The sequence below is a fragment of the Euprymna scolopes genome, chromosome 16 (assembly GCF_053919585.1).
Source record: "Euprymna scolopes isolate OS-2025 chromosome 16, ASM5391958v1, whole genome shotgun sequence".
NCBI lineage: Eukaryota > Metazoa > Mollusca > Cephalopoda > Sepiida > Sepiolidae > Euprymna > Euprymna scolopes.
In genome coordinates, this window is record NC_136497.1 from 147,924,858 (window position 1) to 147,996,946 (window position 72,089).

Below are 72,089 nucleotides of genomic sequence, written 5' to 3' on the forward strand. Positions count from 1 at the left end.
TATTGTGGTGCTATTTGATTGGTCTGTAAATGTGACGTATAGACAGTAAAAGGAACATATAGTCTCTCTATAAGCACTACCAAATACTGGCAAGTTCCCCAACCACATCTGGAAAAGATTATGCAAGAATATAATTGGACTGAAGAGTCATCTACGTGCACATGGGCACCCAACATCAACCTGAGGAGATGGCAAGCTTCTGTCAAGGATTGGTAATCATATATACAGGGTAGAACGATAAAGTTGTCGCCCTAAATACAACAATACAGCGTTATCGACAAAAAAATCAATTCAGGTAATTTGATTATGTAGTAGAGCTAACATCAATTCAATGTAACCGCCGTGTCGATACGGGTCCGGAACTGGAAGCAACCTTTTCCATATAGCGCCAGTGGAAGCTTGGCGAATACGCAGCGGATGGCGGCGATCAAGCTGGTTTTGGTGTTGCGGGAGGTTATGTTGGTGATGTTCTCCACATATGACCAAATGAAGTATTTCAGCGGGATCAGGTCTGGGAAAGAGGTGGGAGCAGGAACAAAAGGATACAAAGTTGTAGCACAAAGTCCTACTTCCACACACAGGGTTTGCCAGCGGCAACTTCATGGCACCGGGGGATCACCAGACTTTTAGCACATCCAGGTACACTTTGGTGTTGACTTTTAAGCCGACTTCAAAAATGTGAGGTGGCTTGATGTTGCCCTCATTTTAAATAACAGTAAAGTTTGTTTTCAACATCCTGTGTACGTCCCTTTTATTAGTGGCAATCCAGCGATGCATTTTGAGGGTGCTCGCAATTGTCATGTTTTATCGTGCCACCCTGTATATATGCGTGTATGTATATACCAAATGATTTTGAAGAGTTCGGATTAATATTTATTTATTCGTTGTATCTAGCGGTTGTATTTTGAAATGTTTGAACTGTGCGTAGGCAACGCGAGAATAACGTCAAGGATGAGAGTTCATATAGAAACGTTGTTTTAATTTGACGTTATTATCGCGTTGCCTACGCACAGTTCAAACATTTCAAAATACAACTACTAGAAACAAGGCGCGGCTCTTTATAAACAGACATCTTTCTCCAAATTTATAACATGGCAAGGAAGAAGAAAAAAACAACAGAAACAAAACAACATACTGAAGATGGAGTATACCTCTGAAATATATTTGTGATAAAATTCAAACTAATAAAATATTTGTTTATTTCCCTAATATTACGTTGTGATTTTGGCTTTCAAGCGCACTTGAGGTCCTGGATATGACCTTAAACTATATCCAGTGGTGAGGCCCCAGCTTGTGGGCTTTGGGGAGTGTGGAGCCACCCTTTAATTGTCATTGTACCCAGGTTCACTCTGACCCGGAGTGGTAGTACCTGTTAGGGTCCCAACTATGGGTTAAATAGAAACCGACGTGAAAACAACAAATATATTCTATTAAAAAAAATTTCTTCATAATCTTTGGATTCGGCATTAAATAACCTGAAAAGGGTTGAGATGCCGTAAAACAAAAACAACCAACCAACCAAGCGCACTTGATGCGTATTTTATTTTATTCAAATTAAAACAACGTCTCTATATGAACTCTCATCCTTGATATATATATGTGTGTGTGTGTGTGTGTGTGTGTGTGTGTGTGCGTGTGTATATATATTAATATATATATATATATATATATATATATATATATAAATTTAAAGGAGATTAGAATAATACTCTAAAGAGCTAAGTGTATTTTAATGTAATAGTGCAATTACTAGTTTAATTAAAATACAGGAAATGCTCGTTGTAATTTAGATATATAATAAGCTCGATAGTTAAATGTCCTAGAGCTAATTCAATATTAAGTAATATGATTTATAATTTTAAAATTAAAAAAAAATTTTTTTAATTTAAAAATCAAATTTTAATTAAATTAAAAATCAGTTTCATAAGAAGGAACAACAACAAAGTCAATTATCCGTACGATCGTTTCGGAAATCCGTGCTTTTTATTTGTGGTATACATGAAGTCACGTAGCACAATTATACATAGTTTTTTTGGTAAGCACAGTCTCCTCATCAGCAAATTTAGGAGGATTTCTATTGAATTTAAAAGACACCAAAAATAAACCAATTCAAATTTATTTTTGGTGTCTTTTAAATTCAATAGAAATCCTCCTGACTTCATGTATACCACAAATAAAAAGCACGGATTTCCGAAACGATCGTACAGATAATTGACTTTGTTGTTGTTCCTTCTTATGAAACTGATTTTTAATTTAATTAAAATTTGATTTTTAAATTCAAAAATTTTTTTCAAATTTTTAAATTATAAATCACATTACTTATATATATATATATATATATATATATATATATATATATATATATATATATGTATATATATATATATATACATATATGAAGCACTTGTCTGTTTTACTGTTACCATTGTGAGACAAAATTGAATCATGACTCAGATATGGCGCACTTTACACAAATGTATGTGTATGTTTCAATAACAGAATTATTTGGATGCTCCCTCAGCCTACGAAGGGAGTTCGCGCCTAAATGCGTCGAATTTGTATACGCAATGACGCGATCAATTATGATTGGACATGTCAACGCTTCCTCGCACGCATCACGACTTAAGCATTCCGCTACACATATTTTCGTATACTTGTGAACAATGTGTGCTGTTGTTTTCTTTTTTATGTTTCTGTTTTGTTTCCATGAATAGAAGCTTTGGCGTTCAACGTGGGCACAGGAAATCGGTAGAAGGTCACGTGGAAGATGAAAATCGGAGTAAGAGGCAAGAAACAAATGACATGTGCGCAAAGATGCATTTATGCGATAATATTGATCGATTGTGGAAAGTGTAATTTGTTTACACCATTGTCGTGATATCTTTCTCTCTCACGTTACACTTCCCTCACTCTCTCTCTCTTTCTCTCTCTCTCTCTCTCTCTCTCTCTATCTCTCTATCTCTATCTCTCTATCTCTCTCTCTCTTTCTCAATATATATCAGTAAAACTCCTTTAATTTGAACTTCCTCTAAAGTTGGACTTCCTCTCATTTGGACTTCCTCTCATTTGAACTTCTTCTAAACCCGGACTTTCTCTAATCACAAAGAAGCTACACAACCAAGAAATTATAGATTTTCGTGATCGCTCCCATTCTCTTGACCTTAATTTAAATAATTAAGAATACTCTGATGAAGCAGTATCATGGGATGATGCAGAAAAGTCTATGGAGACGGTTATAAAATTTCTAGAAAAAAGTCCTTATTTAAGTGACAACTATGTTTTGCAAGCAATGACACTCCGAAGAGATATAATCATAAAGAAGCTACAGAACCAAGAAATTGTAGATTTTCGCGATCGCTTACGTAATACAATGGCAGCGCCGGAGAGCTCAATCGATGAAAATAGAAACTGCAATGAGACTCATTCAATTAATAAATTAAAAAAAAACTGTATTTTACATAAATATATGATTTCTGTAGATGATAACTTAGGTAATAAATACCTAACAAGTAAGAGTAGATTTAATTTATTTTCAATGTTTTTTTTTCCTGGTAATAATATTTAACAATTCCTACTTGCAATATATCATAAACTCAACTTAATATATACTTAAAGTATCATATAGCAATGAATTTGATTCACTATTTCTTAATTCTTAGAAAATTAAAGTAAACTGTAGCACATTTTTTATCACGAAACTTGAACAGCATCCTCTAATTTAAATGAAGCAGATGTTCAAATTATAGGAGTTATGATGTATGTTTAAGTAGCAGTTTTAGTCAGTTAAAGTTGTTTTAAAGCTTCACCGTTCACTCATTTTTCGACCAAATTTCAAAAATTAATAAGAGTGTATAGATCACCTTCTCAGCTATATTGTGAAAAAAGAATTTTCGATTTTCGTTCAGTAAAACAAAAGTTATGATGAATTTACTGGTGTTCAAAATCGTAAAAAACCGTAAGGACGTGTGCGAGGTTTTTATGACTAGTTTCCATAGCAACCACGTCGCTAAAGCGAATACTGTTGCTACTAATTCACCACTCTGGCAACAAGAGAAGTAGCAAGTGAAACAGAGAGAATGAAAAATCAAAGGGAGATGATTGGGGGGATTTTATTGAAAGCAGACGAGTGCCGTATATTTTTATTGCATATGTGCATGTTATGTTTATGGGGGCAAAAAAATAAGGCTGCAATTAAACAAAGAACAAGTGCATTTACTGGAAGCCTGAATGATCATGGATTAAAAGTCAAATATGAACAATTAAAATTATAGAAGAATAAAAGGCCAATCAAATGAGGTATAGTTTATTTAAACAGTTACATTAAATTTAGCTAAAATTTGCAGTGCAGATTTCTTTTCCGCCTGTATATATATATATATATATATATATATATATATATATATATATATATATATATATATATATATCTGTGAATCCATTAGCATGAAACGTACCATTCGGCAAAAGCAAACCGTGGCAAGAATATAGTTAAAATTAACATTAATTTTTAGTATTTTTTTTAATTAATATAAGAAATATCTATTTTTCACTAGTGTATTTTATTGTAAAATCGATCTTGACTTTATAGCAGGTGCTTATACACTTTTTTTAATTGATTCTGTATTTAGGTGTTCCAAACGATATAACCAATAGAAATATTGAGGTTTTTTATTTATTTATTAATTTATTTATTTATTTATTTATTTTGCAGCGGTTTAAACTGATACGAAATTGCAAATTAACAAATAAAACAACATAGTTTTGTGATGAGTTTTAATAAGTGATTTAATTGCGGGATTTTATTTCAAAACATACTCAATTCAGTTTAATAATGGGAACCCTTTAAATAACTCGCCTATTGCGATTAATGCTCAAATCCGTATTAAAAAGAAAAACATTACATCAACAAAAGTCAAGTACGTGTATTTTTTATACAATTAGCTCTTTCTCACTTTTTATTAAATTCGTTCATACAATTTTCCCTTTCCTTCTTGTTTCAATGTTTAATTAATGGTATTTTTACAGAATCAATTCGCACTTTAATTCGGACCATTTCTTTGTTTTTATTCTTCGGCCATCTTCAAAGATGCTCCCTTTTTCACTGCCTCCCTTCGACTAAAAGCGCGTTTTTATCTACATTGTGGGGTACGCGTTCAAACTGTCAAACTATAAAAATCATTATGATTTATTTTTTCGATTTTCTTATAAAAATAACATAAAGACAACAATAAGATATGAGTTTTAATCGTATAAATATGAGTAGATAAAAATATATAAACATTTAAAAAATTATTTTAGTCCTTTTTAATTAATAGAATTTTAAAAAAACATATCTTTTGCTTATTATGATCTAGGAAGTTAAAAAGATTTCACAGAAAAACTCAGTTTCATTATCTATTTATAAATCATCCAATCAAATTGCTTCGAAATTATGTGACGTCACACGTGTTTACCTGACCTGTTTTTACTTGTATTTTTTTTTTCAGCAATTCAACCTGTCAAACTTGTACCTATTTGCATTGCCTCCCCACGGGACAGAGTTAGACACCAGGGTCGTTTTTTAATGTGGAGAAAAGGAACAAAAAATAAAATTTGTCTCAGTCGTGAAAGATTTCTCTTCCACTAACAGAGAACAAGAAATTGAATTTTAGCATCTGAAGAACAGATACTACACTTTGATCTTGAACCAAAGGCATAATCCATTTAAGACGACAACCCGTAAGTAAAACCTTATTTCAAAACATCACATGCATTTTTAGGATTGTATTTTTTTATTAATAAATTAATATCGATTTTTTTTTTTCACGAGTGTATTTTTTTTTTATTTGTAAAAGTGATCCGGACTTTATAGCCGGTGCATATTAAAAATTTAAAAAAAAATGTTTGTTTCTGTATTTGAAACGATATCACCGATACTAATCCGGAGTTTTTATTTTTATTTTTTTGTTTGTTTGTTTTGTTTTGTTTTTTTTTAGCTGCTGTTTATCCTCAAATTGATGGGAACTTCTGCCAATTATTAAAAAACAGTTTGACTGTTTTATGATTTTGGAGAAGTGATTTAAATTCGGCATTTTATTTCGAAATAAAACATTTAATTGTTTATTTACCAGTATAGTTTATGAAATGAATTCCCTCTTTAATTCGGTATTTACATTTTTTTTTTTTTGTTTTTCCTCCGATCTCTTTCAGACAAAACGGTGCAGTTTCATCTACGTCGTAAGGTTTGTGTTCGAACCTGACAATAAAAGAAAAATACGTAAAAGAAAATCGTTGCGACGCGTTGCTTAAATAACTCTACCTTTCCATGAGGTATCGCTAATTACCCCCTTTTTTTTTGCTCAGCATACACCTCCAAACACCCGGGCAACGCCGGGCACCCATGCTAGTATATATATATATATATATATATATATATATATATATATATATATATATATATATAACTACTTCATTTACTCACACAAATTTAATATACGAAAGTATAGATTTATGCGTAAACTTTAAGTATTTACTTCAAAAGTGCTCAATACGTAGGTAGAGCTAGTTAGTAATTTATAAAATATATATGGCGATTAAGCTACACTGAATATTCTGCGTTTCATCCACTGTAGGATTCGTGAGGCTTATGCGAATATTCAGTTTAGCTTAATCGTCATATATATTTTATATATATATATATATATATATATATATATATATATATATATATATATATATATGGGATGGGGCGTCTGCTACTAATTTCTCCCTCCTGGATAGGATTCAAAAGAGAATCGCCAACCTGATAGCTCCTGAACTGTCATCTAAGCTTAAGCTATTGTTGTCATATTTGTGTGGTGTATCTGCTACTAGTCTCTCACTCCTACATAAGGTTCAAAAGAGAGTCGCCAACCTAATAGGCCCTGAACTGTCATCTAAGCATCAGCCTCTGTCCCATCTACGAAATGTTTCATCCCTCTGCTTGTTCTACAAGTATTTTAATGGCGAATGCTCTGAGTAACTACAAGCACTGGTACTCCCTCGACGTAAATACCTCCGTCAAACCCGACAAGCAGTTAAATCACACCCCTACACAGTAGAGATCCCTAGGTGTAAGAAAACCTTCTCCTCCAATAGTTTCTTCCCCGGAATTGCTTTCCCAATGTACTGACATTCAGAAGTTCAAATGTAGTTTGTGAACATGCAGGTCATCTCCCTTCATAATGTCCCTACAATTTATAGTAGCCCCCTACATCAAAGTGGCACTGTGACTTGTTTGGGGTGAAAGTTAAAAAAACAAAAACAAAACTTGATTTAAATGAACGAAAACATGTATTTTCCACTTATTGGTTTCAAATAAGTTAAAGATTTCACGGAAAGCCCCAGTACTATTTATAAATCAACCAATCAAATTGCTTCAAAATTGTCTGACGTCACACCTTTTTTCACTAACTTTGTTTCACTTTTAGCAACTTTTCCAGCAATTCAACAACTCAAACGTTTTTCTTCTTGAAGTTAAAAAAAACATTTACAAAAGATAAATTGTAAGTAAAATCTTATTTCCAAATATTACATTATTTTTTAAATTATATTTTTTTCACAATAGAAACAATATTGATTCATCTTTTTGTATCTTTTGTTTTAATATGGAAAGAAAAAAATACGGTTCAAAATTGAGGTCATTTCGTTTTTTGTCGATATATTTACTTTTTTTTTTAGTTTTTGGTTTGTTTGTTTTTTTTTACATTTTCTTTCATTTTATTTTTCCAAAAGGAAAGGAGGACGATTATAATAAAAGAAATTAACCCCCTTTTTTACGATAATATTTTATTGTAAAATGGTTCCAGACTTAAATATATATATATATATATATATATATATATATATATATATATATATATATATATATATATATATATATATATATATATATACACCATTGTTTAAATGCTATTTGTTTTTACTTTCTTTCCAACTCAATAGTCACCGTTTAAAATGACGACTTAAAAAGTTTTGGGGAATGCTGAAAACGAATATCACATTTAAATTTTGAGGCAGATCAGCAGTTTTTTAGATATTAAGATTATATACAATGTAATCCATTGTGTTTTCACTGGTGGCCATGTGTCTTCCCAACTGAACTAGTACTAATGTGTGCATGCGTGTTATGAAACACCTCCCCCTCCCTATGTTAAGAATGGCGAATGTCACTTACATTTATTAAGTCCTACATCGGATAAAATGTCAATATATCTAGAAAACTGCCCCGAATTTGAATGTGATATTCGTTTTCAGCATACTTGAAAATCCATAAAAGTCGCCAATTAAAGGTGAGTGTTAAGTTGGAAAGAAAGTAAAAAATAACCTTTGGAATTCACTTTACTTGAATCTTTTGTTTTTTTTTTCATCTGGATAAAATATAAGATGAAATTCCTAAGTTTGTTTAGGTCCTTATATGCACTTATGTTACCGTACTAATTTTCAGGTTAAATTTAAGTTTATGATATGTTTCTATTTTATTAAATTGCTAGGTGAAAGTACAGAATAATTACAAAACGCCCTCCGTGTTAAGAATGTTTTTTTAAATAATAACTTGGGGGGGGGGGATCGTCAGGGGTGGGGTAGTTACAAATCGGTTTCAATTCCAAACTTCTGCTAAAGAATAAAAATAAGGACGTCGTGGTTTAAATTATTTTTTAGAAGTCATTTAATTTCGGAATTTGTTTCTCTCTCTCTCTCTCTCTCTCTCTCTCACTCTCTCTCTCTCTCTCCCTCCGTATATATATATATATATATATATATATATATATATATATATAAGACGAAATAAAGACGAAACGTTGATGAACACATAATACGATTTGTTCCTTTTTATTTCTCTATTTTGTGGGAATACTATTATTTTCATCATATATATATATAGTCACCGCGTATATATACTTTCACTTAAATTGTTGTATATGGACCATTTCGATTAATACCCAATATATATATATATATATATATATATATATATATATATATATATATATATATATATATAAATTAAAATACTTCAGCAAAGGTCAAGTACGTGTCGCTATTTCAAGCAATTCGTTCATACACAGATATTTTCTTCCTTCCTTTTTTTTTATCTTTAGCGTTTAATAGGAATATTTTTATAGTATACTCCTGTCTCTTGTTTGGATCGTTTACGTTTTTTTTTTGTTTTCCATTCACCTTTTTCTGATATTTTCTTTGTCATTCCCCCCCCCTCCCCCGTAAAAGAAATCTGGTTTTCATGTACATCGTAAGGTCTGAGTTCGAGTCGGACAACCAGTAAAAAAAATTGCTGCGATTTATTTTTTTGTTTTCCTTTTTTTAGTTTGATAAAATTTACATGATTAAACCAATACAGAAGCTACCTTAAAAACTTGTTTTCAAGGAGTTTTCAAGTGTGCTGAAAACGAATATCGCATTTAAAATTAGGGCTGGCAACTAATTTTCAGGATATTGCAAAAATACTAGTAGTGATATAATGTAGCGACCATATTTGTTTATGATATCGCCACTTGGACGTAAGGGGCTACTATTTGGGGCTTTGTCTAGGAAAGATTTAACAAGATATTTGTTTATGTTACATTTAAACTTCTGCATATCAGTACATCCACGGAAGCAGGAAGCAAGGAGGGAATTCCAAAGTCTAGCTGTTCGAGGGAAGAAACTATTAGAATAGAAAGCTTTCTGGCATTTAAGGACATAACATAAAGAAGCTGACATGTGAACGAGTCGCGCATGCGCAGTCGTGAAACAGTGAAAAACAGATAAATGTCTGATGATACGCAAGTACCAATTTTTCAATCTGGACCTTTCGTAGCCCTTTTTCCCGTCCCCCCGATGAAAACGGATTAGAAAGCTTTCCACATATCTGAACACCCTATATACCAAATTTAAAGTATGTAGATAAAAATTCGTGGAGTATATAGGTTGAGAGGTGTCCTCATATATACACACACGCATTCTCATATTTATAGATTATAAAACTGTATTTTCCGTGAAATCTTTTCAATTTACAAGAAGATAATAAGCGAAAGTGTTTTTTTTCTAAGAGAAATAAGTATTTTTATGTTTAACTTATCTTACAATTAAAACAAAGGTTATATTGTTATTTTCGATGAGTCTTTGTCGTATACATGTAATCGATACGAGGTCATTATATATATATATATATATATATATATATATATTTACTATAATAATTAAATACCTACAGACACTAGTGTTTCATCCTTTCGGGAATCTTCAGTGCAGGGTGTCACGATTGACACCAGTCTACAGATTCGAACTCGGCAACACGAGCCATCCCTGGCTCGATTAGCAAAGACCGTATCCGTTCGGCTACCGTTAACCGTGTGAAATAACGTTGAATTTAAACATTTTAATTTTAAATGTTCTTTACGTCAGGCAGACAGTGATCAAATCGTTATACGATGATCCATGCATAAGAGCTAAATTCACCGATTTAATTCAACTGAAGTGTTCAACGATAAGAAACGAGTTTCTTAAAGGGGCTGTTATGATTATTTTTTTACTATAAAAATAATAATAATAATAATAATATATATATATATATTATACATATATATATATATATATATATTACTATAATATATATATATATTTTTACTATAATATGCATATATATTACTATAATAATAATATAATATATATTATAATAATAATATGTATATATATTTTTATTATTATAATATGTACATATATATATATATATATATATATATATATTACTCATGTTCACGAGTTCTGGATATGACCTTAAACTATATCCGATGGTGAGGTCCCAGCTTGTGGGCTTTGGGGAGTGTGTAGCCACCTCTTAATTGCCATTGCTCCCAGGTCCACTCTGATCCGGAGTGGTAGTATCTATTAGGGTCCCAACTATGGATTAAATAGAAACTGATTTGAAAAAAGAAAACAAATATATTCTATTAAAAAATTTTTCTTCCAGATCACTGGATTCATCATTAAATAACCTGAAAAGGGTTGATATGCCGTAAAACAAAAACAACCAACCACAACAACAATCACCCCTTAAAAAACATATCGCCACTTGGACATAAGCGGCTACTATTTGGGGCCATGTTTAGGAAAGATTAACAAAATATTTGTTTACGTTACATTTAAACTTCTGCATAGCAGTACAGCCACGGAAGCAGGCAGCAGGAAGGGAATTCCAAAATCTAGCTGTTCGAGGGAAGAAATTATCAGAATACAAAGCTTTCTGAAATTTAGGGACATCAACAGTGAAGGGGTGAGATTTTGTTGCTAGTTATGTGTCTTAGCTTTCAGTCAACAATTTTCCTGGAGATGTCATCTGTTTTCATCAGTGCCATCTTTTGTATCATGTCAATATCCTATTTGATTAGAATTGCTTATAGTCTTTTCTATTGTTTTAGAAATTGTTTCGAATACTTGTTGACATGATTATAGTTTGCTATATGTTCCATATATTCTTAAGCTTTCTGTAATTGCTGTGTGTGTTTTTTCATGTCACACAGGGATGACACAGTCTACTATTTTGTAAGCTTTTGAGTTGTTGACTATAAAACCAAATGAGAAAATATTTAGCTGCTATGTAATTTCTTAATTAAATTGATATGTGGTAATGCTTAATTGAATAACTTTTACTATTTCTAGGAATTATTAAAAAGGGGAACAACTCTGTCTAAGCTGTTTATACTTGAATAATTTTGCGACATGATTAATACAATTTGACTGCTGTATAATGGAGTAATTAAACGACAAATAAATCTAATTAATCTATTATGGGATTTCTATCCGTCTTGTTTTCCTTGGGTTCGTGTGATGTTCTTTCTGTTTTATTCTTTTTCAACTTACCTGTGATTGGTCAGCATCACCTGGTTATGTGAGTTAGACTCAACGATTATCCTGAAGAATTCAGTTGTTTTCATTAGTGTATGGTGTCAGTCTTTCCTTTGATCAGAATTTCTTCTAGTTTTGGGGGGGGTTTCATAGTTTTTGAAACTCACAGTATTAATGCGGGTGTCCCTCAGGGGTCCATCCTGGGCCCAACTCTTTTCCTGATCTACATTAATGATCTTCCAAATCACATCCTTACATCATTTGTAGACATTTATGCTGACGACACTACCATTTATGGTAGCACATCTAAGATAGTAAACGACCAAGTTCTCTCCAATTCGCTCTCCTCTGATCTTGAGCACGTAGTACAATGGGGAAAGGAGTAGCTGGTTACTTTTAATGCATCTAAAACCAAGCTTCTCTTTTTACATCATCAACATTCTGATCCACATCTGGCATCAATTAAAATGAATGGCTCTCGTCTTCAGGAGGCCTCAAGTTTTCTGGGCTTGACCATTACTCCTGATCTTAAATGGAACACGTACATCAAATCTGTTGCCAAGGCCGCTGGAAAAATGGTGGGATCTTTCTATCGATCCGGTAGATATCTCACTGCTGATGCTATTCTCTATCTATATAAGAGCCAGATACGTCCAAGGATGGAATACTGTTGCCACATCTGGGCAGGAGCTGCTAGAAAGGACTTGTCCTGCCTTGATATAGTTCAAAATAGACTTCGTAGCCTCGTAGGAGATGTCCTTTTCTCCTCCTTGCAACCTCTATCTCACAGAAGAGATGTTGCGAGTTTGTCTCTGATGTATCGTTATTTTCATAGAAAGTGTTCGACTGAGCTTCAATCTATGGTCCCCCCTCGCCAAACTTTCACAAGAAACACTCGTCTAGCTGTAAACACTATCAATAATTCCCCCCACTCTTTATCTGTGCCTAAACCTAAACGTAGATTCCATGAACAAAGCTTCTTTCTTAGAACTGCACGCCTGTGGAATTGTCTTCCGTTTTCCTGCTTTCCGGCTGACTACAATATGATTGTGTTCAAGTCTAACGTAAATAAGTTCTTGATGAGCCGTTCCATATGTTATCAAATTTACCAAATTTTCATTACTAATGATTACTATATTGTCCAATTTCTACTGTACACTCTTTAACCCTTATCCTTGAGTGGCCTCTTGGCCTTGATAATGTGGTGATGCCTATGTAAAAAAAACTGTTGAAAATGCTATTCATATTATTGGCATGACTATAGTTTGTTTTCTGTTCCATATACCATTAAGCTCTTTGAATTTGCTTCGTTTTCTGCTGCTTTTATATTCACGTTGGGACAGTGTAATCTACTATATGGCAGGTCTTTTTCTTGTTGAGTTTTAAGCAAATCAAATAAGTGGAATAAATCTTTTTTATTAATTTTTTTTTTTTACTCATATTCACCCCTAATAAGGCATATCGCCACTTGAACATAACAGCAATTTAGGACCATGCTTAGAAAAGATTAACAAGATGTTTATTTACATTACATTTGCATATAAATAAAGTGAGGAAAGCAGGTAAGCAGGAAGGAGATTCTAAATCTAGCTGTTCAAAGGAAGAAACTATTAGAGTAGAAAGCTTTTTGGTATTTAGGGACCTCAACAGTGAAGGGGTGTGATTTTGTTGCTAAGTGGGTTTGTCGAAAATATGTACATCAAGGGGCACAAGTGCAACAAGTTCATCAGATTCCATTAAAATACTTGTAAAAAGGCACATTACAGCGATGGGATAGGAGTTGAAGATTCGTTGACAAAGACTCTTTTGGGGGGGGGGCCTATCGAAGAGGGAGAAACGTGGTAGATGCACCAGTTCAGATGTGGCAACAATACTCTATGCATGGGCGAATATCGCCACTTGGACATAACAGCCTACTATTTAGGACCATGCCTAGAAAAGATTAACAATATGTTTATTTACATTACATTTATTTATTTATTTATTCATTTTTACTCACATGCTCTCTGGCACTGAAGGACATCAACAGTGAAGGAGTGAGATTTTGTTGCTAAGCGGGTTTGTCAGAGATATATACGTATATGGGGATACAAGTGAAACGGGTTCATCAGAACACATTCCATTAAAATATTTGTAAAACAGGCACAGTGATGCAACATTGCGGTGATGAGACAGGGGCTGGAGCTTAGTTGATAAAGTGGGACGGATTTGATTGACAACTCTTTTTTGGACTTTATCTAATAGGGAGAGACAAGTGGTAGATGCACCAGCCCAGATGTGGCAACAATACTTTATGCATGGGCGAATGGTGGCTTTGTAGAGGTACAGGTGTAGCAGAAACAAATGGAACTTTTTTCTTTCGCAAGTCAATGCCTCTCCCCTGTGTATTTGGCCACATACTGACCAATCAGGGGTGCAGTGCATTGATCCTTTCTCTCCCCTTAGAAAATCAGACAGCTTCCAGTTTGAAGGAAAAAAACTCTTTCTTATCGAGAGATACGCCAAGCGGATCGGACACTTTTCTTCGCTCTCTCTCCACCTCTGTGTTATTTCATCCAATATCGATAATTCCCACTGGGAATAACTACCGCGATAGCACCAGGTAGCCATATGACGCTTCAGGTCTCCACTCGATTTACAGACCAGAGAGTAAACAGAACATCTGTGCCCTGCAAAGTTTCCCCCATCAAAGAAAGATTGATCTCCATGTGAACGCTTGTGGCTAGCTAGGCCAGCCCTGGATAAAATCATTTTACCACATAAATCACAGGTGTGGTTCTGCATGAAATCCTCCGACAGACCTGATATATCTGACAGATTTTTTTCCTGATATCATGCTTCATTTTTGCATGCTCATATTTTTTCTTCTCAAAACTATCACACAGCCATGATAGACTAAGGAGCGCCACTTTTTACGATCATTGGAAGCACTTTCCCAACTGAACACGTCACTACCAAGAGCTTTAAGATTATCTTTGATATTATCCTTAAAGCGTTTCCTCGGTTTATGTTGTGGACGCTTTCCTTGTGTAATTTCACCATAGAACAGGCGCTTTGGCATTTTATCGTCGTCCATCCTTGTCAGATGTCCAGCCCACCTCATCTGGTTGCGTATAATCAACTTCTTGATACAAGGTATATCAGCCCGCATAAGAACATCCACATCAGATATAAAAGTGGTCCACTTGATGCCCAGAATGTGTCTCAGTAATTTCTGGTGCACTCTCTCCATGACTTTCATGTGTCTACCATAAGTTGTCCAGGCCTCAGAAATGTAAAGCAGGGATGGTAAAATACAAGATTGATAGACACTGATCTTTGTATGAATAGTTATACCCCTGTCAGACCATACTCGCTTCTCTAAGCCACCAAAAGCCTTAGTGGCACGCTGTATCCTATAGTTGACCTCAGCATCCAGGGTTCCATCTCTGGCGAGAGTACTACACAAATACACAAATGTGTCAATCACGGTAAGTCTCTGGTTGTTGACAAAAATATTTTGGTTCCACCGGGTGGAGGTGTGAATATGACTTTAGTCTTCTTAAGACTAATACTAGGCCCAAAAGATGCACAGGCCCCCGAAAACAGATCCCTGCATATCCCTCTCACCATGAGCCACAAGATCAGCGTCATCCGCATAAAGCAATTCACGAACCAGGTGCTGAAAGGTCCTTGTAGAAGCATGAAAACGACGAAGATCAAAGACTCTACCTGTGGTCCTGAAACACAAACAAACACCTAGAGAATATTCCCTAAAGGCATACGATAACAAAGTTGCAAAATAAATTGAAAAAAGTGTAGGTGCTAGGATATCACCCTGTTTCACACCATTGTCAACCAATGTGGGTTCCGACAGGCATCCGTTGAAGTTCAGTCGAGCCTTCATATTAGTGTGGAGCTCCCTGAGTAATCGTAGAAATTGAGGTGGGCATCCCAACTTCCCCAGAATTATCCATAGAGCACTTCTGTTCACCATATCAAAATACGTTGCCAACTGCTTCCAACAAACGTATCCCACGATAACTTCCACAGTCGGTCCTGGGCCCCTTTCCCTTGTACAGTGATATAAGAATTGCATCAACCCAATCCTGATGGACGGGAACACCCCTCTAGACATCAGTGATAAGATGAAGAATTTCATCAACAATTTTATCACCCCCATGTAAGAGGACTTCCACAGGAATACCATCAAGCCCTGGAGCCCTCCCAATGTTAACTTCCTTGATTGCATCTCTAATTTCATTCTCAGATGGGAACACAGACATTTCATGGATAAGCTTCTGTTGTGATAAAAATTAATTGATGACGTCCTCATCAATATTAGAGGGGTTGTCAAAGAGATCAGAATAATGCTCGGTCCAACAAAGGAGAATCTTGTTAGGATCCTTTATAAGGGCAATTCCATCACTTGAGAGTAGGGGAGATGTAGATAGTATTTGAGGACCAAAATCTTTTTTTAAGCAAATGGTACATGCGTTTCAGGTCTTTACAATCAAAAGCCATTTGGATTTGGTTGGCGAGTTTAGCCCACCACTGATTCTTCATTTGAAGGAGTCGCTTTTGGAGAATACCCTTGTTTGCTTTAAGTGACTGTCGGAGGGACTCTCGGCCTCCATGAGAGGCAGACAACATCTTATGGTGCAACTCATTTTTAGCACTTAAGAGTTGAGTAATTTCAGAATCATTATCATCAAACCAATCCTGATGTTTAGATTTGCGGAAGCCAAGAACATCTACACTTATTTCATAGATTCTATTTTTAAAATACGCCCACGACCCATTAAAATCAGCAGAATTGACTACGGATCAAAGCTTTTCACGAGGATGGGTCCAGGTAAACCTATGGACGTCTTTGTGGCTGAAGAAAGTGTTACAGATAGCAAGGTCAAACTGAGTGCATAGATGGAGAAGATGCAGACCATTACTGTTGACCCTACCTACACCAAACCGGCCTAGTGAGTCCCAGGTGTGATGATCCTTGCCAACACTTGCATTTAGACCACCCATGAGTAAGATCTTCTCAGATAAAGGAATAGAGGAAATGGTACGACTGAGATCTCGGTGAAACGCTGTGATGGTGTCTTCATCATGACCCATGGTAGGGGCATACACAGATAAAATTGTCATATACCTACTGTGTGCAAGAGGGAAGCACATCATCATAATTCTGTCACTTACACAGATTGGCTGTTCAATCTTCTTCACTAAATCAGAACGACCTGCAAAGCCAATTTCACCCTCTCGTCTCAGCCTCGATGGCTTTCCTTTCCAAAGGTGTATCCCGAGCCCACTTCCACCAATTGATCCTCACCATTCAATCGTGTTTCAGACAATGCTGCAATATCTATGCTGTACCTAGCAAACTTTTTTGCAACAATAGCTGTCTTACGCTCAGGTCCTTCACTATCCAGGACATCTAGCAAAGTTCTCACATTCCACATAGAAACAGTCAGGTTATTCCTCTCCTGATAAAATTTTGATTTTCCTTGTTTATTATTTTTCTCCAACTTTATCTTGTTTCTCCTGCAAATATAGAGCAGCCGCCAACTGCAGGAAGCCGACCAGCTAATAAAAGGGTAGGTCACTTTTTCTAGACCCTTCCCAAATTCAAGGGTGAGCAGTGTATCCCTAGAAAAGGCTGTTCAGCCGCCAGATCATCCGCCGAAGTTGCTTCCACCCTGTAAGCGATTTAGTCGACAATGTTAGATAATTTACTGGCCGCCTATGTGCAGATTTGCAGCTATGCACTTCCAGCCCGCTAAGCCTGTGCATGTCGCCACTCACCTATCGCCATAGGACTTTTACTTTCTTTTTTTTTTTTCTCGGCGAAAGATATCTGCACATTAAGATCGCGACACAACATGCTTGTGCTACACATATTGTACCCTCTCGCACCCTACCACTGGTTGCACAGTGACAAACTGAAATAGTGAGATGACTGAGCAGTGGCATAGTGGGCATGTTTTATTATCACAGAGTTTTAACCTCTCCGGCAGCTGGACATATACACACACATACACATAAGCAAGCAAACATGCATATGTATTTATATATCCCTAGTTCTCACAATATAGTAACCCTCCAGAACTTGAGAGGGAGGCTAACAGGTACTACACCTTGCCCAAGGGTGACCTGAAATAATGCAAGGCAGAGGCGTTCATCTCCCTGAGGTAGCAGATTACCCACATACCCAAACACATACATACATACATACATACATGCATTTATATATTGGTAACTAAACATTTTCAACATAAACCGCCCTATCTCTGAATACCCTTTATGTCAAATTTCAAATGTTTAGACCAGAGTAATTTGCTAGACACCGCAGAGCTCACACTTTGACCCCTATTATGACCACTTAACATTTATTATTTTGGGCTCAAATCAAGTTATTAAGTTAGACCCATGTCCAAGGTCCAGAGTCATTGCAGTGAAAAATGTACAGACTCCAAAACTCCAAAACTCGAGTTTCACCCTCATTTGCTCTCTCTCTCTCTCTCTCTCTCTCTCTCTCTCTCTCTATATATATATATATATATATATATATATATATATATATATATATATATATATATATAAAAATGTAAATATTGGTTCGTTCGGAATTAATTGTCTAAAAAACCACTGGACGGATGGCTTCCACGTTTTGGTATAATATGTTTACTATATCAATGTGTGTTTTTATATATTTCTTTTTAATTATAACATTCTACTTAATTTTTCTATGATAAATAGGTGGATTTCTTTTTACCGAGAGGTCATTTTTTTTATTTAGGTACAATTATTTATTACCACTTCCTGTCACGTGACCAGTGTTACAATTTAGCGGTTTTCCTGCTATATCTGGAGATTTCGGTTACAATCTAGCGGGAAATTCTAGAAAATCTGGAGGTATTTGGCACCCACAAAAGCGCTTGAAAATATTCAATGTAAGTAAAAAAAAGTAGCATTTATTTCCTTTGGTAACAATTATTTATTGATTATTTGTTTTGTTTTTCACCTTTTTTTCGACTAACCATTCTTAAATCTCGCTATAAAATCGATTTTTCCATGTACATTTTAGGTGGGGGGGGGGATTCCAACCTCCGAAGTTTGGGTTTGTATTACTGTACACATAGATTCGAAAAAGTTGTCAAAAAACAAATATATAACAAATAAATGTTATCAAAGGCAAGATAAGTTACTTTTCTGCCAAACTGGATATTTAAATTAACCACACGTGGTCTCAAAATGAATGACGACGCTCAAAGTGTATACACATTTTGACTCCTCCCTTTACTTAAAAATTCACCAAAAATCAGGAAATTAACGAATTTTAATGAAAATTGCAGTATTTTTCAAATAATGATCGCAGAATATAATGAACTAATTATTTTTACTTAACTCTTAGTAAAAATGTTTTATTTTGTTTAAACAAAAAATACCTTTACTAAAGTTATGGTTTTCAGTAGTAAATAAAAAACGCAAGAATTTATTTTTGCTTTTTTTAAAGCATCGTAATTTGTAACAATAAAAAATAATTTTTACAGTAACATTACGAAAAACGCCCTAAAGTCCGTATTAATGTATTCGATATAACTCGAAGAAAAATTAATTATCGGATACTATTCAGGAAATTAAAGATTCAATTAGATTCCTATTTCAGTCACCTAAATTATTTAAGGTGAAATGAGTTTAGGAATTTATAGCCAAACCTAAATATATATTATTTTTTGGTAAATATCCAGATACGCTTCTACAGAACACCGGCCACTCTAATTTGTTTTTTTTTTGGGGGGGAACAAATATATAACAAATAAATGTTATCAAAGGCAAGATAAGTTACTTTTCTGCCAAACTGGATATATTTTTTGTGTTTTTATTCAATGTAACATATTTATACAGCTCGAAAAACATACAGTGTGTACCGATGTATTCGAAAATTCAAGATGGCGTCTCACACTCTCTTTAACACCGTAAGTTTGGAAAAAGGTGTTATAAATAAAAAACTATACAAAATACTATTAAAAATCTGCCGAATATATGTCAACCTATGTCACAGTAACATGTATTGAGCGAGTTTTTAACAGTATTTTATCCGGTTTATTATTTATAACATCTTTTCCCAAACTTACCGTGTTAAAGAAAGAATCAAACTCCATCTTGAATGTTCCAATACATCGGTAAACACTGTATGGTTTTCGAGCTGAATAAAAATGTTACATTGAATAAAAACACGAAAAATATATCCAGTTAGGTAGAAAAGTAACTTATCTTGCCTTTGATAACATTTATTTGTTATATATTTGTTTTTTGACAACTTCTTCGAATCTATGTGTACAGTAATACAAACCCAACATTCAGCTCGAAAAACATACAGTGTTTACCGATGACTTGGAAAATTCAAGATGGCGTCTGATTCTCTCTTTAACACGGTAAGTTTGGGAAAAGGTGTTATAAATAAAAAAACTATACAAAATACTATTAAAAACCCGCCGAATATATGTCAACCTATGTCACGGTAACATATATTGAGCGAGTTTTTAACAGTATTTTATCTGTGTTTTTATTTATAACACCTTTTCCCAAACTTACCGTGTAAAAGAGAGAATCAGACGCCATCTTGAATTTTCCAATACATCGGTAAACACTGTTTTTCGGGCTGAATAAACATGTTACATTGAATAAAAACACGAAAAATATATCCAGTTTGGTAGAAAAGTAACTTATCTTGCTTTTGATAACATTTATTTGTTATATATTTGTTTTTTGACAACGTTTTCGAATCTATGTGTACAGTAATACAAACCCAATATGTTACATTGAATAAAAACACGAAAAATATATCCAGTTTGGTAGAAAAGTAACTTATCTTGCCTTTGATAACATTTATTTGTTATATATTTGTTTTTTGACAACTTTTTCGAATCTATGTGTACAGTAATACAAACCCCACCGACCACTCTAATTTGTTTGGGGGGGGGGGAATCTGATGTTGGGGCGCGCGCGCCCCATAATTACACCCCCCCCCCAATGTACAAAGTAAAATCTTCGGAAAATGTTAAATGGTGTTCTAATTGGTAAATGTCGGTGCATTACTTACGGAAAATTTGAAAATTCGATGTTCCAGGTAAAAAAAAAAAAAGATAAATTTCCAACTTGGTGTGCTTTCCTTTTCTTATTTTATTTCTTTTTCAGCTAATTTTAAATTTTCCACCCAAAAAGCACTATAATGTATTTTTGAAAATTAGAAAATTCTATGTCCTGGAAAAAAAAATCCCCTCCCCCCAACGTAGTTTGCTTGGTGAAGCCGTCGTTTATGCTACAGCGTGCATGCGCGTAGCATAAACGGAAGCTGCAAAATGGTGGAAAGAAGTTCGTGGGTTCAGGGGTAAATACCATGCAAACGGTAAATTTGCCCCAAGTTTGACTATCAGATTCGTTGTCAGCGACCTCAATTACCTATAAAAAAACAAATTACAGTGGTCGAAGTTCTGTAGTAGCGTATCTGGATATTTACCTTTTTTTTTCTTGCTTAAAAAAAATAGCATTAATACATTAAGTTAGGTAAACTGACTTTTTCGTTTAAAAATGGAATTATTTCCCTTTCCCTATTAACTTTTTTTTTTTTAATTTTTTTTTAATAAATATTTTGTGTTTTATATACATAAAGTACAATTGTTGAATGTTACTGTTTTGATTATATTCGTTTGGGGGGCACAATTAAAAAATTAAGAAAGATTAAAATGAAGCGAAATTTAAGTTTCCGTTCCATTTTTACAACAACCGTAAAACAGTGCATACTCAGCAAGTTTTATCGTAATTTATAAGCATATTGAAACACTAAATCAACATTTTATTTATTTTTTTGCATAATTAATGATGGAAGTATTTTTCTGTTTATTTTCTTAGCATCTGTTAAAAAAAATAATTTGTACATTCTCTTAAAAAAAAGAATCAAACTTTTCTCTACTTTCACATGTGTTCCATTTTAACAAACTGAGCCACAGCAACGCGTGGCCGGGTACAGCTAGTATATATATGTATATATATATAATATTTCCATGATATATGATTTTATATATATTGCATCCTATCATGTTTTATAATGTTATGAATAATATAGCGTATATATTACATTATATATACTAGCTGTACCGCACACGCCTTGCTGTGGCTCAGTCTGGTTAAACAGAAACGTACACACACACGCACACACACACACACACAGATTGTGATAATAGTCGGAAATGTACAGTTTATAGGTTCCAAAATTACACGTAAAGAGGATTAGGAAGTATTTAAACTCTCAATTTCTGGTTAGGATTAAAGGTTAGAGTCAAACATTATAGTTCACTTTGAAATGTTTCGGTAATTTCCGGGAGGCGGTTATAGTATTTGTGTTATTAATTTTTTTTTGTTTATGATCCAGTTACGAAGGACGTAACCCCACATCTCTAAAAGATGTGTATTTCCTCCCGGTGTTGACTGGTGTCGGTAGAAGGACTTGATATTTAGAGGAAAAAAAAGGAACTACTTCTTCTAAAGATGGTGCAATAGAAATGATGTTGTTTCTAGGATGAAATGTAGCATTTTATAAGAACGACTGTGTATTAAAATACTGTCCTAAATTTACATAAGATAATGATTAATATTCTAGACATAATACATTTGCTGCAAACCTACGCTACTTTGGTGCAGAGTGGAATTTCTGCAATCTAAATGTAATATATGGAGATAATTAATATTATATTAACGTATGTGTACATCGTATTATATTGATATTATACATATTATATTTTACGTATTATATTTTTATGTATTATATACAAATTATTATGCATATTCTATAAATATTTTAGATATTATGTATATTATATACAAGTAATCACATATATTATAATAGTTATATAATATACAGTATTATATATTCTATATTATGTATGTAGTCTCTTTTCATGATTTCTGTATATGTTGTCCCATTATATACGTATATATATGCATATATATGCATATATATACATATATATATATATATATATGTTTATATATATATATATGTTTATATATATTGTAACCTAGACAATGAATTTGTATATATGTTAAATTATAATTTTTTGAGTATTTTTTTTTTCAGTTTGATTTGCATTTTTATTCTTCATCGATGGCGTCTGTAGAGTATGGAACACTTTTCCAGTGTGTTGTATGTGAATCGCAATTAAACGAAACTTCCAAGACTTTACCATGTCTTCATAGTTTGTGTGAATCATGTTTCCGCAACACATTAGAAGATGGAGGGACAGAAGGCAAATGTCCGCAATGTGGTGACAGATTTCAAAATGACGAAAGTTTGACCCTTTCACCTATTTTGGCCAATGAATTTAAACGACGATTATTGCTGTCCAAATTGAAATGTAACTCCTGTCTAGAAGAAGGCAAATCATCTATGGCAAACTTTTGGTGCATCCAATGTGAGAAATCGTTTTGCATTAATTGTAAGCGACTCCATAATCGATTTATAGAAGAACACATTTTAAAAAATTTGGACGAAATGAGAAGAGTGGATGCCATTGAAATGATCATGGGAAATGAATGTCCGTTGCATGGAAAAGCTGTAGAATTGTATTGTAACAAATGTAACATGTGTTTTTGCAACGCATGTTACGAGTCTCACTCGACTGACCCCGGCAGCAGCAAATGTATGAACGTGCCTCCATTATTACTGAAAGATGAGGCTTTAAAAAGGAAAACTCAAGTCCCGAATCTGGTGAAAGAAATGGATGAATTTAATGAATTTTTGCAGTTTTCAAATGAAAATAGTTTCAAATATATGGATAAATTAAATCGTGAATGCGAATCTAAATGCGCGAATGTTTGGATAAAATATGAACAGATCATAGAAAATGCCAAGTCTGATGCTTTGGATCTGTGCGAAAAGATAAGACAAGAAACGGCAAAAGAAATTAAAATATGGAGCAACATTACTGACAAAAATACAAGAATTCTCAAAGAAATCGAAATCTGGTTGCAGAATGTACAGCACGTGTTTCGTGAAGATCACCAAGACCGGGAGATCTTTTATGGATTAAAACTATTGACATCAAGACTTCCATCACGATACCATAAATGGATGCGACCGATTGAGAAACGTGAATTCTGTTTCACATTGCCTGACTGGTGGCATCAAGCAATGGAACCATTGGTCAACCGACAAATCCCATCAGTGTCTTGTGTTCGGAAAACAATTTCTGTAAAAAAACTTGTAAAAGAAAATCAATGGATTCTACCTGGACCAGAATCACGAGATATCAGAACTATTTTAATCAATGAAAAAGATGCTCACATTTTTTTGTGTGATAATGAAAATAAATCAATAATTGAAATGAGTGAAATCGGACAATTTGTGAGTGAATTTCTTTTGTCTGATAAAGAAAATCAAAATTTTAAACCTGTTGACATGTGTTCAATTTCATGTGAAGAATTTGTTGTTTGTGGAAGTGGAGAAAATAAACTAATTTTTTTGAAAAGAATTGAAAATGATCCATTTTTACAAATACAAAAAATCGTTCCAACAACAAGCGAATTTTATTCCGTGTGTGTAAAAAAAGAAACAATTTTTACTTGTGATCTTGATTTCGCAATTCATCACTTTACTAAAGAAGGCATAGAAATTAAAGCCACCACAAATGAAGGAATGGGTGAGTCAAAATATTGTCCACGAATCCGTGTTGATTTCTCGAGTGGGGAATTTTGGGGTTCAAGTTGGGATCGTTCTGAAATGATATGCTTTAATTTGGAAGGCGAAAAAATTCATTCATTTAAAAAAGAAAATATTTTTTTTGATTTTAGTTTGACTGAGTTTGGACAATTTTATTGTACTTACGACGGTGTGTTTTCTTGTTGTCCACAAGAATGTCTGCTCCCTGTCAATATAAATCAATCAAAAAAACCTCCACTTTTGTTTGTTTTCCAAAATAAAGTATTTTTTTGTTTTGAAAAAGATGGAGAAAGGATAATTGAAATTCTGAAAATATTTTATTGAAAATGAATTTTAAAACTTTATATTTGAATGCTTCGATATATTTGTTGTAATTAAATGATAAAATTTCAATTGTTTATTAATATTTTCAGTTGTTTTTATCGACACGTTTTTTTCAATGATTATTTAACAAATAAAAGAATAAAAACACAATTGTCCTGACTTTATTTTATTTCTTAAAATAGGGATAGCCGCTTGATGATCTCCTACAGGGAGACGGGGCTGCTCAGGTATATTTTCCGAAATTGACAAGGAACATTATATGACACAGATTGAGTAGACGTTATTTGTACAGGTCAGGGATACGTCTTTGACATCCAGACCGTACATTTGTGTAAAATTAAAAAAAAAACAACGTCTTAAATGTTTTGAAGTCAATAAAGATCGTCCTTGCACACATGAAGACTAAAATGCCTTTTATACAGCGTGTCCGAAAAGTTGAAGGGTTGAAAAGTCTTGTAATTTTACCATTAAAGATTATTTTTTTTACTATTTCAGATATTTTACAGATAATATCTAAGGAAATATACTATGGATAAACATAGCATTGAAAGTATACGTATATTGTGAAATTGTTTTACGAAATTCAGTGACTTTTTGGACACCCTATATATACAAGCTGAGATGGCGGTAGCGTGTATATATATCTATCTATATATCTATAAAAGTGAACGTGTCTGTCTGTCTGTCTGTGTACATTTCCCTACGCAATAACTCTGTCAATTTTTAGTCTATAGACTCGAAATTTGAAATACCGGGTACTGAGATTTGGGAAAATCGATGGGACGGGTGTCAGCCAGAAATTTGGCTGTTAAGGGGTCAAATTTCAACGATTTGACCTTTAAGAACTCTACCAAACTCCTCCGACAATTTTGGGTTTAGACACTTGAAATTTTAGATATAGGTTCCTTGAACCTGGATCTAACTTAATAAAGTGATTTGAGCCAGAAACTATAAATTTTAAGGGGTCATAATAGGGGTCAAAGTTTTAAAAAATTAACCATTTTTTTTTTGTTTTTTTGCTTTTTTTTGCACAGCATACACCTCCAAACACCCGAGCAACGCCGGGCACCCCTTCTAGTATATATATATATATATATATATATATATATATATATATATATATATATATATATTTAAAGGGAGTTAGAACAGTAGTCTAAAGAGCAGAGTGTATTTTAATGTGATAGTAAAATTACTAATTTAATTAAAAATACAAGAAAAGAACAGTGCTCGTTGTAATTCAAATATATAATAAGCTCGATAGGCAAATATCTTAGAGCTACTTTAATGTTTAGTAATGTGATTGATAATTTAAAATTCAAATTAATACATATACATATATATATATGCATAGATTTTAACATATATATATATATATATATATATGAAATTTTAATTGTAATTCAGATATATAATAAGCTCGATAGGCAAATATCCTAGAGCTACTGTAATATTTAGTAATGTGATTGATAATTTAAAATTCAAATTAGAATTAAAAATTAAAAATCTGTTTCATAGGAAGGAACAACAACAGAGTCAATAATTTGTACAATCGTTGCGGAAACGATGTTTTTATTGCGATAGACATTAAGCCATGGATAATTATTTATATATATAAATTTTTTTAAACAAAGTCTCCTCATCAGCAAAAATACTGGGTGTTTTTTTTTTATATATATATAAAAGACAAGGTTTCTAGATTATAAATTATTCGATAGAAATATCCTATTTATATAAAGGAAGGATAGTATGTGATAATGCACTATGAACAGTAAATTAGTTTATAGATATAGTATACAGACGCTAATTTTATGGGTGTAGTATGCTTTCTTCATCTATCCCCCTCTTTAATAAATAGACTCTCCCGATCACCGAAGACGCAATGTAAAAAAATAAATAAAATAAAAATGATGTCGCTTTTGGGCAGTACGTGAAACTAAAATATATATTCTTAGTCTTCTGGCTAGGATCTAAGTTTAGTATCTGTTCTGTCTAAAGATGGTATAATGATATTCTGTGGTTTCCGTTCCCGCCGGGCATCTCTACAAAGGAAATATGTCACAGACTCCTGTGAGGATATTGAAGATAAACCATAATAATCGGATATATTCTGACACTACATTTATTACATGAAAAGGCTGTCCCTTATCATGTAAGTAAGAAAACATACTAGATAAGTGAAAATAATGTTAGGATAAGGTTAGAATCGAACCCTGTAGGCTAGTGTTAAAGATAATGGTTGGGGAATGTTAGAAATTAAGTCTATTATTAATTCTATTAGAAATAGTTAAATATTGTTAATTCTATTAGAAATAGTTAAATATTGTTTATGGCGGAAAGAGTCGATTGTCCATTCCTGTAGAAATCGGAATATTAAATATGTCAGTTAAAAGAATAGACAATGCAAATTAAAAATATATTGTTTAAAAAATAGTTTAGAATTAGAATTGAGGATTCTTTTGTTTGCCAAAAGTGTGTTTGGACAAACATATGTAAAGCCATGTGAAAATTAGTCACGTTTGAAAAACACACTTCTAACATCATAAGTAAGGGAGATTTCTCGATATAGGAATCTAAGGGTTCGAAGTTAGAAGAGTTGGAAGACAGAGTTGGTTAGTCAAGAGTTGATGAGGATGAGATAATCAGAGCAGATCACACACGGTGATTGTCAGTTGGAGAGTGAGAGTCCCTTAGAGGCGAAGGGTAGAAAAGTAAACCATGTAGTCAAAAAGGCTGGAATTCCTGACATCACCAATCGCGATTGAAGAATAAAGAAACCAACTATGTTTTGTAAGTTTGTCTTGTGTCGGCATTATTCACAAACAGAAAAGGTAAATGTAGCGAACTCCTGTATAATCCTTCCAAGATTATGTGTCCTCCCCGCTAATGAGTTTAAGAACTGCTGTATCATACATCTCCCAGCCCGTATTAATATGAAACCTCCAAGAATTATCGCAGTCATCGTTCGTGATGTAAACAGTATATAAACGTCATTATCATCATCTGAGTCCCTGTATTACATGTACCCGTAACAAGTCCCCAATATGAGTCCCCTGCAACACAACATCTTAATTAGGTTACTTAGGTAAATACTTTTATTGTATAATATGGTTAGGGTTAGGGTTTCCAGACTATAAATTATTCGATCGAGATATCTTAATTATCAAAAAAAAGAGGATAGTAGTATAAAGATACGCTAATTTAATGTTCGTAATATGTTATCACCTTCTGTCCTCCTCTTTAATAAATAGAATCTCCCGATCACCGAAAAGGCAATGTAAAAAATAAATAAAACAAGTATGCCTTTTTATTTTTCTGAGAAGAATCCAAGGTTAGTGTCTGTTCTGTCTAAAGATGGTATAGATATCGAGCGGTTTCCGTCCGTGCCGGCGTCCATACAATGAAAATACGTCACAGACTCCTGTAAGGATATTGAAGATTAACTTTAATAAGCAGATATATTCTGAAACTACATTAACCAAATTAATTGAATACTTTTACAGTATAGCATTGTGGGGTCTCCATTCATGCCGAATGTCCACGGAATGCCCAGCCGCAATACATGATAGATACTGTGGTGGAATTTCAAAAGGTCCCGCCAGTATATATTAATTCAATATTTAAAAATGTCCAATTATTTCGGTTGCTCACTTAAACCAATGCAGCAAATGTGAAAATAATATATATATATGTATATATATATAATAGTGAAAATGTGTGTATGTATGTATGTATGTTCGCTTTTTGTGTATGTCTACAAAAGGCTTTTTTCGCCGTGATTTTCGGTTGGCTCGTTCCTTCTTAAAACTTTTTATTCTGGAATCATTCATCTGTTATTTTTAATGTTTCCTATCTAATCGAAAGCTTTTCATGATATTCTTTGATATTTTTGGCTGATTTTCTTTGATTTAGACATAAAATAAATACAAAATTAATACCTTGAAAAATTGGAAAATTTTCATGTCCTCAAAGGTGAAAGAATGTGGTGATTCTGGAATAATTCTGGAATCATTCATCCGTTATTTTTAATGTTTCCTATCTAATCGAAAGCTTTTAATGCTATTCTTTGGTATTTTTTTATGATTTTCTTTGATTTAGACATAAAATAAATACAAAATTAATACCTTGAAAAATTGGAAAATTTTCATGTCCTCAAAGGTGAAAGAATGTGGTGATTCTGGAATCATTCATCCGTTATTTTTAATGTTTCCTATCTAATCGAAAGCTTTTAATGCTATTCTTTGATACTTTTTGATGATTTTCTTTGATTTAGACATAAAATAAATACAAAATTAATACCTTGAAAAATTGGAAAATTTTCATGTCCTCAAAGGTGAAAGAATGTGGTGATTCTGGAATCAGTCTGGAATCATTCATCTGTTATTTTTAATGTTTTCTATCTAATCGAAAGCTTTTAATGCTATTCTTTGGTATTTTTTGATGATTTTCTTTGATTCAGACATAAAATAAATACAAAATTAATATCTTTAAAAATTGGAAAATTTTCATGTCCTCAAAGGTGAAAGAATGTGGTGATTCTGGAATCATTCATCTGTTATTTCTCATTTTTCCTATCTAATCGAAAGCTTTTAATGCTATTCTTTGATCTTGTTTGATGATTTTCTCTGATTTAGACAAAAAATTAAGACAAAATTAATACCGTGAAAAATTGAAAAGGTGAAAGAATGTGGTGATTCTGGATTTCCAATTAAAAACAAGAGGGGATGTAGGTATAGGGAGATGACAATCCTATAGACAAATCCATCTCAGATTGTATTCAATTGAAAAACAAGAATGGATGTAGGTATAGATAGATTAGTATCCTATAGACCAAGCCTTTTCAGCGTGTATTCAAGTGAATAATTTCTAAGTCCAAACAAGAGGCGATGTAGGTATAGATATATGAGAATCCTATAGACCAAGCCTTCTCAGATTGTATTCAATTGAAAAATTTCCAAGTCCAAACCAGAATGGATGTAGGTATAGATAGATGACAATCCTATAGACCAAGCCTTCTCAAATTGTGTTCAATTGAAAAATTTCTAAGTCCAAACAAGAGGGGATGTAGGTATAGATAAATGAGAATCCTATAGACAAAGCCTTTTCACCGTGTATTCAATTGAAAAATTTCTAAGTCCAAACAAGAGGGGATGTAGGTATAGATATATGACAATCCTATAGACCAAGGCATCTCAGATTGTATTCAATTGAAAAACAAGAATGGATGTAGGTATAGATAGATTAGTATCCTATAGACCAAGCCTTTTCAGCGTGTATTTAATTGAAAACTTTCTAAGTCCAAACAAGAGGCGATGTAGGTATAGATAGATGAGAATCCTATAGACCAAGCCTTCTCAGATTGTATTCAATTGAAAAATTTCCAAGTCCAAACCAGAATGGATGTAGGTATAGATAGATGACAATTCTATAGACCAAGGCATCTCAGATTGTATTCAATTGAAAAATTTCTAAGTCCAAACAAGACTGGATGTAGGTATAGATAAATGAGAATCCTATAGACCAAGCCTTTTCAGCGTGTATTCAATTGAAAAATTTCTAAGTCCAAACAAGAGGGGATGTAGGTATAGATATATGACAATCCTATAGACCAAGGCATCTCAGATTGTATTCAATTGAAAAATTTCTAAGCCCAAACAAGAGGGGATGTAGGTATAGATAGATGGCAATCCTATAGACCAAGCCTTCTCAGATTGTAGTCACTTGAAAAATTTCTAAGTCCAAACAAGAGGGGATGTAGGTATAGATAGATGACAATCCTATAGACTTAGTCTTTTCAGCGTGTATTGAAGTGAAAAATTTCTAAGTCCAAACAAGAATGGATGTAGGTATAGATAAATGAGAATCCTATAGACCAAGCCTTTTCAGCGTGTATTCAATTGAAAAATTTCTAAGTCCAAACAAGAGGGGATGTAGCTATAGATAGATGACAATTCTATAGACCAAGGCATCTCAGATTGTATTCAATTGAAAAATTTCTAAGTCCAAACAAGAGGGGATGTAGCTATAGATAGATGACAATCCTATAGACCAAGGCATCTCAGATTGTATTCAATTGAAAAATTTCTAAGTCCAAACAAGAGGGGATGTAGGTATAGATAGATGGCAATCCTATAGACCAAGCCTTGTCAGATTGTATTTAATTGAAAAATTTCTAAGTCCAAACAAGAGGGGATGTAGGTATAGATAGATGGCTATCCTGTAGACCAAGCCTTCTCAGATTGTATTCAACTGAAAAATTTCTAAGTCCAAACAAGAGGGGATGTAGCTATAGATAGATGACAATTCTATAGACCAAGGCATCTCAGATTGTATTCAATTGAAAAATTCCTAAGTCCAAACAAGAGAGGATGTAGCTATAGATAGATGACAAGTCTATAGACCAAGCCTTTTCAGCGTGTATTCAATTGAAAAATTTCTAAGTCCAAACAAGAGGGGATGTAGCTATAGATAGATGACAATCCTATAGACCAAGCCTTTTCAGCGTGTATTCAAGTGAAAAATGTCTAAGTCCAAACAAGACAGGATGTAGCTATAGATAGATGACAATTCTATAGACCAAGCCTTTTCAGCGTGTATTCAAGTGAAAAATTTCTAAGTCCAAACAAGAGGGAATGTAGCTATAGATAGATGACAATTCTATAGACCAAGGCATCTCAGATTGTATTCAATTGAAAAATTTCTAAGTCCAAACAAGAGGGGATGTAGCTATAGATAGATGACAATTCTATAGACCAAGGCATCTCAGATTGTATTCAATTGAAAAATTCCTAAGTCCAAACAAGAGGGGATGTAGCTATAGATAGATGACAATTCTATAGACCAAGCCTTTTCAGCGTGTATTCAAGTGAAAAATGTCTAAGTCCAAACAAGACAGGATGTAGCTATAGATAGATGACAATTCTATAGACCAAGCCTTTTCAGCGTGTATTCAAGTGAATAATTTCTAAGTCCAAACAAGAGGGAATGTAGCTATAGATAGATGACAATTCTATAGACCAAGGCATCTCAGATTGTATTCAATTGAAAAATTTCTAAGTCCAAACAAGAGGGGATGTAGCTATAGATAGATGACAATTCTATAGACCAAGGCATCTCAGATTGTATTCAATTGATAAATTTCTAAGTCCAAACAAGAGGGGATGTAGCTATAGATAGATGACAATTCTATAGACCAAGCCTTGTCAGCGTGTATTCAAGTGAAAAATTTCTAAGTCCAAACAAGAGGGGATGTAGCTATAGATAGATGACAATCCTATAGACCAAGGCATCTCAGATTGTATTCAATTGAAAAATTTCTAAGTCCAAACAAGAGGGGATGTAGCTATAGATAGATGGCTATCCTATAGACCAAGCCTTCTCAGATTGTATTCAATTGAAAAATTTCTAAGTCCAAACAAGAGGGGATGTAGCTATAGATAGATGACAATTCTATAGACCAAGCCTTCTCAGATTGTATTCAATTGAAAAATTTCTAAGACCAAACAAGAATGGATGTAGGTATAGATAGATGGCAATCCTATAGACCAAGCCTTCTCAGATTGTATTCAATTGAAAAATGTCTAAGTCCAAACAAGAGGGGATGTAGGTATAGATAGATGACAATCCTATAGACCAAGGCATCTCAGATTGTATTCAATTGAACAATTTCTAAGTCCAAACAAGAGTGGATGTAGGTATAGATAGATGGCAATCCTATAGACCAAGCCTTCTCAGATTGTATTCAATTGAAAAATGTCTAAGTCCAAACAAGAGGGGATGTAGGTATAGATAGATGGCAATCTTATAGACCAAGGCTTCTCAGCGTGTAATCAAGTGAAAAATGTCTAAGTCCAAACAAGAGGGGATGTAGGTATAGATAGATGACAATCCTATAGACCAAGCCTTCTCAGATTGTATTCAATTGAAAAATTTCTAAGTCCAAACAAGAGGGGATGTAGCTATAGATAGATGACAATTCTATAGACCAAGCCTTTTCAGCGTGTATTCAATTGAAAAATTTCTAAGTCCAAACAAGAGGGGATGTAGCTATAGATAGATGACAATTCTATAGACCAAGGCATCTCAGATTGTATTCAATTGATAAATTTCTAAGTCCAAACAAGAGGGGATGTAGCTATAGATAGATGACAATTCTATAGACCAAGCCTTTTCAGCGTGTATTCAAGTGAAAAATTTCTAAGTCCAAACAAGAGGGGATGTAGCTATAGATAGATGACAATTCTATAGACCAAGGCATCTCAGATTGTATTCAATTGATAAATTTCTAAGTCCAAACAAGAGGGGATGTAGCTATAGATAGATGACAATTCTATAGACCAAGCCTTTTCAAAGTGTATTCAAGTGAAAAATTTCTAAGTCCAAACAAGAGGGGATGTAGGTATAGATAGATGACAATTCTATAGACCAAGCCTTTTCAAAGTGTATTCAAGTGAAAAATTTCTAAGTCCAAACAAGAGGGGATGTAGCTATAGATAGATGAACATTCTATAGACCAAGCCTTTTCAGCGTGTCTTCAAGTGAAAAATTTCTAAGTCCAAACAAGAGGGGATGTAGCTATAGATAGATGACAATTCTATAGACCAAGCCTTTTCAGCGTGTATTCAATTGAAAAATTTCTAAGTCCAAACAAGAGGGGATGTAGCTATAGATAGAGGACAATTCTATAGACCAAGGCATCTCAGATTGTATTCAATTGAAAAATTTCTAAGTCCAAACAAGAGGGGATGTAGCTATAGATAGATGAACATTCTATAGACCAAGCCTTTTCAGCGTGTATTCAAGTGAAAAATTTCTAAGTCCAAACAAGAGGGGATGTAGCTATAGATAGATGACAATTCTATAGACCAAGGCATCTCAGATTGTATTCAATTGAAAAATTTCTAAGTCCAAACAAGAGGGGATGTAGCTATAGATAGATGACAATTCTATAGACCAAGGCATCTCAGATTGTATTCAATTGATAAATTTCTAAGTCCAAACAAGAGGGGATGTAGGTATAGATAGATGACAGTTCTATAGACCAAGCCTTTTCAGCGTGTATTCAAGTGAAAAATTTCTAAGTCCAAACAAGAGGGGATGTAGCTATAGATAGATGACAATTCTATAGACCAAGCCTTTTCAGCGTGTATTCAAGTGAAAAATTTCTAAGTCCAAACAAGAGGGGATGTAGCTATAGATAGATGACAATTCTATAGACCAAGCCTTTTCAGCGTGTATTCAAGTGAAAAATTTCTAAGTCCAAACAAGAGGGGATGTAGCTATAGATGGATGACAATTCTATAGACCAAGGCATCTCAGATTGTATTCAATTGAAAAATTTCTAAGTCCAAACAAGAGGGGATGTAGCTATAGATAGATGAACATTCTATAGACCAAGCCTTTTCAGCGTGTATTCAAGTGAAAAATTTCTAAGTCCAAACAAGAGGGGATGTAGCTATAGATAGATGACAATTCTATAGACCAAGCCTTTTCAGCGTGTATTCAATTGAAAAATTTCTAAGTCCAAACAAGAGGGGATGTAGCTATAGATAGAGGACAATTCTATAGACCAAGGCATCTCAGATTGTATTCAATTGAAAAATTTCTAAGTCCAAACAAGAGGGGATGTAGCTATAGATAGATGACAATTCTATAGACCAAGGCATCTCAGATCGTATTCAATTGAAAAATTTCTAAGTGCAAACAAGAATGGATGTAGGTATAGATAGATGACAATCTGATAGACCAAGCCTTTCAGCGTGTGTTCAATTTGAAAATTTCTAAGTCCAAACAAGAATCGATGTAGGTATAGATAGCTGGCAATCCTATAGACCAAGCCTTCTCAGATTGTATTCAATTGAAAAATGTCTAAGTCCAAACAAGAGGGGATGTAGGTATAGATAGATGACAATCCTATAGACCAAGGCATCTCAGATTGTATTCAATTGAACAATTTCTAAGTCCAAACAAGAGTGGATGTAGGTATAGATAGATGGCAATCCTATAGACCAAGCCTTCTCAGATTGTATTCAAGTGAAAAATTTCTAAGTCCAAACAAGAGGGGATGTAGCTATAGATAGATTACAATTCTATAGACCAAGCCTTTTCAGCGTGTATTCAAGTGAAAAATTTCTAAGTCCAAACAAGAGGGGATGTAGCTATAGATAGATGACAATTCTATAGACCAAGCCTTTTCAGCGTGTATTCAAGTGAAAAATTTCTAAGTCCAAACAAGAGGAGATGTAGCTATAGATAGATGAACATTCTATAGACCAAGCCTTTTCAGCGTGTATTCAAGTGAAAAATTTCTAAGTCCAAACAAGAGGGGATGTAGCTATAGATAGATGACAATTCTATAGACCAAGCCTTTTCAGCGTGTATTCAAGTGAAAAATTTCTAAGTCCAAACAAGAGGGGATGTAGCTATAGATAGATGACAATTCTATAGACCAAGGCATCTCAGATTGTATTCAATTGAAAAATTTCTAAGTCCAAACAAGAGGGGATGTAGCTATAGATAGATGACAATTCTATAGACCAAGCCTTTTCAGCGTGTATTCAAGTGAAAAATTTCTAAGTCCAAACAAGAGGGGATGTAGCTATAGATAGATGACAATTCTATAGACCAAGGCATCTCAGATTGTATTCAATTGAAAAATTTCTAAGTCCAAACAAGAGGGGATGTAGCTATAGATAGATGACAATTCTATAGACCAAGGCATCTCAGATCGTATTCAATTGAAAAATTCGTAAGTGCAAACAAGAATGGATGTAGGTATAGATAGATGACAATCTGATAGACCAAGCCTTTCAGCGTGTGTTCAATTTGAAAATTTCTAAGTCCAAACAAGAATGGATGTAGGTATAGATAGATGGCAATCCTATAGACCAAGCCTTCTCAGATTGTATTCAATTGAAAAATGTCTAAGTCCAAACAAGAGGGGATGTAGGTATAGATAGATGACAATTCTATAGACCAAGGCATCTCAGATTGTATTCAATTGAACAATTTCTAAGTCCAAACAAGAGTGGATGTAGGTATAGATAGATGGCAATCCTATAGACCAAGCCTTCTCAGATTGTATTCAAGTGACAAATTTCTAAGTCCAAACAAGAGGGGATGTAGCTATAGATAGATGACAATTCTATAGACCAAGCCTTTTCAAAGTGTATTCAAGTGAAAAATTTCTAAGTCCAAACAAGAGGGGATGTAGCTATAGATAGATGAGAATTCTATAGACCAAGGCATCTCAGATTGTATTCAAGTGAAAAATTTCTAAGTCCAAACAAGAGGGGATATAGGTATAGATAGATGACAATTCTATAGACCAAGCCTTTTCAAAGTGTATTCAAGTGAAAAATTTCTAAGTCCAAACAAGAGGGGATGTAGCTATAGATAGATGAAAATTCTATAGACCAAGCCTTTTCAAAGTGTATTCAAGTGAAAAATTTCTAAGTCCAAACAAGAGGGGATGTAGCTATAGATAGATGACAATTCTATAGACCAAGCCTTTTCAGCGTGTATTCAATTGAAAAATTTCTAAGTCCAAACAAGAGGGGATGTAGCAATAGATAGATGACAATTCTATAGACCAAGGCATCTCAGATAGTATTCAATTGATAAATTTCTAAGTCCAAACAAGAGGGGATGTAGCTATAGATAGATGACAATTCTATAGACCAAGCCTTTTCAGCGTGTATTCAAGTGAAAAATTTCTAAGTCCAAACAAGAGGGGATGTAGCTATAGATAGATGACAATTCTATAGACCAAGCCTTTTCAGCGTGTATTCAAGTGAAAAATTTCTAAGTCCAAACAAGAGGGGATGTAGCTATAGATAGATGACAATTCTATAGACCAAGGCATCTCAGATTGTATTCAATTGATAAATTTCTAAGTCCAAACAAGAGGGGATGTAGCTATAGATAGATGACAATTCTATAGACCAAGGCATCTCAGATTGTATTCAATTGATAAATTTCTAAGTCCAAACAAGAGGGGATGTAGGTATAGATAGATGACAGTTCTATAGACCAAGCCTTTTCAGCGTGTATTCAAGTGAAAAATTTCTAAGTCCAAACAAGAGGGGATGTAGCTATAGATAGATGACAATTCTATAGACCAAGCCTTTTCAGCGTGTATTCAAGTGAAAAATTTCTAAGTCCAAACAAGAGGGGATGTAGCTATAGATAGATGACAATTCTATAGACCAAGCCTTTTCAGCGTGTATTCAAGTGAAAAATTTCTAAGTCCAAACAAGAGGGGATGTAGCTATAGATGGATGACAATTCTATAGACCAAGGCATCTCAGATTGTATTCAATTGAAAAATTTCTAAGTCCAAACAAGAGGGGATGTAGCTATAGATAGATGAACATTCTATAGACCAAGCCTTTTCAGCGTGTATTCAAGTGAAAAATTTCTAAGTCCAAACAAGAGGGGATGTAGCTATAGATAGATGACAATTCTATAGACCAAGCCTTTTCAGCGTGTATTCAATTGAAAAATTTCTAAGTCCAAACAAGAGGGGATGTAGCTATAGATAGATGACAATTCTATAGACCAAGGCATCTCAGATTGTATTCAATTGAAAAATTTCTAAGTCCAAACAAGAGGGGATGTAGCTATAGATAGATGACAATTCTATAGACCAAGGTCTCTCAGATCGTATTCAATTGAAAAATTCGTAAGTGCAAACAAGAATGGATGTAGGTATAGATAGATGACAATCTGATAGACCAAGCCTTTCAGCGTGTGTTCAATTTGAAAATTTCTAAGTCCAAACAAGAATGGATGTAGGTATAGATAGATGGCAATCCTATAGACCAAGCCTTCTCAGATTGTATTCAATTGAAAAATGTCTAAGTCCAAACAAGAGGGGATGTAGGTATAGATAGATGACAATCCTATAGACCAAGGCATCTCAGATTGTATTCAATTGAACAATTTCTAAGTCCAAACAAGAGTGGATGTAGGTATAGATAGATGGCAATCCTATAGACCAAGCCTTCTCAGATTGTATTCAAGTGACAAATTTCTAAGTCCAAACAAGAGGGGATGTAGCTATAGATAGATGACAATTCTATAGACCAAGCCTTTTCAAAGTGTATTCAAGTGAAAAATTTCTAAGTCCAAACAAGAGGGGATGTAGCTATAGATAGATGAGAATTCTATAGACCAAGGCATCTCAGATTGTATTCAAGTGAAAAATTTCTAAGTCCAAACAAGAGGGGATATAGGTATAGATAGATGACAATTCTATAGACCAAGCCTTTTCAAAGTGTATTCAAGTGAAAAATTTCTAAGTCCAAACAAGAGGGGATGTAGCTATAGATAGATGAAAATTCTATAGACCAAGCCTTTTCAAAGTGTATTCAAGTGAAAAATTTCTAAGTCCAAACAAGAGGGGATGTAGCTATAGATAGATGACAATTCTATAGACCAAGCCTTTTCAGCGTGTATTCAATTGAAAAATTTCTAAGTCCAAACAAGAGGGGATGTAGCAATAGATAGATGACAATTCTATAGACCAAGGCATCTCAGATAGTATTCAATTGATAAATTTCTAAGTCCAAACAAGAGGGGATGTAGCTATAGATAGATGACAATTCTATAGACCAAGCCTTTTCAGCGTGTATTCAAGTGAAAAATTTCTAAGTCCAAACAAGAGGGGATGTAGCTATAGATAGATGACAATTCTATAGACCAAGCCTTTTCAGCGTGTATTCAAGTGAAAAATTTCTAAGTCCAAACAAGAGGGGATGTAGCTATAGATAGATGACAATTCTATAGACCAAGGCATCTCAGATTGTATTCAATTGATAAATTTCTAAGTCCAAACAAGAGGGGATGTAGCTATAGATAGATGACAATTCTATAGACCAAGGCATCTCAGATTGTATTCAATTGATAAATTTCTAAGTCCAAACAAGAGGGGATGTAGGTATAGATAGATGACAGTTCTATAGACCAAGCCTTTTCAGCGTGTATTCAAGTGAAAAATTTCTAAGTCCAAACAAGAGGGGATGTAGCTATAGATAGATGACAATTCTATAGACCAAGCCTTTTCAGCGTGTATTCAAGTGAAAAATTTCTAAGTCCAAACAAGAGGGGATGTAGCTATAGATAGATGACAATTCTATAGACCAAGCCTTTTCAGCGTGTATTCAAGTGAAAAATTTCTAAGTCCAAACAAGAGGGGATGTAGCTATAGATGGATGACAATTCTATAGACCAAGGCATCTCAGATTGTATTCAATTGAAAAATTTCTAAGTCCAAACAAGAGGGGATGTAGCTATAGATAGATGAACATTCTATAGACCAAGCCTTTTCAGCGTGTATTCAAGTGAAAAATTTCTAAGTCCAAACAAGAGGGGATGTAGCTATAGATAGATGACAATTCTATAGACCAAGCCTTTTCAGCGTGTATTCAATTGAAAAATTTCTAAGTCCAAACAAGAGGGGATGTAGCTATAGATAGATGACAATTCTATAGACCAAGGCATCTCAGATTGTATTCAATTGAAAAATTTCTAAGTCCAAACAAGAGGGGATGTAGCTATAGATAGATGACAATTCTATAGACCAAGGTCTCTCAGATCGTATTCAATTGAAAAATTCGTAAGTGCAAACAAGAATGGATGTAGGTATAGATAGATGACAATCTGATAGACCAAGCCTTTCAGCGTGTGTTCAATTTGAAAATTTCTAAGTCCAAACAAGAATGGATGTAGGTATAGATAGATGGCAATCCTATAGACCAAGCCTTCTCAGATTGTATTCAATTGAAAAATGTCTAAGTCCAAACAAGAGGGGATGTAGGTATAGATAGATGACAATTCTATAGACCAAGGCATCTCAGATTGTATTCAATTGAACAATTTCTAAGTCCAAACAAGAGTGGATGTAGGTATAGATAGATGGCAATCCTATAGACCAAGCCTTCTCAGATTGTATTCAAGTGACAAATTTCTAAGTCCAAACAAGAGGGGATGTAGCTATAGATAGATGACAATTCTATAGACCAAGCCTTTTCAAAGTGTATTCAAGTGAAAAATTTCTAAGTCCAAACAAGAGGGGATGTAGCTATAGATAGATGAGAATTCTATAGACCAAGGCATCTCAGATTGTATTCAAGTGAAAAATTTCTAAGTCAAAACACGAGGGGATGTAGGTATAGATAGATGACAATTCTATAGACCAAGCCTTTTCAAAGTGTATTCAAGTGAAAAATTTCTAAGTCCAAACAAGAGGGGATGTAGCTATAGATAGATGAAAATTCTATAGACCAAGCCTTTTCAAAGTGTATTCAAGTGAAAAATTTCTAAGTCCAAACAAGAGGGGATGTAGCTATAGATAGATGACAATTCTATAGACCAAGCCTTTTCAGCGTGTATTCAAGTGAAAAATTTCTAAGTCCAAACAAGAGGGGATGTAGCTATAGATAGATGACAATTCTATAGACCAAGGCATCTCAGATTGTATTCAATTGAAAAATTTCTAAGTCCAAACAAGAGGGGATGTAGCTATAGATAGATGACAATTCTATAGACCAAGGCATCTCAGATTGTATTCAATTGATAAATTTCTAAGTCCAAACAAGAGGGGATGTAGCTATAGATAGATGACAATTCTATAGACCAAGCCTTTTCAGCGTGTATTCAATTGAAAAATTTCTAAGTCCAAACAAGAGGGGATGTAGCTATAGATAGAGGACAATTCTATAGACCAAGGCATCTCAGATTGTATTCAATTGAAAAATTTCTAAGTCCAAACAAGAGGGGATGTAGCTATAGATAGATGAACATTCTATAGACCAAGCCTTTTCAGCGTGTATTCAAGTGAAAAATTTCTAAGTCCAAACAAGAGGGGATGTAGCTATAGATAGATGACAATTCTATAGACCAAGGCATCTCAGATTGTATTCAATTGAAAAATTTCTAAGTCCAAACAAGAGGGGATGTAGCTATAGATAGATGACAATTCTATAGACCAAGGCATCTCAGATTGTATTCAATTGATAAATTTCTAAGTCCAAACAAGAGGGGATGTAGGTATAGATAGATGACAGTTCTATAGACCAAGCCTTTTCAGCGTGTATTCAAGTGAAAAATTTCTAAGTCCAAACAAGAGGGGATGTAGCTATAGATAGATGACAATTCTATAGACCAAGCCTTTTCAGCGTGTATTCAAGTGAAAAATTTCTAAGTCCAAACAAGAGGGGATGTAGCTATAGATAGATGACAATTCTATAGACCAAGCCTTTTCAGCGTGTATTCAAGTGAAAAATTTCTAAGTCCAAACAAGAGGGGATGTAGCTATAGATGGATGACAATTCTATAGACCAAGGCATCTCAGATTGTATTCAATTGAAAAATTTCTAAGTCCAAACAAGAGGGGATGTAGCTATAGATAGATGAACATTCTATAGACCAAGCCTTTTCAGCGTGTATTCAAGTGAAAAATTTCTAAGTCCAAACAAGAGGGGATGTAGCTATAGATAGATGACAATTCTATAGACCAAGCCTTTTCAGCGTGTATTCAATTGAAAAATTTCTAAGTCCAAACAAGAGGGGATGTAGCTATAGATAGATGACAATTCTATAGACCAAGGCATCTCAGATTGTATTCAATTGAAAAATTTCTAAGTCCAAACAAGAGGGGATGTAGCTATAGATAGATGACAATTCTATAGACCAAGGCATCTCAGATCGTATTCAATTGAAAAATTCGTAAGTGCAAACAAGAATGGATGTAGGTATAGATAGATGACAATCTGATAGACCAAGCCTTTCAGCGTGTGTTCAATTTGAAAATTTCTAAGTCCAAACAAGAATGGATGTAGGTATAGATGGATGGCAATCCTATAGAACAAGCCTTCTCAGATTGTATTCAATTGAAAAATGTCTAAGTCCAAACAAGAGGGGATGTAGGTATAGATAGATGACAATCCTATAGACCAAGGCATCTCAGATTGTATTCAATTGAACAATTTCTAAGTCCAAACAAGAGTGGATGTAGGTATAGATAGATGGCAATCCTATAGACCAAGCCTTCTCAGATTGTATTCAAGTGACAAATTTCTAAGTCCAAACAAGGGGGGATGTAGCTATAGATAGATGACAATTCTATAGACCAAGCCTTTTCAAAGTGTATTCAAGTGAAAAATTTCTAAGTCCAAACAAGAGGGGATGTAGCTATAGATAGATGAAAATTCTATAGACCAAGCCTTTTCAAAGTGTATTCAAGTGAAAAATTTCTAAGTCCAAACAAGAGGGGATGTAGCTATAGATAGATGACAATTCTATAGACCAAGCCTTTTCAGCGTGTATTCAATTGAAAAATTTCTAAGTCCAAACAAGAGGGGATGTAGCAATAGATAGATGACAATTCTATAGACCAAGGCATCTCAGATAGTATTCAATTGAAAAATTTCTAAGTCCAAACAAGAGGGGATGTAGCTATAGATAGATGACAATTCTATAGACCAAGGCATCTCAGATTGTATTCAATTGATAAATTTCTAAGTCCAAACAAGAGGGGATGTAGCTATAGATAGATGACAATTCTATAGACCAAGCCTTTTCAGCGTGTATTCAATTGAAAAATTTCTAAGTCCAAACAAGAGGGGATGTAGCTATAGATAGATGACAATTCTATAGACCAAGCCTTTTCAGCGTGTATTCAAGTGAAAAATTTCTAAGTCCAAACAAGAGGGGATGTAGCTATAGATAGATGAAAATTCTATAGACCAAGCTTTTTCAGCGTGTATTCAAGTGAAAAATTTCTAAGTCCAAACAAGAGGGGATGTAGCTATAGATAGATGACAATTCTATAGACCAAGGCATCTCAGATTGTATTCAATTGAAAAATTTCTAAGTCCAAACAAGAGGGGATGTAGCTATAGATAGATGAACATTCTATAGACCAAGCCTTTTCAGCGTGTATTCAAGTGAAAAATTTCTAAGTCCAAACAAGAGGGGATGTAGCTATAGATAGATGACAATTCTATAGACCAAGCCTTTTCAGCGTGTATTCAATTGAAAAATTTCTAAGTCCAAACAAGAGGGGATGTAGCTATAGATAGATGACAATTCTATAGACCAAGGCATCTCAGATTGTATTCAATTGAAAAATTTCTAAGTCCAAACAAGAGGGGATGTAGCTATAGATAGATGAGAATTCTATAGACCAAGGCATCTCAGATTGTATTCAAGTGAAAAATTTCTAAGTCAAAACACGAGGGGATGTAGGTATAGATAGATGACAATTCTATAGACCAAGCCTTTTCAAAGTGTATTCAAGTGAAAAATTTCTAAGTCCAAACAAGAGGGGATGTAGCTATAGATAGATGAAAATTCTATAGACCAAGCCTTTTCAAAGTGTATTCAAGTGAAAAATTTCTAAGTCCAAACAAGAGGGGATGTAGCTATAGATAGATGACAATTCTATAGACCAAGCCTTTTCAGCGTGTATTCAAGTGAAAAATTTCTAAGTCCAAACAAGAGGGGATGTAGCTATAGATAGATGACAATTCTATAGACCAAGCCTTTTCAAAGTGTATTCAAGTGAAAAATTTCTAAGTCCAAACAAGGGGGGATGTAGCTATAGATAGATGAGAATTCTATAGACCAAGGCATCTCAGATTGTATTCAAGTGAAAAATTTCTAAGTCCAAACAAGAGGGGATGTAGGTATAGATAGATGACAATTCTATAGACCAAGCCTTTTCAAAGTGTATTCAAGTGAAAAATTTCTAAGTCCAAACAAGAGGGGATGTAGCTATAGATAGATGAAAATTCTATAGACCAAGCCTTTTCAAAGTGTATTCAAGTGAAAAATTTCTAAGTCCAAACAAGAGGGGATGTAGCTATAGATAGATGACAATTCTATAGACCAAGCCTTTTCAGCGTGTATTCAATTGAAAAATTTCTAAGTCCAAACAAGAGGGGATGTAGCAATAGATAGATGACAATTCTATAGACCAAGGCATCTCAGATAGTATTCAATTGAAAAATTTCTAAGTCCAAACAAGAGGGGATGTAGCTATAGATAGATGACAATTCTATAGACCAAGGCATCTCAGATTGTATTCAATTGATAAATTTCTAAGTCCAAACAAGAGGGGATGTAGCTATAGATAGATGACAATTCTATAGACCAAGCCTTTTCAGCGTGTATTCAATTGAAAAATTTCTAAGTCCAAACAAGAGGGGATGTAGCTATAGATAGATGACAATTCTATAGACCAAGCCTTTTCAGCGTGTATTCAAGTGAAAAATTTCTAAGTCCAAACAAGAGGGGATGTAGCTATAGATAGATGAAAATTCTATAGACCAAGCTTTTTCAGCGTGTATTCAAGTGAAAAATTTCTAAGTCCAAACAAGAGGGGATGTAGCTATAGATAGATGACAATTCTATAGACCAAGGCATCTCAGATTGTATTCAATTGAAAAATTTCTAAGTCCAAACAAGAGGGGATGTAGCTATAGATAGATGAACATTCTATAGACCAAGCCTTTTCAGCGTGTATTCAAGTGAAAAATTTCTAAGTCCAAACAAGAGGGGATGTAGCTATAGATAGATGACAATTCTATAGACCAAGCCTTTTCAGCGTGTATTCAATTGAAAAATTTCTAAGTCCAAACAAGAGGGGATGTAGCTATAGATAGATGACAATTCTATAGACCAAGGCATCTCAGATTGTATTCAATTGAAAAATTTCTAAGTCCAAACAAGAGGGGATGTAGCTATAGATAGATGACAATTCTATAGACCAAGGCATCTCAGATCGTATTCAATTGAAAAATTCGTAAGTGCAAACAAGAATGGATGTAGGTATAGATAGATGACAATCTGATAGACCAAGCCTTCTCAGCGTGTATTCAATTGAAAAATGTCTAAGTCCAAACAAGAGGGGATGTAGGTATACATAGATGACAATCCTATAGACCAAGGCATCTCAGATTGTATTCAATTGAACAATTTCTAAGTCCAAACAAGAGTGGATGTAGGTATAGATAGATGGCAATCTTATAGACCAAGCCTTCTCAGATTGTATTCAAGTGACAAATTTCTAAGTCCAAACAAGAGGGGATGTAGCTATAGATAGATGATAATTCTATAGACCAAGCCTTTTCAGCGTGTATTCAAGTGAAAAATTTCTAAGTCCAAACAAGAGGGGATGTAGCTATAGATAGATGACAATTCTATAGACCAAGGCATCTCAGATTGTATTCAATTGAAAAATTTCTAAGTCCAAACAAGAGGGGATGTAGCTATAGATAGATGACAATTCTATAGACCAAGGCATCTCAGATCGTATTCAATTGAAAAATTTCTAAGTGCAAACAAGAATGGATGTAGGTATAGATAGATGACAATCTGATAGACCAAGCCTTTCAGCGTGTGTTCAATTTGAAAATTTCTAAGTCCAAACAAGAATGGATGTAGGTATAGATAGATGGCAATCCTATAGACCAAGCCTTCTCAGCGTGTATTCAATTGAAAAATGTCTAAGTCCAAACAAGAGGGGATGTAGGTATACATAGATGACAATCCTATAGACCAAGGCATCTCAGATTGTATTCAATTGAACAATTTCTAAGTCCAAACAAGAGGGGATGTAGCTATAGATAGATGACAATTCTATAGACCAAGCCTTTTCAGCGTGTATTCAATTGAAAAATTTCTAAGTCCAAACAAGAGGGGATGTAGCTATAGATAGATGACAATTCTATAGACCAAGCCTTTTCAGCGTGTATTCAAGTGAAAAATTTCTAAGTCCAAACAAGAGGGGATGTAGCTATAGATAGATGAAAATTCTATAGACCAAGCTTTTTCAGCGTGTATTCAAGTGAAAAATTTCTAAGTCCAAACAAGAGGGGATGTAGCTATAGATAGATGACAATTCTATAGACCAAGGCATCTCAGATTGTATTCAATTGAAAAATTTCTAAGTCCAAACAAGAGGGGATGTAGCTATAGATAGATGAACATTCTATAGACCAAGCCTTTTCAGCGTGTATTCAAGTGAAAAATTTCTAAGTCCAAACAAGAGGGGATGTAGCTATAGATAGATGACAATTCTATAGACCAAGCCTTTTCAGCGTGTATTCAATTGAAAAATTTCTAAGTCCAAACAAGAGGGGATGTAGCTATAGATAGATGACAATTCTATAGACCAAGGCATCTCAGATTGTATTCAATTGAAAAATTTCTAAGTCCAAACAAGAGGGGATGTAGCTATAGATAGATGACAATTCTATAGACCAAGGCATCTCAGATCGTATTCAATTGAAAAATTCGTAAGTGCAAACAAGAATGGATGTAGGTATAGATAGATGACAATCTGATAGACCAAGCCTTTCAGCGTGTGTTCAATTTGAAAATTTCTAAGTCCAAACAAGAATGGATGTAGGTATAGATAGATGGCAATCCTATAGACCAAGCCTTCTCAGATTGTATTCAATTGAAAAATGTCTAAGTCCAAACAAGAGGGGATGTAGGTATAGATAGATGACAATCCTATAGACCAAGGCATCTCAGATTGTATTCAATTGAACAATTTCTAAGTCCAAACAAGAGTGGATGTAGGTATAGATAGATGGCAATCCTATAGACCAAGCCTTCTCAGATTGTATTCAAGTGACAAATTTCTAAGTCCAAACAAGAGGGGATGTAGCTATAGATAGATGACAATTCTATAGACCAAGCCTTTTCAAAGTGTATTCAAGTGAAAAATTTCTAAGTCCAAACAAGAGGGGATGTAGCTATAGATAGATGAAAATTCTATAGACCAAGGCATCTCAGATTGTATTCAAGTGAAAAATTTCTAAGTCCAAACAAGAGGGGATGTAGGTATAGATAGATGACAATTCTATAGACCAAGCCTTTTCAAAGTGTATTCAAGTGAAAAATTTCTACGTCCAAACAAGAGGGGATGTAGCTATAGATAGATGAAAATTCTATAGACCAAGCCTTTTCAAAGTGTATTCAAGTGAAAAATTTCTAAGTCCAAACAAGAGGGGATGTAGCTATAGATAGATGACAATTCTATAGACCAAGCCTTTTCAGCGTGTATTCAATTGAAAAATTTCTAAGTCCAAACAAGAGGGGATGTAGCAATAGATAGATGACAATTCTATAGACCAAGGCATCTCAGATAGTATTCAATTGAAAAATTTCTAAGTCCAAACAAGAGGGGATGTAGCTATAGATAGATGACAATTCTATAGACCAAGGCATCTCAGATTGTATTCAATTGATAAATTTCTAAGTCCAAACAAGAGGGGATGTAGCTATAGATAGATGACAATTCTATAGACCAAGCCTTTTCAGCGTGTATTCAATTGAAAAATTTCTAAGTCCAAACAAGAGGGGATGTAGCTATAGATAGATGACAATTCTATAGACCAAGCCTTTTCAGCGTGTATTCAAGTGAAAAATTTCTAAGTCCAAACAAGAGGGGATGTAGCTATAGATAGATGACAATTCTATAGACCAAGGCATCTCAGATTGTATTCAATTGAAAAATTTCTAAGTCCAAACAAGAGGGGATGTAGCTATAGATAGATGACAATTCTATAGACCAAGGCATCTCAGATCGTATTCAATTGAAAAATTTCTAAGTGCAAACAAGAATGGATGTAGGTATAGATAGATGACAATCTGATAGACCAAGCCTTTCAGCGTGTGTTCAATTTGAAAATTTCTAAGTCCAAACAAGAATGGATGTAGGTATAGATAGATGGCAATCCTATAGACCAAGCCTTCTCAGCGTGTATTCAATTGAAAAATGTCTAAGTCCAAACAAGAGGGGATGTAGGTATACATAGATGACAATCCTATAGACCAAGGCATCTCAGATTGTATTCAATTGAACAATTTCTAAGTCCAAACAAGAGTGGATGTAGGTATAGATAGATGGCAATCCTATAGACCAAGCCTTCTCAGATTGTATTCAAGTGAAAAATTTCTAAGTCCAAACAAGAGGGGATGTAGCTATAGATAGATGACAATTCTATAGACCAAGCCTTTTCAGCGTGTATTCAATTGAAAAATTTCTAAGTCCAAACAAGAGGGGATGTAGCTATAGATAGATGACAATTCTATAGACCAAGCCTTTTAAAAGTGTATTCAAGTGAAAAATTTCTAAGTCCAAACAAGAGGGGATGTAGCTATAGATAGATGACAATTCTATAGACCAAGGCATCTCAGATTGTATTCAATTGAAAAATTTCTAAGTCCAAACAAGAGCGGATGTAGCTATAGATAGATGACAATTCTATAGACCAAGGCATCTCAGATTGTATTCAATTGATAAATTTCTAAGTCCAAACAAGAGGGGATGTAGCTATAGATAGATGACAATTCTATAGACCAAGCCTTTTCAGCGTGTATTCAATTGAAAAATTTCTAAGTCCAAACAAGAGGGGATGTAGCTATAGATAGATGACAATTCTATAGACCAAGCCTTTTCAGCGTGTATTCAAGTGAAAAATTTCTAAGTCCAAACAAGAGGGGATGTAGCTATAGATAGATGACAATTCTATAGACCAAGCCTTCTCAGATTGTATTCAATTGAACAATTTCTAAGTCCAAACAAGAGGGGATGTAGCTATAGATAGATGACAATTCTATAGACCAAGCCTTTTCAGCGTGTATTCAAGTGAAAAATTTCTAAGTCCAAACAAGAGGGGATGTAGCTATAGATAGATGAAAATTCTATAGACCAAGCTTTTTCAGCGTGTATTCAAGTGAAAAATTTCTAAGTCCAAACAAGAGGGGATGTAGCTATAGATAGATGACAATTCTATAGACCAAGGCATCTCAGATTGTATTCAATTGAAAAATTTCAAAGTCCAAACAAGAGGGGATGTAGCTATAGATAGATGAACATTCTATAGACCAAGCCTTTTCAGCGTGTATTCAAGTGAAAAATTTCTAAGTCCAAACTAGAGGGGATGTAGCTATAGATAGATGACAATTCTATAGACCAAGCCTTTTCAGCGTGTATTCAATTGAAAAATTTCTAAGTCCAAACAAGAGGGGATGTAGCTATAGATAGATGACAATTCTATAGACCAAGGCATCTCAGATTGTATTCAATTGAAAAATTTCTAAGTCCAAACAAGAGGGGATGTAGCTATAGATAGATGACAATTCTATAGACCAAGGCATCTCAGATCGTATTCAATTGAAAAATTCGTAAGTGCAAACAAGAATGGATGTAGGTATAGATAGATGACAATCTGATAGACCAAGCCTTTCAGCGTGTGTTCAATTTGAAAATTTCTAAGTCCAAACAAGAATGGATGTAGGTATAGATAGATGGCAATCCTATAGACCAAGCCTTCTCAGATTGTATTCAATTGAAAAATGTCTAAGTCCAAACAAGAGGGGATGTAGGTATAGATAGATGACAATCCTATAGACCAAGGCATCTCAGATTGTATTCAATTGAACAATTTCTAAGTCCAAACAAGAGTGGATGTAGGTATAGATAGATGGCAATCCTATAGACCAAGCCTTCTCAGATTGTATTCAAGTGACAAATTTCTAAGTCCAAACAAGAGGGGATGTAGCTATAGATAGATGACAATTCTATAGACCAAGCCTTTTCAAAGTGTATTCAAGTGAAAAATTTCTAAGTCCAAACAAGAGGGGATGTAGCTATAGATAGATGAAAATTCTATAGACCAAGGCATCTCAGATTGTATTCAAGTGAAAAATTTCTAAGTCCAAACAAGAGGGGATGTAGGTATAGATAGATGACAATTCTATAGACCAAGCCTTTTCAAAGTGTATTCAAGTGAAAAATTTCTACGTCCAAACAAGAGGGGATGTAGCTATAGATAGATGAAAATTCTATAGACCAAGCCTTTTCAAAGTGTATTCAAGTGAAAAATTTCTAAGTCCAAACAAGAGGGGATGTAGCTATAGATAGATGACAATTCTATAGACCAAGCCTTTTCAGCGTGTATTCAATTGAAAAATTTCTAAGTCCAAACAAGAGGGGATGTAGCAATAGATAGATGACAATTCTATAGACCAAGGCATCTCAGATAGTATTCAATTGAAAAATTTCTAAGTCCAAACAAGAGGGGATGTAGCTATAGATAGATGACAATTCTATAGACCAAGGCATCTCAGATTGTATTCAATTGATAAATTTCTAAGTCCAAACAAGAGGGGATGTAGCTATAGATAGATGACAATTCTATAGACCAAGCCTTTTCAGCGTGTATTCAATTGAAAAATTTCTAAGTCCAAACAAGAGGGGATGTAGCTATAGATAGATGACAATTCTATAGACCAAGCCTTTTCAGCGTGTATTCAAGTGAAAAATTTCTAAGTCCAAACAAGAGGGGATGTAGCTATAGATAGATGACAATTCTATAGACCAAGGCATCTCAGATTGTATTCAATTGAAAAATTTCTAAGTCCAAACAAGAGGGGATGTAGCTATAGATAGATGACAATTCTATAGACCAAGGCATCTCAGATCGTATTCAATTGAAAAATTTCTAAGTGCAAACAAGAATGGATGTAGGTATAGATAGATGACAATCTGATAGACCAAGCCTTTCAGCGTGTGTTCAATTTGAAAATTTCTAAGTCCAAACAAGAATGGATGTAGGTATAGATAGATGGCAATCCTATAGACCAAGCCTTCTCAGCGTGTATTCAATTGAAAAATGTCTAAGTCCAAACAAGAGGGGATGTAGGTATACATAGATGACAATCCTATAGACCAAGGCATCTCAGATTGTATTCAATTGAACAATTTCTAAGTCCAAACAAGAGTGGATGTAGGTATAGATAGATGGCAATCCTATAGACCAAGCCTTCTCAGATTGTATTCAAGTGAAAAATTTCTAAGTCCAAACAAGAGGGGATGTAGCTATAGATAGATGACAATTCTATAGACCAAGCCTTTTCAGCGTGTATTCAATTGAAAAATTTCTAAGTCCAAACAAGAGGGGATGTAGCTATAGATAGATGACAATTCTATAGACCAAGCCTTTTAAAAGTGTATTCAAGTGAAAAATTTCTAAGTCCAAACAAGAGGGGATGTAGCTATAGATAGATGACAATTCTATAGACCAAGGCATCTCAGATTGTATTCAATTGAAAAATTTCTAAGTCCAAACAAGAGCGGATGTAGCTATAGATAGATGACAATTCTATAGACCAAGGCATCTTAGATTGTATTCAATTGATAAATTTCTAAGTCCAAACAAGAGGGGATGTAGCTATAGATAGATGACAATTCTATAGACCAAGCCTTTTCAGCGTGTATTCAATTGAAAAATTTCTAAGTCCAAACAAGAGGGGATGTAGCTATAGATAGATGACAATTCTATAGACCAAGCCTTTTCAGCGTGTATTCAAGTGAAAAATTTCTAAGTCCAAACAAGAGGGGATGTAGCTATAGATAGATGACAATTCTATAGACCAAGCCTTCTCAGATTGTATTCAATTGAACAATTTCTAAGTCCAAACAAGAGGGGATGTAGCTATAGATAGATGACAATTCTATAGACCAAGCCTTTTCAGCGTGTATTCAATTGAAAAATTTCTAAGTCCAAACAAGAGGGGATGTAGCTATAGATAGATGACAATTCTATAGACCAAGCCTTCTCAGATTGTATTCAATTGAACAATTTCTAAGTCCAAACAAGAGGGGATGTAGCTATAGATAGATGACAATTCTATAGACCAAGCCTTTTCAGCGTGTATTCAATTGAAAAATTTCTAAGCCCAAACAAGAGGGGATGTAGCTATAGATAGATGACAATTCTATAGACCAAGGCATCTCAGATTGTATTCAATTGAAAAATTTCTAAGTGCAAACAAGAATGGATGTAGGTATAGATAGATGACAATCTGATAGACCAAGCCTTTCAGCGTGTATTCAATTTGAAAATTTCTAAGTCCAAACAAGAATGGATGTAGGTATAGATAGATGGCAATCCTATAGACCAAGCCTTCTCAGATTGTATTCAATTGAAAAATTTCCAAGTCCAAACAAGAGGGGATGTAGGTATAGATAGATGGCAATTCTATAGACCAAGCCTTTTCAGATTGTATTCAATTGAAACATGTCTAAGTCCAAACAAGAGGGGATGTAGGTATAGATAGATGGCAATTCTATAGACCAAGCCTTTTCAGATTGTATTCAATTGAAACATGTCTAAGTCCAAACAAGAGGGGATGTAGGTATAGATAGATGAGAATTCTATAGACCAAGCCTTCTCAGATTGTATTCAATTGAAAATTTTCTAAATCCAAACAAGAATGTACGTAGGTATAGATAGATGAGAATCCTATAGACCAAGCCTTTTCAGCGTGTATTCAATTGAAAAATTTCTAAGTCCAAACAAGAGGGGATGTAGGTATAGATAGATGATAATCCTATAGACCAAGCCTTCTCAGATTGTATTCAAGTGAAAAATTTCAAAGTCCAAACAAGAGGGGATGTAGGTATAGATAGATGACAATTCTATAGACCAAGCCTTCTCAAATTGTATTCAATTGAAAAATTTCTAAGTCCAAACAAGAGGGGATGTATGTATACATAGATGACAATCCTATAGACTAAGGCAAGTCAACGTGTATTCAATTGATAATTTCTAAGTCCAAACAAGAGGAGACGTAGTTATAGGTAGATGAGAATCCTATAGACCAAGGCATCTCAGCGTGTATTCAAGTGAATAATTTTTAAGTCCAAACAACAGGGGATGTAGTTATAGATAGATGAGAATCCTTAAGACCGAAGCATCTCAGATTGTATTCAAGTACAAACAAGAGGGGATGTAGGTATAGATAGATTAGAATCCTATAGACCAAGGCAAGTCAACGTGTATTCAAGTTAAAATTTCTAAGTCCTTACAGGGGTGGACGTAGGTATAGGTAGATGAGGAGCTACTAGACCAACACATGTCCACGAGTATTCAATTGAAATTTCTAAGTTCAAAACAGTGTAAGTAAGTGTCTGGAAGTGCCCGATCGACGCCTATTGCCATGTTGGGTGCATGTAGGCGTAGCAAAATGCCTTCTAATCTGCTAGGCACATCGGGACTTAGTTTTTTTCTGTCCTTTCTCTGCACCGTGTAGGTTGGCGTCTGGATGTGCCTCATCGATGCCTACTTTTACCTTGGCATATCAACGTGTAATCAAGTTAAAACTTCTAACTTCAAAACGGGAGTTAGGTACCGGTAAATGAGAAGCTTATCAATCTAGACATGTTGAAATTTATAAGTTCGCACATAGGGGATAGCAAGGCGAGGAATAGGGATATAGAATAAGAAAAGAGAGATAGACAGATCTAGATAAATACAGAGGTATAAAGAGAGACAGGTAAGGGAGATACATTTCATGATTCAACTTATATGCTAATAAGAAATAGTTGGTATATCAGGAACACAAGCATTGTTTTTACTGGTTAATTTTACATCAGAATACACTTGTAGATTTTATGTAGCTTTTTTCTATAGGGAACATGCAAATAGCAGACATAACATCTAGACATATAAATATATAGATAAAACAATTATAGTTATGAGATATATCTGAACTAATCCAAAAAGACAATAATGATGAATATCATCACTTACCTTGGAAAATTATCCAGGCTGTATGCCTACTCACATTCCATCAAACACCAGAAAATCATGAGCAATTGCTTGGTTGATTTTTTTTATTTTTTTTATTTTAATTTTTTTCATACACATTTGTAATTGTGTCTTGCTTTATCAAGTATTTTTGTAGTTAATCTGTGGTGTTGGGAGAGGTGTTAACATGAATCAATTTTGCTTAACATTTTTTATTATGTATATTTTTTTCAGTTTACAGAGTCATTGCAGTACCAAGTCTGACACTGTAATTGCTTGAAAAGTATTGCATTGGGAAGGATTCTTTTTTTTTTTTTTTTTTTTTGAGGTGTGCAGGAATTTCAGTAGGGGATGTTTCTACTGATTTCAGATTCCAAGACAGCAAATTTGTATTTTATTGTTTGTGCATTCTTTTATCAAGTTTTTACAGATGTTTTTGTGTTATGAAAGTGAAAATGAATGAGTTGCAAAGACATTTACATTTTTGCATTCTTTTTTTAATTCTTCACCTTTTTTGTTTTAATGTCCCAAGAGTGAACCAAGACGGATGAGTCTTATGCAGCAGAGTCGAAAAAAACAGGTTACCTTTGGTTGTCATCAATGGATTTGTCCATAGTATAATGTGTCCAAGTTATTGCCCTAATAAAGTGAGAACCATACCCCAAAACTAATGCAGAACTCTGCTTACGTATTGCACAGCTACAAGAGTTAACTTGTCTAGGATAAGTGCCACATAAGTTTGCAGAAGTCACTATATAGCTCTATTTATTAACTCATATGAACTTAAATTGCTGAACATGTCTCAGAAATTTTCTACAGAGCTCTACTTAGAAATGAGCACTCTCAAAGACAATTTATCTAACATAATTTTGCAATATGTTTTATAAAGTTACCATAGAGCTCTCAAATATATTAGGCACTCAAATAGGAAACTTGTTTCAAATACTTGTCATATATATATATATATATATATATATATATATATATATATATATATTTGTATGTTTTGAAAACCTAAATGTCAATATGTAAGTATAGATATACTGTAAGTTTTTAATATATATATATATATGTATATATATATATATATATATATATATATATATATATTAAAAACTTACAGTATATCTATACTTACATATTGACATTTAGGTTTTCAAAACATACTGCAGAGCTCCTCATGTTTTCTGAATTTTATGCTTTCGATTCGTGTAGCTGAATTGCCATACATGTTTTTGAAAGTCTATATTTAGCTCTACTAATGTATTGTACTCTGTCAAAATAAATTTATGCAGTTGAAATGCCATATCTGTTTCTCAAATGTTTTATTTAGCTCTACTAATATATTGAGCACTCTGGAAGTAGATTTGTCTAAAATAATTGCCAAAATGTTTCCAACTATTACTACAAAGCTCTTTAAATGCATTGAGCACTCTTAAAGTAAAATCGTCTTGTATAATTAAACAAAGCAATTTTTAAACTTACTACACAGCTATATAAAACTATGGAGCACATGCAAGCATCATTGGTATATATATATATATATATATATAGATCACATAATTATTAGAAGTTATTTTTTTACTTGAAATATATATATATAATCAAGGGAGACAATTTGTATATAGATGACATAATTATTAGAAGTTATTTTTTTAATTGAAATACATATATATATATATATATAAATATATGTATATATATATATATATATATATATATAATCTATATATATATATATATTCAAGGGAGACAATTTGTATATAGATCACATAATTATTAGAAGTTTTTTTTATTGAAATAAATATATATATATATATATATGAAGGGAGACAATTTGTATATAGATGACATAATAATCAGAAGTTATTTTTTTAAGGAAATATATATATATATATATATATATATATATATATATATATATATATATATATATATACAAGGGAGACAATTTATATATAGATCACATAATTAATGGAAGTCTTTTTTAATTGAAGTAAATATATATATATTTTTATTTCAATTCCATCAATGAGACATAGAGCAATAAAGTCATGTTATTTACATTTTTACTTAATAATAAAACTTTAAAATAGTGCTCAAAACTAGACAGAGCTGATATTATAAAACGTTTATTTTATTACAGGATAAATAAACATTAAGATTTAACTAGAGTTATATAAGAGTGCTCAATAAGACATAGAGCAATAAGGACATTTTATTTAGATTTTTATTTAATAATTACACTTTAAATAGTGCTAAAAAAGGGAGACAATTTGTATATACATCACATAATTATTAGAAGTAATTTTTTATTGAAATATATGTATGTATATATATATATATATATATATATATATTCAATGAGACAATTAGTATATAGATCACATAATTATTAGAACATATTTTTTTATTGAAATATATATATATATATATATATATATATATATATATATAAATATATATTTAAGGGAGACAATTTATATATAGATCACATAATTATTAGAAGTTATTTTTTATTGAAATAAATATATATATAATATATATATATATATATATATATATATATATATATATATATAAATATATATTCAAGGGAGACAATTTGTACATATATCACATAATTATTAGAAGTTTTTTTTTTAATTGATATATATGTATATATATTTATATATATATATATTCAATTTTTATATGTATTTTTTTTATTACAGGATAAATAAACATTAAGATTCAACTAGTTATATAAGAGTGCTCAATCAGACATAGAGCAATAAAGACATTTTATTTAGGTTTGTACTTAATAAATACACTTTTAATAGTGCTAAAAACTAGACAGAGCTGATATTATAAAACGTTTATTTTATTACAGGATAAGTAAACATTAAGATTTAACTAATGTTATATAAGAGTGCTGAATTAGACATAGAGCAATGAAGACATTTTATTCAGATTTGTACTTTATAATTACACTTAAAATAGTGCTAAAAAAAGGGAGACAATTTGTATATACATCACATAATTATGAGAAGTAATTTTTCATCGAAATATATATATATATATATATATATATATATATATATATATTCAATGAGACAATTAGTATATAGATCACATAATTATTAGAACTTATTTTTCTTATTGAAATATATATTTAAGGGAGACGATTTATATATAGATCACATAATTATTAGAAGTTTTTTTTTAAATAAATATATATATATATCAATATATATATATATATATATAATATATATATAGTTTATATATATAAACTATATATATATGTTCAAGGGAGACAATTGTTATATAGATCACATAACTATAAGAAGTTATTTTTTATTGAAATATATATATATATAAATAAATATATATATAAAACATATATTTATATATATATATAATATATATATTTATATATTCAAGGCAGACAATTAATACATAGATCACCTAATTATTAGAAGTTTTTTTTATTGAAATAAATATATATATATATACTATATATATATATATATACATTCAAGGGAGACAATTTGTATATATATCACGTAATGATTAGAAGTTATTTTTTTAATTGAAATATATATATATATTTTTATATATATATATATATATTCAATTTTTATATATATTTTATTTTATTACAGGATAAATAAACATTAAGATTGAACTAGTTATATAAGAGTGCTCAATTAGACATAGAGCAATAAAGACATTTTATTTAGGTTTGTACTTAATAAATCCACTTTAAAATAGTATTCAAAACTAGACAGAGCTGATATTATAAAACGTTTATTTTATTACAGGGTAAGTAAACATTAAGATTTAACTAGAGTTATATAAGAGTGCTCAATAAGACATAGAGCAATAAAGACATTTTATTTAGATTTCTACTTTATAATTACACTTAAAATAGTGCTGAAAATGGGAGACAATTTGTGTATTGATCACATAATTATTAGAACTTATTTTTTTATTGAAATAAATATATTAATATATATATATATATATAAATATATATATATATTCAAGGGAGACAATTTATATATAGATCACATAATTATTAGAAGTTATTTATTTTTATAATATATATATATATATATATATATATATATATATATATATATATATATATATATATATATAGATAATCTATATATGTATATGTTCAAGGGAGACAATTGTTATATAGATCACATAATTATTTGAAGTTATTTTATTATTGGAATATGTATATATATATATATTTATATATATATATATATATACAAAATATATATTTATATATATGTATAATATATATATATTCAAGGGAGACAATTAATACATAGATCACCTAATTATTAGAAGTTTTATTTTATTGAAATATATATATATATATATATATATATATATATATAATATATAAGGGAGACAATTTGTATATATATCACATAATTATTAGAAGTTATTTTTTTAATTGAAATATATATATATATATATTTATAAATATATATATATATTCAATTTTTATATTTATTTTATTTCATTACAGGATAAATAAACATTAAGATTCAACTAGTTATATAAGAGTGCTCAATGAGACATAGAGCAATAAAGACATTTTATTTAGGTTTGTACTTAGTAAATACACTTTAAATAGTGTTCAAAACTAGACAGAGCTGATATTATAAAACGTTTATGTTATTACAGGATAAGTAAACATTAAGATTTAACTAGAGTTATATAAGAGTGCTCAATTAGACATAGAGCAATAAAGACATTTTATTTAGATTTCTACTTAATAATTACACTTTAAACAGTGCTAAAAAAAATGGAGACAATTTGTACATAGATCACATAATTATTAGTAGTGTTTTTTTTTATTGAAATATATATATATAAATATTTATATATATATATATTGACATTTTAGATTTTTCATTGAAAACCCTAACATTTAGAATAAAATTATTAAAATTTATATTAAATTATGTCATATTCACACAAGAATACCAAAACAATTGTGGTTATCTAAACTGACGTTTACATTTATTTTAAGTTATTACCTTGCTCTACTGATGTATTGAGCACTCTACATATAAGTCCTGTCATTTGAATTTCTGTGTATATATTTTAAATATTAACAGTTAGCTCTAAGTCTTACCATCAAATTGCCATACATATTTCCCAAAATTTAACAACTATCTCTACTAATTCATTAATCATTGTATATATTTATCTTTCTGTCTCTCATTATTTATCTATCTATCTATCTATCTATAGAATTGAATATGTCTGTCTGGGTGTACATTTCTCTGTCAATTTTAGTCTACATATTCCAAATTTTGATAAAAAGGGTACTGAGATTTTAGAAAATTTATGTGATTTGTATTTGAACAGAAATTTTGCGATTAAGGGGTCAAAGTTCAATGATTTGGCCTTTGAGAACCCTACAAATTTCCTCCGACAATTATGGGTCTAAACACTTGAAATTTTACATATAGTTTCCTTGGACATGGATCTAACTTAATATCTCCATTGGAGCCCAAAACCATAAATTTTAAGGGTTCATAATAGGGGTCAAATTTTAAAAAATTAACCGTTTTTCTGCTTTTTTTTTGGTTGGGGAGGGGGGCAGCATACACCGATATATATATATATTCATATATATATATATATATATATTCATATATATATATATATTCATATATATATATATATATATTCATATATATATATATTTATATATATATATATATATATTCATATATATATATATTCATATATATATATATTCATATATATATATATGAATATATATATATATATATTCATATATATATATATATATATTCATATATATATATATATATATATATTCATATATATATATATTCATATATATATATATATATATATATATATAGTCATATATATATATATTCATATATATATATTCATATATATATATATATTCATATATATATATATATTCATATATATATATATATATATTCATATATATATATATATACATATATTCATATATATATATATATATATTCATATATATATATATTCATATATATAAATATATATATATATATAGAGAGAGAGAGAGAGATATTTATATCAATTAAAACATAACTTCTAATAATTATCTGATCTATATACAAATTGTCTGCCTTTAATATATATATGTATATATATATATATTGTATATATATATATATATATATATATATATATATATATATATATATATATATTTATGTCAATTAAAAAATAAGTTCTAATGATTTTTATACAAATTGTCTCCCTCGAATATATATATATATATATATATATATATTCAAGGAAGACAATTTGTATATAGATGATAATTATTAGAAGTTATTTTTTTAATTTAAATAAATATATATATATATATTTGAATTAAATAACTTCCAATAATTAGATGATCTATATACAAATTGTCTCCCTTGAATATATATATATATATATATATATATATATATATATATACATATATTTCAATTAAAAAAATAACTTCTAATAATTATGTCATCTATATACAAATTGTCTCCCTTGATTTTATATATATATATATATATATATATATATATATATATATATATATATATACACACATATTCAAGGGAGACAATTTGTATATAGATGACATAATTATTAGAAGTTATCTTTTTTATGCTTAATTGAACTTTAATGCTTAGTTATTCCATCAATTGTTTGACTTGGGTAATTTTTTTTAATGTATATTTGAAAAAAATCTGTGCTAGTTGAGATAAAAATAAGGAAAACTCTTACCTGTTACTTCCCAGGTGTTATCTTCACTTTTTCTCTTTTCTGCTTCTTGCTGAAACTTATGGCAATTTCATGTTTGTTTGTGTTCTTTGTTACATATATATAATTTTTACTGTGAGGATTTTTTTCTTTTAATAATTTAAAAACTTCTTTTTTTTAATAATTTAAAAACTTTTTTTTTAATGATATATTTAACTTTCTGGTTATGATCAAACACCCATGTACTACTTTTGGTTTTTGTAGTTGCATAAGTTAGCTGATGAGAAGAAATACAAGCAGAACTGCATTCATTTAAATAACGCTAATAGTTTAGAATTTAATTGTACCCAGATGTGCATGTACACAAAGAAAGAAACACTTACTTGAGGACTTCTGTAACTACAGGAAACATGTGGCAGCTAGGATAGGTGATGCTGCTGGATTCAGTTGTTTTTTCCAATGCACATAATTCTCACAATAGCTGATAGTAGAATTCCACCATGATCAAGGGGAGTACCTGAAATTACAAAAATATACACACAGAAGGAAAGAAAAAGAATACTTACTCTACTTCTATGACAATGATTGCTGCCAAGACTTCGAGATGCTAATGTTGGAAGAAACAGATAGACATACATCATACGCAGTTTGATTGTACCCAGATGTGCTTGAACGCAAAGAAAGAAATACTGGATTCAAACTGCACAAGACATGTGGCAGACAGGAACGGTGATGCTGCTAGGTTTCATTGCTTGTTCCAATCTATAAAAAAGAGATGATATTTATAGTGTTGATAATCTACTGCTGTGTGAAAGCTGGAACAATGGAAACAGTTAAATTAAATTATCAAATCACAAAGACTGAAATCGAAATAAAAAGAAGAAAGGGTGATACTATACTCATCTTCCTGTCGGTGCAGACCACTTGCTGGTGACTGTTCGTTCGCCATTAAACTGGAAAGTAAAATAAAAAAAAAATAAAAAAAAAGAGGTTCCACCGGAGAAAGCTCTCGTCTGGGCAGCGAGGTGATGAACTCCCGAAAGGAGGGGCACTATATAAAAACAAGCTTTGCTGCGAACATCTCCTAAAAAGCGGTTTCTACTCAGAGTAACAGGCGGAGCAGAAAACAGAGGTGTTCTCTCTACCCAACAGGATTCGTAAAGAGACCACTAATTTGTGTTCATAAGACGACGATGATCGCTCACAAAACTGGCATTCCTACTATCATATCGGAGGACCGTCATATATAATTGCACTACCATTTCGTATTGGAGGACGGTCATATATAATTGCACTACCATACCGTTTCGGAGTTCCTAGACAGTAGGAATAATAAAAGCGGCCTTAAAGCGGCTTGTGAGCACACAATCTAGTCGAACTCTAGTCGTCCTTAGTCGAGTCGAGGCAAGCATGCATTACATAGTAACACGAGCACGTGTCGCCTGCTTAGAGGGTAGCCCCCTTCGGGAGATTCGAAAGCGCACCTCACAGCGGAAGAGCTTCGGAACCAATCGGACCGTACCCAGACTTGCAGCTATTTGTTAACTTGGAAGTGGAGTCAACACCCCGACACTGAGAAAAGAGCTTTCCAAAAGCTCAAAACCAGTTGCATGCAAAGTCGGGGAAACTGGGAGCAGGCTGGGGAGAACACGGGGCCTTGCAGGGAGGCCCATTTTTCTCTTTCGTTCGGTTTACATCTTTCGGGTATTGTTCTCCTTTCAGCCTGCTCCCTTCACGCCTTTATGCTCGCCACATGCAAGCATATAAAAAGACGACCAGATGACGGACGCAACAAACTAATGCCGACATTTTCTGGATTTTTTTTTTTTTTTTTGCCAGAGCCCATTTAGCCGTGTAGCTGTTAAACTACAACGTTACACCCCCCTACCACGGTGAGGATAGGGTTGGACTTTAGGGGGGAAAATACACATCCAGTATTTTATCCAAAAAAGAACGGTTTATAAACTGCACAATTGTCACGGTAATTCTACAGTTTATTGACCGCCCTTAAATAATATTATATGCATGCTTTCATCTAACAAATTAAAAAAAAAAAGACGTTAATTTAGATTTAAATTTAAAATATTTTATCCAAGAACAGCACGGTTTATAAACTGCACAATTGTCACGGTAATTCTATAGTTTATTGACCGCCCTTAAATAATATTATATGTATGCTTTCATCTAACAAACTAAAAAAAAAGACGTTAATTTAGATTTAAATTTAAAATATTTTTTCCAAGAACAGCACGGTTTATAAACTGCACAATTGTCACGGTAATTCTATAGTTTATTGACCGCCCTTAAATAATATTATATGTATGCTTTCATCTAACAAATTTTAAAAAAAAGACGTTAATTTAGATTTAAATTTAAAATATTTTTTCCAAGAACAGCACGGTTTATAAACTGCACAATTGTCACGGTAATTCTATAGTTTATTGACCGCCCTTAAATAATATTATATGTATGCTTTCATCTAACAAATTTAAAAAAAAAAGACGTTAATTTAGATTTAAATTTAAAATATTTTTTCCAAGAACAGCACGGTTTATAAACTGCACAATTGTCACGGTAATTCTATAGTTTATTGACCGCCCTTAAATAATATTATATGTATGCTTTCATCTAACAAATTTAAAAAAAAAAGACGTTAATTTAGATTTAAATTTAAAATATTTTTTCCAAGAACAGTACGGTCTATAAACTGCACAATTGTCAGGGTAATTCTATAGTTTATTGACCGCTCTTAAATAATATTATATGTATGCTTTCATCTAACAAACTAAAAAAAAAGACGTTAATTTAGATTTAAATTTAAAATATTTTTTCCAAGAACAGCACGGTTTATAAACTGCACAATTGTCACGGTAATATCGATTGGCTAGGTTTCTAACAGTATTTTGTATAATAAAATATAAAATTAAATATAAAAAGACGTTAAACGTTAAAATCGTGTAAACTACACAAGTGTCGAACTTTGAAAAGAAATTCGACGTGTTTATGAACTGTGCATACTAACACCGTTCATTTGAACACTTGTGCAGTTTACACAACTGAAATAAATGCGTCGTCTACTTTGAAATGAGAAGAAATACCTTATTTTGTTTGACATCAGAGAAGTAGACAGAGGAGCGGCATCTCGAACTCATCTCGCTGCCAGGGTCCAAACTGAATTTCCAGCCCGTTTTAGGGCTCCTTTTATATTTCACCATCGGCGTGAAAACCGTTAACTTTTTCCGGGAAAAATCGAACAGTTCACAGTAGACGTTACAACCTTTTTACCTTTTATGGAGTTTGTGTTACCTAGCTGCCTTTTCATTGGTTCATTTAAACTTATTTAGTTTGAAGAGTGAATGTGGCGTGATATGCGCGCACGCACGCACGCACACACAGAGTAATACTTTGTGTGTGTTGGTGTCTTTATGCGAGTGTGTGTGTGTGTATGTGTTTATGTGAGTGTGTGTGCTGAGTTAAATTTGTTTAGTTTGAAGAGTGAACGTGGGCGTGTGTGTGTGTGTGTGTTTATGCAAGTGTGTGTGTATGTGGGTGTGTGCGTCGTTGAGAGAGAGAGAGAGAGGGGGGGGAGAGAGAGAGGGAGAGAGAGAGAGAGGTTAGCACCCGGAAATTTAAAAAGTTATAAAAAGTTAAAAAAATAATATATATATGTATATATATACATATATATATATATATATATATATAGATATATATATATATATATATATATATATATATATATCAAGAAATTTAGCGGGAATCTGCAGCCACGTGGAAAGAAATATTTCGACCCATACATTTTGGACAAAATCAAACTAGTATCTGTTTTTTCTTTAATTAAAACTTAAAATATCACTTAAATAAACCACTCTACAGATTGATGTGATATTTGGAATATGCTGTAACATTGATAAAGACGAACTAAGGAACAGTTACGTCATAGACACAAGGAAATATACGTATAATTATAATAGGAAAAAAACAAAAACGTTCAAAAGTATATGCATCCTATGCAGTTATGCTACCGTGCCGAAATAAAAACGGTATTATTTAGAAATCTATTCTTTGTATTCTAACATTGTAATCAAGTTGTCGTGAAACTTGAATTTCAAATGAAAAAACGAAAAAAAAAACAAAACAAAAAAGGAAATGCAAACACAAAAACACGGTAACATAAATGCATAATTACTAATTATTTCTTTCTGGCTAAACGTAGTAACCGTTTCTTTTTTCTGTATTTGTATAAAAATTAGTACATTTTTTTTATTAGATAGTTGTTTTATCAAATTGAAATCCATGTTATTAGGTTGAAATGGGCGCTTCTACACTATTGGGACGAGATTTCAGAATTGTAGGAATGCGAGTTAATGCGACAGTTGATGTTGAATTCGAAAGTGATTTTGGAGCCTTTAAACTGTCATTAATAATAATAAAACAGATACTACACTTTGAATTATTTGCTAATAATTAAAAAATATATTTTCGTTAACAGATATTACACATTGATCATTTTTTTTATTTGATTTGATGTTTTTTTATTTTTATTTATCTTATTTTTATTTATTTTTATTTAACATTTGATGGTTTTTATTAAATAGTTAGATGCAAGTACGGAATAGTTACAAAACGCCATCCTCCCTCCATTTTAAGAACGACTTTCGGAATGCCCCTCCCCCAATCTCTCCATGTTAAGAACGGCTTTCTAGATTGGGAGGTGTTTTTTTTTTTTTCAGAAAGCCGTTCTTATCATGGAGAGATTGGAGGTGTTAATACTACGCTGGGGCAGCTTGTAAAATAAAAAAAATATCAAAGAAAACTTCTGCAAGATTTTTGAATAAAATTTCTTTTGCTCTGATAAGAGTTTCATAGAATAAAAAGTTCAGACACAACTTTGTCGAGCCATTTATTTAACTTCTGTTTGACCCCGGCACGTGCAGTGCAGAGAACACGACCCTTTCTCCCCTTCCCCCACTTTCTCTCTTCTTCAGCTTGGTGACAAGAAGCGATGCGTATGTGTGCGTGCGTGTGTGTGTGCATGCGTGTGTGTGTGTGTGTATGTGTGTACGTGCGTGCGTATGTGTGTTGTCGGTTTCAACAAAATTTAAAAAAATAAAAACTTTTTTCCCCGACCGGTCGGGATTAGGGTTGTGAGGTGTGGTTAGAGTTTATGAAAATAAATGTTAGCAATAAAAACTTTATAAAACCAAGTTAGAAAAAAGAAAACAATTTACTTCCCCACCAAATTATCGTATTATTGGAGCACCCGATTCTTCTTCTTTTTTAGGCGATGTAATAAACCATATATTTGAGTAGGGTTGCCTCCTCTCTTTATTTTGGTTTGTATATTTTTCATGTTGCAAAAATGCTCCCGGGAGATCTTTTAAGGATTCTATAGGTTTGATTTTTTTTACACTTTTTATTATCTTCGAAAAATGTAAAAAAATGTAAACAGGCAGTTTACGATTTGAAAGGCATCATTAAAATGATAGTTCTTTCAACTTTATATTTTTATTTCGTCGTCTTCAAGTCCAATGTAAATAAGTTCTTGATGAGCCGTTCCTCTTAAATAATCCAATTTACCAAATTTACACTTCTAACGATTACTATGATATTGTCCATTGACTACTGTACACACTCTAACCATTATCCTCGAGTGACCTCTGGGGCTTGATAAGTAGTGATTCCTATATAAAATAAAAAATATATTTCACTACTTTGATGGTGAATCTATAGTCAGTCTGTGCTGATTTTCCTTGCGATATTCGTTTTCAGCATACCTGACCACACTGAAGGTTGCCCCCATTCATATGCCGCCTGTTTAAACATGGTCGCCAGTGATTTACATTTCAAAATACACGCATTAATAAAACTATCTCGAAACTTATTCTCTGTGCTAATTTTCCTTGTGATATTCGTTTTCAGCATACCTGAACAAACTGAGGGTTGGCACCTTTCATATGCCGCCTGTTCAAACATGCTCGCCGGTGATTTACATTTCAAAATACACGCATTAATAAAACTAGCTCCAAAACTAGCAGTCTGTCTGTCTCTGCTAATTTTCTTTGCGATATTCGTTTTCAGCATACCTGAAAAACTGATGGTTGCCCCCGTTCATATGTCGCCTGTTCAAACATGGTCGCCAAGGATTTACATTTCGGAGTACACGCATTAATAAAACTAGCTCCAAAACTATTTGTCTCTGCTAATTTTCCTTGCGATATTCGTTTTCAGCATACCTGAACAAACTGAACGGTACGAGTTTTCTGGGTACGGTTTTTCCGGAGACGAGTTTTCCCGGGACAAGTTTTCCGGGCACTGGTATACGTGCTATGGGTTCATCAGAGCACATCCCATTAAAGTACTTGTAAACAGGGATGCAACACTGAGGCGATGGGACAGACTTTGGAGATTGACCTATAGCATAGCACGGGGCCTATTAGATTAGATACTCTTTTTGTTTTTGTTTTTGTGCTCAACGATAAAAACCGACTTCTTCATTTGTGTTTGCTTCTCATTTTCGCTTTTGCTCTGATAAGAGTTTCGCTAATTTAAAAAGAAAACATGTTCGAACGTTTGCTGACATTTATTGGATGTGTTGCTACCAGTATTTTGCTTAATTTTCGAGATTGGAGCGATTATCGAGTCTCACAAGATGTCTGTAAAATGTCAGACACTTCTTTATTGTTCTAACTTAAAACTGTGCGCTACTTTTGTTTGTGTTAAATAAACGTTTTCAAATAAGTTAAAACAACAAAAATGTGATCTAGGTAGGCAGAAGGGTAACTTATCTTGCCTTTGGTAACATTCATTTTCTTATATATTTATTTATTCACTACTTTTTCGTTTTCCTTTTATTGAATGCTAAATATTCGCCGTGGAATTTCCACGGGTCACGATTATTTCGTTTTATTAATCTTAAGTTTCAAAGAATAAAAAGTTCAGACACAACTTTGTCGAGCCATTTATTTAACTTCTGTTTGACCCCGGCACGTGCAGTGCAGAGAACACGACCCTTTCTCCCCTTCCCCCACTTTCTCTCTTCTTCAGCTTGGTGACAAGAAGCGATGTTTATGTGTGCGTGCGTGTGTGTGTGCATGCGTGTGTGTGTGTGTGTGTGTGTGTGTGTGTGTGTGTGTGTGTGTGTGTGTGTGTACGTGCGTGCGTATGTGTGTTGTCGGTTTCAACAAAATTTAAAAAAATAAAAACTTTTTTCCCCGACCGGTCGGGATTAGGGTTGTGAGGTGTGGTTAGAGTTTATGAAAATAAATGTTAGCAATAAAAACTTTTTAAAACAAAGTTAGAAAAAAGAAAACAATTTACTTCCCCACCAAATTATCGTATTATTGGAGCCCCCGATTCTTCTTTTTTTTAGACGATGTAATAAACCATATATTTGAGTAGGGTTGCCTCCTCTCTTTATTTTGGTTTGTATATTTTTCATGTTGCAAAAATGCTCCCGGGAGATCTTTTTAGGATACTATGGGTTTGCTTTTTTTTCCACTTTTTATTATCTTCGAAAAATGTAAACAGGCAGTTTACGATTTGAAAGGCATCATTAAAATGATAGTTCTTTCAACTTTATATTTTTATTTCGTCGTCTTCAAGTCCAATGTAAATAAGTTCTTGATGAGCCGTTCCTCTTAAATAATCCAATTTACCAAATGTACACTTCTAACGATTACTATGATATTGTTCATTGACTACTGTACACACTTTACTCCTTATCCTCGAGTGGCCTCTGGGACTTGATAAGTAGTGATTCCTATGTAAAATAAAAAAAATATTTCACTACTTTGATGGTGAATCTATAGTCAGTCTGTGCTGATTTTCCTTGCGATATTCGTTTTCAGCATACCTGAACACACTGAGGGTTGCCCCCTTTCATATGCCGCCTGGTTAAACATGGTCGCCAGTGATTTACATTTCAAAATACACGCATTAATAAAACTATCTCGAAACTTATTCTCTGTGCTAATTTTCCTTGTGATATTCGTTTTCAGCATACCTGAACAAACTGAGGGTTGGCACCTTTCATATGCCGCCTGTTACAAACATGCTCGCCAGTGATTTACATTTCAAAATACACGCATTAATAAAACTAGCTCCAAAACTAGTAGTCTGTCTGTCTCTGCTAATTTTCTTTGCGATATTCGTTTTCAGCATACCTGAAAAACTGATGGTTGCCCCCGTTCATATGTCGCCTGTTCAAACATGGTCGCCAAGGATTTACATTTCAAAATACACGCATTAATAAAACTAGCTCCCAAAATAAACTCTGTCTGTCTGTGCTAATTTTCCTTGCGATATTCGTTTTCAGCATACCTGAACAAACTGAGGGTTTGCCCCTTTCATATGCCGCCTGTTCAAACATGGTCGCCAGTGATTTACATTTCGGAATACACGCATTAATAAAACTAGCTCCAAAACTATTTGTCTCTGCTAATTTTCCTTGCGATATTCGTTTTCAGCATACCTGAACAAACTGAACGGTACGAGTTTTCTGAGTACGGTTTTTCCGGAGACGAGTTTTCCCGGGACAAGTTTTCCGGGCACTGGTATACGTGCTATGGGTTCATCAGAGCACATCCCATTAAAGTACTTGTAAACAGGGATGCAACACTGAGGCGATGGGACAGACTTTGGAGATTGACCTATAGCACAGCACGGGGCCTATTAGATTAGATACTCTTTTTGTTTTTGTGCTCAACGATAAAAACCGACTTCTTCATTTGTGTTTGCTTCTCATTTTCGCTTTTGCTCTGATAAGAGTTTCGCTAATGTGAAAAAGAAAACATGTTCGAACGTTTGCTGACATTTATTGGATGTGTTGCTACCAGTATTTTGCTTAATTTTCTATGATATGAAAGAAAACTTCTGCGATATTTTTGGTAAAATTTCCAAGTTTAATTCAATTTTTATCCTATCTTTTGCTTATTAAATTATTGGATGAAAGTACAGAATAGTTAACATGCTCCTCTCTACATTAAGAATGGCTTTCTTAACTTTTAAGGTAACGATTTCTTAAAAAATTACAATTTACTAAAAAAAAAAATGGTTATTTTTACTACCTAAAAACAACCCCAACTCGAAAGAGGGAGGCAGTGGGGAAGGGGGGGGGCGAAGGGAAGGAGAAATTTGCACGTTGAAATGAAATCCATTTCGTTAACTTTCAAATTCGCTTGATACCTGAGTCCCACCCCTCCCCACCTCATGACAGTTTTTAACGTAAAGTTGATTTGACCCCGGCACGAGTGCAGACACGTGCAGAGAGAGAGAGAGAGAGAGAGAGAGAGAGAGAGAGAGAGAGAGTGTGTGTGTGTGTGTGTGTGTGTGTGTGTGCGCTTCTGTCTCCGTCTCTTCTCCCTTTCTCTCTCTCTCTTTCCCTCTCTCTCTCTCTCTTTATCTATCTATCTATCTATCTATCTATATATATATATATATATATATATATATATATATATATATATATATATATATATAAACTTAGTAGCAGGGGCACGGAGAAGCCAGAGAGAGAGAGAGAGAGAGAAAGAGAGAGGGGAAAGGAGAGAGAGAGAGAGAGAGAGAGAGAGAGAGAGAGAGAGAGAGGGTAACAGCATACGGTATGTGGTCTTTGGTCAGAGTCTATTCCTGATATTAAACTTCGTCAGTAAATATAACTTTGGGCGAGTGTTTCAATTTCCCAAGTTTTTTTTATTTATTAAAGTGCGGCAGTGCGGCACAGTAAAAACAAAAAGGTTATTTTTACGACATACCCCAGCGTAGTATAAACACCCCAACCTCCCGATTTTAAGAACGATTTTCGGAATGAACCCCTTCCCCCCGATTTCTCCATGTTAAGAACGGCTTTCTAGGTTGTTTTTGTTTTTCAGAAAGCCGTTCTTATCATGGAGAGGTTAGAGGTGATAATACTACGCTGGGGCAACTTGTAAAAAATATCAAAGAAAACTTCTGCGATATTTTTGGGTAAAATTTTGAAGTTAAATTCAATTTTTATCCTATCTTTTGTCTATTAAATTATTGGATGAAAGTACAGAATAGTTAACATTCCCCTCTCTACATTAAGAATGGCTGTCTTAACTTTTAAGGTAATGATTTCTTTAAAAATTGCAATTAAAAAAAAAACGGTTACTTTTACGACCTACCCCAGCGTAGTATAAACACCCAGTCTCTCCTTAAAAAAATATATGCATCCTATGCAGTTATGCTACCGTGCCGAAATAAAAACATTATTACTTAGAAATCTATTCTTTGTACTGTCATCTAACAATGTAATCAAGATGTTGTGAAACTTGAATTGAACGAGGAATAAGTCCGAGTGAAACTCGAGTATCGCTTTTAGATAAACTCGACATCAGGTCAAATTTATTTAGTTTTGATTTAGCTTGGTCACATAATGCCAAACGAACATTTCGTCGATTTCAACAAAATTTTAAAAAAATAAAAACTTTTTCCCGACCGGTCGGGATTAGGGTTGTGAGGTGTGGTTAGAGTTTATGAAAATAAATGTTAGCAATAAAAACTTTTTAAAACCAAGTTAGAAAAAAGAAAACAATTTGCTTCCCCCACCAAATTATCATATTATTGGAGCGTCTAAATTAAGATTCTTCTTTTTTTTTTTTAGGCGATGTAATAAACACTATTTTAGAGTAGGGTGCCTCCTGTCTTTACTTTGGTTTGTATATTTTTCATGTAGCAAAAATGCTTCCGGGAGATCTTTTTAGGATTCTAAAGGTTTGCCTTTTTTTACACTTTTTATTATCTTCGAAAAATGTACACAAATGTAAACAAGCAGTTTACGATTTGAAAGGAATCGTTAAAATGATATTTTTCGCGAGTTCTTTCAACTGTATAGTTTTTATTTCGTCGTCTTCAAGTCCAATGTAAACAAGTTCTTGATGAGCCGTTCATCTTAAGTAATCCAATTTACCAAATTTACACTTCTAACGATTACTATGATATTGTCCATTGACTACTGTACACTCTTTAACCCCTCGAGTGGTCTCTGGGCCTTGATAGGCAGTGATTCCTTTGTAAAATAAAATAAAAACATTTCAATACTTTGATGGTGAATCTATAGTCAGACTATGCTAATTTTCCTTGCGATATTCGTTTTCAACATACCTGAACAAACTGAGGGTTTGCCCCTTTCATATGCCGCCTGTTCAAACATGGTCGCCAGTGATTTACATTTCAAAATATACGCATTAGTATCTCGAAATATACGCATTAGTATCTCGAAAACTATTTGTCTGTGCCTTGCGATATTCGTTTTCAGCATACCCGAACGATTTTAAAATGGACAGTCCAAATGTTAACGAACCACACACACACAAAAATACACACACACACGTAAACTCAGTGAAAGTGTCTACTGTCGATAAGGTAGTTGTAAATTAGATTACTGGCTCTTATGAGTTTTAGTCTAACCATCCTTTACAACTGTGATACAGTAGAACAGTCCGTCTCTGGACAATTAGCAGTGTATCGCATAACTCAATGACAGTGTCGAATGTTGACTAGCTAGTTGTAAGTTAGGTTACTGGCTCTGATGAGTTACACTCTAACCACCCTTAATAACTGTGATACAGCGGAACAGTCCGTTTTTGGACAAGTGGCGGTGATCGCATAACTCATTGAAAGTGCCGAATGTCTATTAGCTAGTTGAAACTTAGATTACTGGCTTTAATGAGTTTCAGTCTAACCACACTTAATAACTTTGATACAGCGGAAGAGTCCGTCTGTTTCGCATAACTCATTGACAGTGTCGGGTGTCGATTAGCTAGTTGTAACTTCGTAGCCGA

At 33.1% G+C, this 72,089-nt stretch overlaps 1 protein-coding gene across 3 annotated transcripts; it reads left to right on the top strand.

Moving 5' to 3' along the window:
* Positions 1-5,471: 5,471 nt before the first annotated feature.
* LOC145296153 (uncharacterized) lies at positions 5,472-25,036 on the top strand. 3 transcript variants are annotated; one of them, XM_080142354.1, is made up of 4 exons: positions 5,476-5,718; positions 7,449-7,523; positions 18,641-18,794; positions 22,982-25,036. In XM_080142354.1, the coding sequence occupies exon 4, from the start codon at positions 23,009-23,011 to the stop codon at positions 24,884-24,886; it is 1,878 nt and encodes a 625-aa protein (XP_079998480.1). In that variant the 5' UTR covers positions 5,476-5,718; positions 7,449-7,523; positions 18,641-18,794; positions 22,982-23,008; the 3' UTR covers positions 24,887-25,036. The 3 variants fall into 3 exon arrangements, with proteins under 3 accessions (XP_079998481.1, XP_079998480.1, XP_079998482.1); XM_080142355.1 differs by lacking the exon at positions 7,449-7,523 and having other exon boundaries at positions 5,472-5,718; XM_080142356.1 differs by lacking the exon at positions 18,641-18,794.
* The last annotated feature ends 47,053 nt before the right edge of the window (positions 25,037-72,089 follow it).

Bases quoted from the DNA above. Each gene is read 5' to 3' on its own strand.
- LOC145296153 (XM_080142355.1), top strand. From the start codon at position 23,009: ATGGCGTCTGTAGAGTATGGAACACTTTTCCAGTGTGTTGTATGTGAA.